At 37.6% G+C, this 72,089-nt stretch overlaps 1 protein-coding gene across 1 annotated transcript; it reads right to left on the reverse strand.

Moving 5' to 3' along the window:
• Positions 1-13,595: 13,595 nt before the first annotated feature.
• Positions 13,596-50,182, reverse strand: LOC149833719 (single-stranded DNA-binding protein WHY1, chloroplastic-like). The gene is made up of 7 exons (XM_090010969.1): positions 49,967-50,182; positions 28,178-28,272; positions 27,134-27,226; positions 24,373-24,467; positions 15,582-15,655; positions 14,992-15,080; positions 13,596-14,016 (listed from the first exon to the last, which is right to left on the reverse strand). Exons 1-7 carry the CDS (start codon positions 50,145-50,147, stop codon positions 13,897-13,899), a joined length of 747 nt encoding a protein of 248 aa, XP_089867095.1. The 5' UTR covers positions 50,148-50,182; the 3' UTR covers positions 13,596-13,896.
• Between the last annotated feature and the right edge of the window lie 21,907 nt (positions 50,183-72,089).

The following is a 72,089-nucleotide window of genomic DNA, read 5'->3' on the forward strand; positions in this document are numbered from 1 at the left end:
CTAGAAGGTAGACGCAGCCGATGGTGGCAACAATGCTACCACTGCGCAGACAATAGCAAAGAATGCTCTGACGGCAGCAGACAACGAAAAAGGGTGCTCTGATGGCAACAAACGATGACAAAGGGTGCTTCGGCGGCAACAGAAGATGGTACAGCTGCTACTCCAGTGGTAGAAGACGATGGCAAAGTTTGTATCGTCAAAGGGAGCTCCTATTACAACAGATGGTGCAAAAGTTTACTGTTTAGGGCAAAAATGAAATGTTTGGACTATAAAGAATTAACATCATTGTCGAATCGGCGTTTCACTTTTCTAGATGGAGGATCTAGAACCGGAATTTCACTTTTCTAGAAGGAGGATCTCGAACCGTCGTTTCTCTTTTTTTTGAATAGAGGACATTTTTGTCATCTTCCAGAATCGTCGTTTCATGGCAAGAATGGTGGAAAAGGGTACTTATGTCTTTGCAATTGCACCGGATTATAATGCTAAGTGATGTTGACAAACATGGGGATACGAGCCGCATGTGCTTACATACATGGCACTCATTGGAACCCCCGAACACGCGATGTAGCTAACGGCCGTCTTCGGGGGTGGGGGGGGACATATAACCTGCTTCGCAAATCAACTCTGAATTTTACGAGCTCTCGTCCTTTTATAGATGAGGTGAAACCAATTCCAATCCAAATAAACTACCTAATTCAATAAACTCTTACAAAAACAAAACTTATCTTAATTAAGGCATAAAGATTCAATATCAACTACAAATTAACTTAAATACAAAAAATAATTTAAAATAATAAAAATATCTAAAAAACATCAAATGAATTCAAACGAAGCCTTATGAACCCGAGTATTCTGCTCCACTCTTGCATTAGTCTAGTCTATGTACAGGCCAAGAGTTTGAGAGACTTTGGGCTAGCCCATTTAACCAAGAGCAATTTTGACAGAATAGCAACTTATAGACCTTGGTTGCCCTGTCAAACCGGGTTTATTTGGCTGCATTCCAAGAGAGACTATCCTGCCCACAAACCACCAGGTGTTTTAGCATTAATTTGGCGATTTAGAATTCTAGAACTCACCAAAGTTTGGCCTCAACAAAGTTATAACGCTGCTTTGACTCCATTCAGCTGGAACCTCTGTTGTCCTAAAGGCCATCACATCTTGGCTAAGTCAGAGCAGACCGAGCCTATCTCCTTTGAGTTGGTAGACAATATTACTAGACAACTGAGAGAAACTTAATAACGAGATTTTGTGACTATTTTCAGAACATGTAACCAAGGGGGGGGGGGGGGGGTTGTTTGGTAGGAGCTGTTAGTGCACGTCACCTTGTGTTGGGACATTGCAAGTTCAAAACCCAATGGTATTTTGTATGACCGGTGGCGGTCTGCCTTACCCTAGCTTGCTTATCAAAAAAAAAAAAAATAAAGGCGTTTGTTCCTTACCCTATCTGTGGTCGAGTCCATAAGGACTTTGTTCTGTGTGGGACCCACGCCTCTTTAAGTTTGTTCCTGTTTTTTTTTTTTAAGCATTTTACACCACCCTGAGGCACAAAATGAGATTTTTTAAACTTTTTTTTTATTGAACAAAACAACTGATATCATCTTTACCCAGTCTGGTAAAGATAATAAAGGCGTTTTTGCCCAGGTTCAGCTCATCTGATAGGAGCTAACTCTTGAATATCACCAAGTTGACGGGATGTCATAAGTTCAAACCCCACGGATGGTGTCCCCTTAGCAAGGTCGAAGTTGAGTGTGCTCTCCGGTAGACAGGAGAGACCTAAAGGGTTTCACCAATCAGATTCCAGAGAATGTGCAGTAGGTGATGAGACGGTTTTTTCTCTTAGATTATCCAAAAAAATGAAGGTATTTTTATTCACTTTTAGATAAAAATAATTCAGCTACATTTTGCTCTTCTTTTTTAACCCAAAGTTGGTGGATCCACATGAATCTTCACAAACAATTTGTCTATGAAAAAAATCCTCAAACATCCAAGTGCACCCTAAGGGCTCTTTTGTTTCATTCCCAACGAAAGGAAAGGCTTTTTTCATTGGGGGGAGGGGGAGGTATGAAAGGATTTGAACATGAAAATGAAAAATGGTAAGGGTAGGAAAACCCGGGGCCCATTTGTTGCCTTCATTGCACTTTCCTACCTTGCTGTTTTGATGTTTATTTCACTCATGATGAAAAGGGTGTGCCAACTCAAAATTTTCCATGAAAATTACATGACACAAACTGGCCCTACAAAAAAGAAAAGAAAAAGTTGAAGAATTGCTAGAGTTGAATGTGGGATAGGATAATCTGTCAAGAAGTGCAAGAATTATGCTAACATAAACTGCCGCTTTCAAAGGCTTTGGGAACTGAAGAATTGGACATAGAATACCAGCACAAAAAGCAAACACGTGAATTGATGTCATGGAACAACTGCTATCATCATGTTTCTGCTATATCCCATCCAAGTGAAGTGGGAGGTATCCAAAGGGGCGTTGGGAGATTATTATACCATGCTTTTGAGTTAACTGCAAATACTGAAAAAACAAAAAAAAATTACAACAACAATGAATTGGTGGGCCTTGATTTTGTTGAAACAAAAGTGGAAAAGGAAATGTGAGTTCCTCATCAAACCTTAAAGTTGTCAAATATAGGGACACATGTCAGGAAGCGCAGCATGAGTACTTTCTTTAATCATTTTTTTTAACTTGTTGGTTGTAAAGGCATTTGGTGCAACTTCCTTTTTTTTCCTCCTTTCTTGTGCTCCTTTCCTGCATATATAACTGACACGACACGGTTGGAGGCTTCCTTCGTACACCTTTCATTTGAGGTCATTTTTTTTTCATTTCTCATGAGATTAATTCTAGGGTTTAAGCTCCAAAGGGGTTTGGCTCAGTGAGATGGGGCTTATGCTAGGCAGGCAGTTTAGGTTCTAATTTCATGAGCGCATTTCTTATGCAAGCCAAAGCGTGGCAACTCTCTGGGGGTAAGGGGTAAGCCCATTGAGTTTTATGCTGCCAGGATAGTGATCATAAGTAAAGCAAGCAGAGCCAGCACGGTTAAGTCTCTGGGCAGTTTATCTGTTTAAATATAAATAAAAAAAAGTCTAGGGTTTAAAGCTTAAACTTGTCCTTCATACCAAAGAAAAGAAATGAGTTTTGAGAAGAGCTAGACATGACAGTTCCTAGTTCCTACCATTTTCAAAAAGTACATCATGAAAAAGATTGTTGCCTTTGGGAAGAAATTGATAAGAACCATAGCAATAAATCTTGAGATCAAGAAAATTTAGGCTTGGGAAAATCTCACGATATCTTCAAAAATCTGGTTTTCCTCAAGAAAATGTAAAAATTGTGATATTTTCAATTTTTAAATATTTTACTTTTTATGGAAAAGTAATGACCATCGAAACTATCATGTTAAATTTCAAAATGTTGGTGATATTTGTGACTATGATAAGAACAAGCCTAAAAAAATTGTGTACTACCTATTCAGTAAATATTTGGGATTTTTGCTCCTTAAAACAGAATAGAAAAGCCTAATCTTAATGCAGTTATAATCTTGGATGAAATGAATTTGAAGTTATTGGTGGTTTGAGTTGGTTGGATGACTAAGTCCAACATCTACTAGACTACCAGTCCCCCATCTCTGAGCTAAGTCATTGACAAATTTAGATTCTTGGATTGTGTTGACTCTTCAATTGTCTCAATTGTTCACCTAAAACCAACTATTTTTGGGATGGTCGTTTTTCTTCTTCTTATTTATGCATTTTCATTAAAAAAGTTTGGTAGCCAATTACTCTGTTTGGTAGCCAGTGTTGGAGAGGAGATGGGAGGGGTGATGAAAGTGGAGACAAAAAAACAAATTAGTGATGAAGCTGGAGTTGTTGAAAATGACTTGTCTCTACTCTCTTCTCTGCTCTCAACACCATTCTCATCTCCCAAATCAAGGTTTTCAAACACATGTGGTGTTAAGTGATATTAATTAAACACTCATTAAATTTCATCTCCCTTCCCATCTCTGGTTCCTCCCAAACAGAACCTTAGCTTAGACTCAAAGACCAAATCAATTAAGACCAATATTTTGCCTAGACTAAAAAAAGTAATTAAGTTCAACTTTGCAATTTTAGTTCAAACTTTATCCCCCCACAATGCATGCTACTTTGCTCAATCTTAACCTCAATATGGAGAGTTGCATATGAAAATCTGAACATGCGGGGAATAAATTTTCCCATGCAGAGAATTTTTGCGAATTTCATGGAGATTTTTTTAAAACACATATATTTCGTATCTATGTTGATCATTCACTGTAACAATTAACCCTTTTCATGTTTATTAGGCTAACTACCGGTTAAGCATTTTACATGTAATTGATATTTGAGACAATGGTAATTTGCATTAGTTCCTGAAGAGAATCTTCATTTGCATATATGTTTGACGTTTTCCCCAATGGGGTTTGGCGTAGTGGGATGGGGGCCTAGACGGTTAGGCAGGTGGTCTAGGTTCAAATCCTATGGGTATCCCTTGCGCAAGCCGAAGCATGACAACTCCCTGAGTCAAAGAGTAAGCCCATAGAATTTTATGCTGTCAGGATAGTGATGCAAGTATGATATGCAGAGCCAGTACGGCTAGGTCTCTGATCCTAAGAGCAGTTTCTAAATATCAAAAAAATATGTTTCACGTTTAGCAAAGGCAATAAAATAATAAATTATATTATTGATTTTAACTTTTCCACTTTTTGACAGAAACTGTAGTTAATTTATGAAAGAACAACTTTACTGTGTTGATTACTATTTAATAAACAATGCAACTTGAACGGCTGTTAAGAGTTACTCGGAGCATGCTTGCACGCACTCTGCGAAAATGATTCTGATTTACTTTATTCAATGAAATTTCACAATGTTGAGACATTACACCATGTTTAGGTGAAGTATCCACTAGCTTAATAGTATTTGGAAATTTGTTGAAGTATCCAATCGCTTAATAGTATTTGTTACATGCTATTTTTTTTTCCTTTTTCTTTCAAAAAAAATCGAAAAAAGAAAATTGTGCAGTATTTTTTATAACTATAATAGTGACCGAGATACCCTACCAATAGAAATAAGCAAGGGAAAAAAAAACTACACTTATTGCATCATATGGCTCCTGAGCATGCGGAAAAAGATTGAACCAAAAGAGGGCTCAAAACCATCATCAAGAATCTTGCCAAATTTTTTTAACATTGTATCTGCATCTCATGTTTCAATAATCATGCCTTACCACGGGGTTGTTGTTAACGACACTTCAACCTATCGATGGATCGAAAAAACATGCACGATTTTTTTTTAAAAAAACAACAATCATACACAAAAACAATGATTTTACGTAAGAATTACCTACATCCACAACTGCCCTAGGCCTACTTCTTTATTGATTAGAATACACAATACAGGGAAGGATGTCGCCTTAGATAAGAGAAGTCTATGAATTTTATATGGACTCTACTAGTGTCGCTAAATACAACAAGGAGTCTAGCATAAAATTATAGAACTACCCTCCAAAAATCGCCTCAAAGCTAACTCTCCCAAACCCTACCTTACAGGTAGGGAGCCGAGACCCCCTGCAAGCCCCCACCAACTTATTGCAAAGTTGGATCTGCAAAAATTATTGATTTATATTATTAAGGTAGTAAATAGGCTCTACACTCCTCCAACAGTTGTCCGTATAGTTGGTTCAAATTTCAGTTGACCCCTTGCATTTGAACATCTCATATTCGATTCACAATGAATTTATATTCATTGATGCTCCAGTTAGAAGGATGGAGAAATGGGAAAATATATTAGTTAAAAGAGGTCGGGGTAGGCCTAGGAAGACATGGATGGAGGTGATAAGAAAGGATATGAATGCTTTGAACCTCACCGAGGACATGGCATTGGATAGAAATGAATGGAGGAGAAGGATTCATGTGGAAGACCCATAATGATTTTCTTTGTTGGTTCATATCGCCGACCCCAATTGTTTTGGGATGAAGGCGTAGTTGCTGTTGTTGTTGTTGAATGAATTTATATCCATGACCAAGGTTGACAGAAAAGGAAATGGGAAACGTCTTGGAAAATGAAATCCAAAAACGAGGTTTTTTCAGGTGCATGTGAGACAGGAAACATGAAATGAATTGGGAAAAGAAGAGGAGATGTTTAACAAGAAGAAAAAACTTACCAAACACATTTCTCAAATATGAGAAACGAGACTCCCAAATGTGGGAAACTCATGTTTCCCAAATCTTTTTGGCCTTTTCCACATGTTTCCCATGCTCCTAGAGCGTTTCCTGTAACCCTGTCTGTGACTATCTTTATGCATATGCCTTTGTGGGTAGGCTGCCGCCACTCTTGGTTTGCTATCTAAGGGGGGGAGGGGGACCCAGTGGGGCCCTCTTCCTAGTGAGGTTTTCTTTAGTCTCAAAATAAAAAACAACTTACAAAGGTTTCAATAACTACGCCATGATTATGAGCCCCAAGAGGGTTGGTGTATCCGGGATGGACCTTGGCTGTAAGAGGGGCAATTAATTAAGGTCTGATCCCTGCGGGTGTGGCCTCTAATTTTATGCCTCTAAGATGATGACCGAAGATATGGCAGGTTGAGCTAACGCATCCCACATGTGGTTTCTTCAAGTAATAAATTAAAAATCAAAAAAAAAAAAAAAAACTGTTCTATGATTATGGACATATCTATATAACCTAATGTAATGGACTTTTAATGAGCAAAACAATATACTGCCTAAGTCTCCCTTGCAGTTGATTCTTTTTTTAACAGATGCATCACATCCAATCTCAGGATTTTTAGGAAATATTATTAGGGCAATCTGATACATTTTTTTTCTATTCACCTTAGAAGGATTCATGGAACTAGTGCATTCATTTTTAAAAGGTCAAATGGAGACCATCTGCCTTGTACTACCATGGAAGCGTGCTAGGAATCATGTGAGAAATCCAAGGGGAATCTAAATGTGTGGGAGAGGGACTTCCAACGCTCATATAGTTTGACCCATTCACATTCCTTATCGAAAACAACAATTTGGTCCTTGTATTAGGCTCTTTTGCTAGTCATCCCCACACATTTGGGGACCATTTGGTGTCATTATCTTCTGTTTCCAGTATTTCTTTATCTTCTAATTTACATTATCTTTATACTTGGTGGCCATGTTACCTTCCTGCTAAACCTGCATTCCACAACTTGATCTTGGTCTTTATCATGGTTGGATCACGTAAGGCTGGGTGGTTACGTCCTCGATCCGAAGTTTTACGCCGCGGGCAGAGGCGAGCCCATTAAGTGATCAGGTTCTTGGTCAGGGTTTTCCTTGATCATAAAAAAAAAATGACAAAACAAAACAGCGAGGTAGTATCCTGTGCTGAAGGCCCAGGATAGAATTCCTCTGCTACATGGGGTGGCTGTTGTTCTGGTAGGGGTCTGCCTAACGCCAGCTTGCCTTTCAAAAAAAAATAGAAACAAAACAAAAAGACAACTTTATCTTGGTGATAGCTAGGTCCAGCCTAATCCGGTGCCTAGGTCCCCGTTACTGGTGCAAGTGGATTGGATCTGTATCCAATTCTGACTCAAATTCAGAAAATTTGAGTGGATACCGTTCATAAAAAGTTCTGTTTTTTAATCAGGTTAGATTTGGAACAAGTAATGTTGGATTCAGTTGGATCTAGATCAAAATAGGACAAACAAATAGATGTGGTGACCTGACCCAATTCATTTTATGCATTTTACAAGAAAAAACAATATCTACATACACCCGGATCCAATGTCAGAATGGGTCAGATCTTATTCAGATCCAGAACACTGCCATGTGTTCTGAGTTAGATCTTGATCTGGAACTGGACCCACTTGTAAAAAGTTGAAACCAATATTGGATCAGTACAGATATAACCCATTTGCAACCCTAGTCCCATTACTTCACCTAGGGATGGCAATGGACCGGGGCGGGGGACAGGGTCTCCACCCCTGCCGCGTCTCAAGATTAAAACCTCCATCCCCGCCTCCATCCCCTTACGGGGATGGATTTTAACCTTCACCCCCGCCTTCATCCCCGTTTCATGTCCTCCATCCCCGGTTCAAACGGGGATGAGGCAGGGCGGGGCCCCGTTTCTCCGTAGTCTATTGCCATCCTTTAGAAGGATTGGGGATGGGGAATATTGGGGCAGGGCGGATCTGGGCGGGGACAGGGTGGGGCGGGGAAAAGTGTAAGTCCATCCCCGCCTTCATCCCCAAACGGGGATGGATTTTAACCTTGGTCCCCGCCTCCATCCCCGTTTCATACCCTTCATCCCCGGTTCAAGCGGGGCGGGGCACCCCGCTTTCCCCCTGTCCACTGCCATCCCTAACTCCACCCTACTTGGTACAGTTTGAAACATTAAACTCTAGGCAGTGGCAGTTAGCCAGACACTATGATTTTGGTAGCCCACAATTCACAGTTTTCCAACTAAACAATGATATCATTATTGCTTCTCTGGTAGGAGCAGCTAGTGCACGTCCCTTTGTGTTGAGACATTACAAGTTCAAATCCCAATGGTATCGTTGCATAACTTGTAGGGTTTTGCCTAACCCCAGCTTGCCTGTAAAAAAAAATGAAAGCATTATTGCTGGTGTTGGTGCTCACAGTGACAAATATCACGAGATTTAAGAAAAATCTCATGATAATATCTTGACAAATTGCCTGAAAGTTTTAAATGGCAATTTCTCACAGGATTTTTAAAATATCACGAGATTTATGAAAAAACATAGATACCACAATTCGAACACGATATTTAGGTTTTAAATGGCTATTTATTATGAAAAAACCGTGTATTTTTATTTTTAATTAATTTTTATTAATATTTTCTTATAAAAATATTTTTAAATTTTTTTAATTTATTTTTTATTGCCGAGATTTTGCCAAAAATGCAAGATTTATGAAAAAAATTCAATTTCTCACTGAGTTTTTGAAAAACGAGATTTTGCGGAAAAAATTGTTTGTCACTATGGTTCTGCTCTTGTTGCTGTTGTAGGAATGATAGCTATACATGTCATAAGGATTGAGGTGAAGATGCTGACCCTTTCATCCCAGGTTCAACTCCCATCGGGTGTGCAGGTGCCTTTAACTGATGGGCTCCATAACGGCTTGGGTGTCGGTGATCCCACTCAGAGTTTACCCCTCCTGGGAGCGGGCTCATTAAGTGATCCGGTTCTGGGTGAGGGTTCCTATCATAAAAAAAATGGCTGGTGGTCGACCTGTCCATGGCCCATTAACAGGCTGGTGTTCAAAATCTCAGCCTAAACCGTCCAAGCCCATATGGGCTAAGTCGGACTACCAGCAGACATCCCCTGGTTAGACTACTCATCCTTCGCCATAGTTGCAATTTTTTGCTAATCAACTTTAAACAGTAGGTCTGAATCAGATCCGACGAGGTAAAGTCGAGTCCAAATCCAAAACACAGATGGTAATGCTGGATTCGGAAAAAAAGAAGCAAAAACAAGCTATTTACATGTAAAAAAAATGCAATTAGGTCGGATTTTGATTTGGATAAATTCCAGATCTGATTTTATGAGTCCCACACGAATCAGAAAGTAATCCGATTGAACAGATTTGAATCATATTCGAATCGACATTCGTATTTTAAAGGATCCATGCCCAGAAATAACATGTTGGACTGGGATCGAATATCAGATCATATTTGATACATCTGCAGCCCTACTTATGGGCACTTTCACATGTACGCCTATGAAAAATAAATGTGAAAACTCATTTATAACAACACAGAAAGATTCTGGTTTTTATATTTTTGCATGGAAATTTCCCATCTTTTTCCCGATTGTAAAAACCACCCACATGAATGCACACATATATGTACACACTAGGACTTGTGCAGACTTTAAGGGGCGTTTGATTTGGGGAGGGCAAAGACATCATGTCCTGTTCTGTCCTGTCTGTGGGCAGCGCTAAACAAAGACAGAGGGGACGTTTTTTTTTTCTCTTTTTCAAAGTTGTCCTGTCTTGTCATGTCCTCCCCTGTTCCACGGGGGAGGGGGGGGGGGGGTGGAACACTTTGGAACAGCAAAACGTGTCCCAAATGGATGCGCGGAATGAGGTGTCCCGCCCGTCTGTGTGTTCAGTGTTTGCGTTGGTGGGTGTGAGCTTAGACAACACTTAGAGATGTAAACGGGTCGGATGTTATCCAATATTCAATCTGAATCTGACTCCAATTAGTTGAATTCCGTAAAGAAAATCTAATCTGATTAATAATCGGACTCGGATTTGGTTTAGAAATCAACAATTGAATTCAACAGATATTGGATCCCCATTGATATTCAAATCCGAATACATGTAGTTGGTCATATTAATGCTAACTTTTCTCCATCCACATCTGAATCTAACTTCTAATCCGATCAGTCAATATTTGATTAGCCGGGTCAGGTCTAGTATAGACTACATTGTGGCCCAAATTTAACTTGTTTATATCGTTAACCTCACTTCATGGAACTATCATCCAAATATTTTTTAACATTTTATATGTGGAAAATGACCATACACATAATTTGGCGTGTTTTCTTTTAAAAAAATCTACAATTTTTGAAATTCTCTTCATGCCCAAAATTGCAAATATCTAGATTTTAAAAGACCTTTTTACCTTTTGCACATGCGAACTTTTCCTATATATATGAACTTGTTTTCAAATGTGACTATTTTTTTCATAACAATATATGTATTTCTTTGATCAAATGTCTAAAACTTATATTTTTATAGTCAATGAAAAGCTGCTATAACTTTCATGTTTTGAGCTAGAAATGAAAACCCTTCTAAGGTTTTCATTTTTTATTTTCAAAACCAAAATAGAAACATGTTCGGCACTCTCTAGGGTTGGTCATCTTTTGTCGGTTCTAAGCTTTTTTTTGGTCAACTGCATCAAAAATCTAAAAAAACTGAAAAAAAACAAAGACAGATTAGGACGTTATCATTAAGATCACCTTAATCCGATGAATAGTTTGAGAAAAATATCATTTGAAAGATATATTGTTTCTCTAAAATATGAAAATAATAAACATAGGCGAAGATGAGAAAGCCTACATAAAATATATGCGAACTTGAGGAAGTCCGCACAAAATATATGTAGTCTTTTTCAAGTCTACATAAAATATATATAGACTTCCTCAAGTCATTTAACAAAAAGTTTGCATATAATTTTATGTGTACTTTGTGAAGTTCGCAAAGAAAACGTGTAAACCTCATTTTAATTGGGTGTATGTGGCACCCAAGGAGCAGAGCAATATATATAGCACAAACTTTATAAGTTTTGCGCACGTGAAAGGTAAAGGGGACAATACAACGTTGGCTATTTACGATTTTGGATACGAGGAGACTATAAAAAATTGTAAGGTTTTTAAGAAAACATGTCAAATTACCCATACAATATGGTCATTTTTTGTCTATTCACCTATCATGGAAATTCATTTTTTTAATATTTTTAAGGAGTTAAAATTTATTTAATTTTCTAAATATTTTTTGTTTAATAAAATGTATCATTTGATGGTAAAAAGTTGCTTAGATTCAGTTTTTTTTTTTAAACGATTCACCTACAAAAACCAATTTTAACACCGTATTGGCTATGATAGTGCGACCTTGTCATCTGTCTATCTCATTGGACCCCATTCCTTCCCAAGTTCTGCTAATATTCAGGGTCAAATTTATGTTTTTCTTTTTTCTTCAAGAAAAGATATTTTCTTTCCATTATTTAAATAGATTCCCCTACCAATGGGAACAAAACATCCCACTTTTATGTGAAGAAGTAACCATCATGTAGGGCCTGGTTCAAGTTCATGACTTGGGGAATTTGACCTATTTGGTCCTTCCTCAATGTATGTACTTCATGACACTTCTAGAAAGCCCTAATGATTAATTAGGAGAATAATATCACCAATGTTAAAATTTATACAAGTTAAGCATATTTTGAAGTCAAAACTTCTAGATGTGCTTGCCGCTTTCCATGGTGTACGGTAAAAGAACTATGACCTCACAGAGAATTTATTCCTACGATTTGATCCAGTGGAAATTTGGGGCTTAGTTGGTGTACTCTCTAGTGGGAAAACAAGACTCAGGGTTTTTATACTGATAGAAAAGGTTGTTAAATTGCATTAGCGAGGAAGTATTAGTTAGGGTTTCATGACCGTGAGGATCAGGTGCAATGTGATTGCATACTTTTAGTGTGCTGCTGTGTCTCATCACCCTTCATCATTGCTTGAGCCCACATCTGACATTGCCCTCAAAGATGAGGGTGACTAGGTGCATCAGCACGCTAAAAGTGTACAATCACATTACACCTGATCCTCCCTCGATTTGGGACAGGGCCAATTACCATACTTTTACCTATTTTTGTGAATTACCAAAACCTCCCTTAACTTATCATCTATTGACAAAAAGATCATTTTTTTTAATTTCTACCATTTAACTGCCTGGTTTTTCATCTTTTGTTTCCAAGACTTTTGCTCCTAAAGACTGAAGTCACTCTGTTGGCCACTGTGTAGCCAAATATGCTATTAATATTTATTTTAAATAAAAGAGCATAAATCAGATAGTTTTTGTCAAGAAAAAACAAATAAAATTTTATGCCATAGGTCGGTATTTGAAATACATTAAGAAAAAGCAAACAGTTAAGTAACAGCTGGAAAATAGGGTTTTGGGGTAAATCATTAGCAAGTTGATTAGTGCCATTTTGTTTTATGTATAAAAATATCAAAGTTGTCTATCTTTTTCTTTTTAGACAGAGAAAGCTAGGGCTAGGCAGACCCCTACCAGTTAAACAACCACATACCATTAGGATTCGAACTTGCAACGTCCCAACACAAGGTGACTATGCACTAACTGCTCCTGCCAGACAAGCAGAGCACCCCCCACGTTGGTCAAAGTTGTGTACCTTTTGCCTGTTTTCTTTGGTGCATGCCAACAAATCATGTGGGAGTCTTAAGGGAATCTCTATAATCAACCCAAGAAATGGACGGCCACTCAAACAAACTTTTTGCCCTTTTTCTTTTTTTAAGAAAGAAGAGAACCTTTTGCCCTTCAGTGTTGAGTTCTGGTGCTGGTCCCATGTTTATTTTTAACCTTTTTTTTTTTACTTTTGATAGTTAAGTTGGGGAATAAGCTATGTTGCAAAGATACGGCGACTACGCTCGAGTTCGATATGTGAGTTTGAAAAAAAAAATTGCAAAATAAGATACAAGAGACATTTTTTTTAATTCCTTAATCAGTAAAAACTATGTTTTCATATTTTACATCAAAAAATATCTTAAATGAAATATTATTTAAAACATTTAAAACTACTTAAAATACTAAAATAATGTCTGTATATGTCATTGCATGTGTAACTCATGGCACACACTCTGAATGGTGTGCCACGGAGACATTACCAGATCCAAGCCCAAGGCATTCAGTTCTGATAGTAGGACCCAAGGGGGCATTTGATAAGCCATCATCGGTACACCCACGCAAACGCAGTACACCCCAACGGAACAGCGGAAGATGAACAGACATGGACGCACTGAAAAAGAAAATTGGGGCACGTGGACAGTTCATCCTGTCCTGGCTGCAGACAGTACATGAGAGTACATGAATGGCACCAAACTTTCAACAGAGCATAAAAACTCTCTCTGGAAATAGTAATACACTGAACATCCGAAATTTTGCCTGTGTAAAAACTTACAATTTAACATGAAAACTGTCCACCAACAAAGCAGTACCCATTTAACTTAATCTCATTTTCACCATCAACTTCCAAAATGGCATCCATGAATCTCGAGCTTCCCACGGACCGTGATCAACTGGCCAGTAGCTCGATCTTTGAAATGGTAACAAGGCCTTCCTTTCTCTTCTATTTTACAGCATTGGACATGCTGTTTGACTAAATCTACCTGCTCCATTCCAAATCAGCAGCAGATTGCTGCTGTGAATTTGTCCAACGAACAGAGTCCTCTGGAGAAATAGTCTCCGCAAATGCATGCCAACCCATAAGGTATGGCAAAATGAACTGCGGCCAAAACAAGAGATCTTAAATTACTGTTGAAACAGTGCATATAAATAACATATGATCTAACTAGATGCATACCATGGATCAGGAGTGGTAGAAGTCATCTTCATTTTTTTATTTCATAGGAAAAAGAAAAGGCACGCTTCAAAAACTTTTAAACTTAATAATTTGTGTAGTAGGAGAATTTCTATGAAGAATGTAACTGAAGATACCCATGAAACATGGGAATAAGGGTCTCTCACAATGATCCAAGACAAGGTAAGAGCTGAAGTTTGAACCATGGTTAACACTGACATAAAAGTTGCAACTGAAAACAAGAAAGCAAAGCTACAAAGTCAAAGAAGGTAATAAGGCATCCTTCTATAAAGGCAGTAAATTTGAATGTATGGAATATAGGAAACTATAAGACTACACCTTACCAAGACCAGGTGTTCTCAAACAAAATCAATGAAGACTGCAACGGTGAGCATTTTTTAAGAAAATTCGGCAGCACCTTTTTTTTTTACGGAAAAAGTGGTACGCTCTTTTAAGCTCCGTGAGTAACTTTCCAAAAAATTCAGCAACACCTCCTCTCTTTGATGGATAAAACCTACAGTTATTCGGGGATAGATGTGCACCGTTGTAGATACTTTTCATCCACCATGGTTTATTGAAAACTCAGGCCTTAGTTAGGCCATATGCAAGTGATTTAAATGTTTACGAAAAAGGAGTTTTGCTTTTATACATTATATATGTATCTATGTATGCAGATATCGGTGTATACGCACACATAATGTGTACATGCATGCACATTGCATACACTTTTTTTATCTTTCCAGTTGTAGGACAAACAGAGAAATTATATTAGTGAGAACTGCACAAAAAAACACAAAAATCAACCATTGAGCTTTTACTAGAAAATCATATGAAAATTGCACAAAACAACCAACATATTGAAAACAAAAACTTGAGGTTTAAGAAGATCATGATGCTCACATTGCAAGCTGAAACAAGAACGGTGAACTCTGCCTTGGTAATAGGAATATAAATGTTCTCATCCACATTCATTATCTTATTGGAAACACCTACATAAGATGAAAAGGACATAATATTAGCAATGTTGGGCACAAGAGCGCAAAGAGAATGATTTCAATGCATAAAATACAAGAATTGAAATATGAAATGAGCAGGAAATGGTGATCTACTTTTGCTCTCTAAAATAACAGTTTTTTAAATACCAGCTTGCTACAGTGCCACACTATAAGATGAAAAATCTTAAAGGGGGAGTGACTTTCTCAAATGTAGCTTTTTGTCATTTACTATGAGTAAAAGTGGCCCAGTATTTGGCAATAAGCAAATTTCCCACTTTTCTTTTTTAACAGAAACTATAATAATTGGGTTTCAAAAAATTCTAGTTATCTAGATTTCTTTTAATGAAGAACAAAAGAAAATGAAAAAACATCTCCACAGCCCTTGAGAATACTACATCCAACAGTTAGGCTTATTTTTCCTTGCTATCAAAATCAACTTTCAAGGACTTGTAAGATAAAAATTTGCATATGACATTTTTGTGGGTAAGTAATTACTTAGGTTAAAGAAGTAGCCAGTGCCATCTGGGAAAGGCTCTACCTTTAGAACTTTTCTAATCTTTCCCTCATCTCTGCAACACATGGAACAGGGTAGGTTAACTAATCTATGAAAAACAAATAACTCTATGAAAAACAAATGACATATCAAATCCATAAATAGGAAGAAATTAATCACATGGAATAACATATAAAATAGAGGAACTGGAAAATGAGAAAGAGGAAACAAGAGTGGCACTACAACTTGAAAAGTTTTGAATCTCTGATAACACAGAACTCTTTTAATCTATTAAAATGAAAAGGCCATATACAAAAATTTGTACTAAAACCTAAGTCACACGGACTCGGCTAAAAGGTCGATGCGGACTGTACCCGACACGGGTGCGGCTTCGGACACGGAGCGGACACGGTCAACTAACTGTCGGACTCTGTCAATGCACCGAGGCCGAGTCCGTCCACATTTTGGACTCGGTCAATGCACCGAGGCCGAGTCCGTCCACAATTTGGACACTGTCAACTTCAACCGAGTCTATTTTTGTTCATTTTTTAGGGCAAAAGACGTATAAAAACTATAAAAAAAAAATCGATCTTTGATCGTCTTCCTCCTTTATGTGTTATATTTTGGTAAGTTTGTGTTGTTACTTCAATAGAATTATTTTTTTATTTTTGCTTTAAAATTTATAATCTTATTATTGTTATATATATATATATATATATATATGTGTGTGTGTGTGTGTGTGTCACAGGGATTCGGCTAGTAGGGTGCCGCACCCGCGTCGACGCGACGCGGGTGCGGTCAACCCGACCCTGGGTGCAGTCAACGCACCCAGGGTCATTTTGGTCCAATTTTTTGAACTTTAAAAAAAAATTGCCAAGAATTTTTTTTTTAATATATGTCACAGGGATTCTCCAACTAGGTGTTGCACCTGCACCCAATGCGGTCAACCTAACCCTGGGTGCAGTCAACGCACCTAGCGTCATTTATGACCAACTTTTGGACTTTATATATATATATATATATATATATATATATATATATATATATATATATATATATATATATATATATATATATATATATATATATATATATATATATATCAAGGTTTTAAAACCCGTGACTCGGAACTCGACTCGTTCTTTATTGACTCGTGACTCGGCGGGTCAACTCGGTGACTCGGACCGGGTTTTGTTAACTTTTGATTTTAAAAGAAAAACAATATATAATTTGTCTCAAACCATGTTTTCCAGTAAACATATAGTCTAAAGAGTTCACAATAAAAAATTGCAAGTTCAGAGTAGAAAAAGTACAAACTTCTTTATAACAAGGTCACATGGAAAGATCAAGTTACATGAAGAAACTTCTTCATAACAAGCATGTCTTTGGTATTCAATGAAGGCCCCATGTAACTGAGTCTAGAAACATACTTAAACTCAAGTTTCTAAATAGAATGGTTTAGGAATTTCAGCTAAACTTCTCCAGAAGACACCCTAGCTTTTGTTAGCTTTCCTTTGATCCTTTCTAGTGATCTCACCTCATTGAGAACAGCAACACATCATCTTGCATAAAAAGCCAGATTGAATTAGTTGCAACATGGTAAAACAACAATAAGAGAATGAATCACCAGAAGAAATTCCAATTATGACCAAGGGAAATGTTGTCACATGGATACATGTACAAGCATACTGTACAAGATCAGCACAACTGGTATGATATGGGTGTTTCTGTCAAAAAATAAGGATGACGGGGTACAGATTGTTATGCACAGGTGTGATACAGACTTTGTACAAAAATGTATTTTTATATACAATGAAGGATATGATATGTGTTCATAAAACAACACTCAAAGGCACCCAACACCAGAACATGAAGTACAAGCACCGATACGTGTATGCTTCACTTTTTTGTTAGATCTTTGAATCATTTTTTTTGCCAATATGTTTAATCAACACATAAAGATTGATAGATTATTGTATCTTTGAACTGGTTTGTCTTGTAATTTATTATTTATTATTAAACTGTTATTTTGAAACACCCAAAAAATCAAATTTCAAATATCCCAGAACTCGGCCGAGTAAGACCGAGTCAGGCCGAGTCAAGGCAAGCCGAGTCAAGGCAAGCCGAGTTTACCCTGCTGGGTTGACTCGCTGGAGGGCCGAGCCGAGCCGAGTTGACTCGGCGAGTTTTAAAACCATGATATATATATATATATATCACATGGGTGCGGGTGCGGGGATGCGGCACTTCCAAAAAACCCGGGTGTGGGGGTGCGGCAAAAATATTATATATATATATATATATATATATATATATATATATATATATATATATATATATATATATATAGCCGTATCTGAAAAGAAGTCATGTCGTCATTGTGTATATGGCTGACCCGATCCACTTATATAATGGGTCGGGTCCAGATCCAATTAGTGTTCTAATGTAAATTAGCATGTTGTTAAGGGGTATTTCTGTACCCTAGTTTTATACTCTTAAGTTTTAAATAGAATGAAGGTGCAACCACGACTGACTGACGACCTTTTTCTGAAATCCCCTTTTCTCTCTCTCTCTCTCTCTCTCTCTCTCTCTCTCTCTCTCTCTCTCTCTCTCTCTCTCTTTTGTTCGATGACAGGCCTGCACAGGAGGATGAGGGCTCCCTTTTAAGTTTTAACACGATCACGTAAATCTGGTACATCAGGATCGAGTTCCATCACATTCGAGTTCCATCAGCCGAGTACATCTGCCGATATCACTGTGACTCCTCTCCTTTCTTGCTGTGAGAACACGATCACGTAAATCTGGTACATCTGGATCGAGTTCCATCACATTTGAGTTCCATCAACCGAGTACATCTGCCGACATCACTGTGACTCCTTTCCTTTCTTGCTGTGAGAAAACTCGACCTCTGTGGTGACGTAAATCTGTTTTTTATTTCAGATCATTGTGATTCCTTGTGATTACTTTGATTTTCTACAATCTGCACTTGTTAATCTCTGTTAATCTGTGATTCCTTATTTTAATCTCTGTTGTTTTCGTTGTTTCTGAAGTTATTCATATGTCTGTTAGCCGAGCTCTCTGCAGCATTTTCTTTGTCACCTGTCAGTCGAGTGTCCTGTTAGCCGAACCCTCTGTTTTGTTTTGTTTTGTTTGTTTTGTTTTGTTTTTACCTAAGTGTCAGTTCAGATTTTCCCTCAAATGGATTTTACTCATGGGCAACCATGTCTATCCTCAAGTTTTTTCGGTCAACTAGTTTCTGAAAAACTGAATAACCTCAATTTCTTAACCTGGAAAAGACAGATCATCCCATTTATAAAGAGTCAAGATCTCTCTGGTCATCTGGATGGATCGGTTTCACCTCCTCCATAATTCCTTTCGCAGGAAAAAGCGGACGATAAAGGAGAACAATCTGTTGTTCTAGTCAAGAATCCAGAATATGTTGCTTGGATGAAAAGGGATCAATCGCTAGTGGCATACATCACTTCAACTCTCTCACAAGAGGTCCTTATTGCTCTTTCTGATGATTGTTCGGCAAGGGAACTGTGGGATACGCTAGTTCAAACATATTCTCAAATTTCTAAGGCAAGAATTATGTTTCTTAAGCGAGAGTTTCAAATGCTGAAGAAAGATTCCATGTCCATTATGGAATACCTGAATAAAATGAAAAGCATCACAGACCAACTGGCTCTTGTTGGGTGTCTTGTCAGTGAAAAGGATAAAGTACAACAAACCTTGAATGGATTGGGGCCAGACTATCATGTTATGACGACAACCTTACTATGTTTACCAGAACTTCCAAAGTTTGAAGATCTTCGTGTGAAATTATTACAATATGAGATGACTCTGAAAGGATCTTCTGAAGATTCTCATGGGCATTCAGGAACACAAGATGTGCTGGCTATGGGAATGAGTTATGGTCGAGGACAAGGAAGTTCTTTTCGAGGAAAAGGAGGCCAAGGGAGAAATACCTATGGAAGTCGTGGCATACTTCCAACACCCAATATGCAAGGACAAAGACCCACTCTCACATGTTTCCTATGCAACAAGAAAGGGCACATTAAAGCGAATTGTTGGTTTAACCCTCAAAATAAAGGGAAAGCTCCACAAGCTGAGGCTAGGAAGGATGGAGAAGTAAAAGAGTTGTTGTTGGCAGCCTTGGCAGGATTGAATATGAAGCAAAATGACAAAGGAATTTGGTATGTCGACTCCGGTGCAGCTACTCATGTCACGGGTGATGTAGGTAAACTCTTGTCTCTCACTCCTTATGTTGGTAAGAATAGCATAGTCACAGGGGATGGATCTCATCACGCAATCTTACATACTGGAAATGCCATTATATACATGTCAAAGTCCTCTCTTAAACTTCCAAGTGTCATTCATGCACCTAATATTCAAAAGAACAATGTTTCTGTCTCAAAACTTGTTGATGATGCTAATGCTTCAGTTGAATTTACTTCATCTTCTGTTTATGTCAAGGACCTTCGCACGAGGAAGACATTCGCTGAAGGAAAACGATGGGGCAATATGTACATCTTTCAAGAAGATCCTTCCTTCATTCATTCCAACTATTCACCCTTGAAGCCTCACCAACATCAATTTTTTGATCCTGAATTTATATTTACTATTTCTGAATGTAATAACCAAGACTTTGGCATAGTCGTCTTGGCCATTGTGGTCGCCATTTTATTGAAAAACTTGTCTCGAATAATCTCATCCCTAAGTCCAGTCTGAGTTCAGAAGTCGTTGATACAAAGTGTTCTAGCTGTCATTTATGTAAGAGTCATGTTTTACCATTTACTTCCATTAATAAAAGAGCTTCAAGGCCATTTGAGGTCATTTGTTCAGATGTCTGGGGTCCTGCCCCACTTACTTCTCTTTCTGGCAGTAAATACTATCTTATCTTCATTGATAGTTACTCACGTTATACTTGGATATTTTTTATGAAGCACAAATCAGAAGTCTCTGGATTGTTCCAGAGATTTCATTCTTTTGTTCAAAATCATTTCTCTACCAACATTCTCAATTTTCAGTGTGATGGCGGAGGTGAATTCTCCTCGAATGACTTTGTTAGTTTCCTTCAACATAATGGGATAAAGAGAAGAGTGTCTTGCCCGTATACACCTCAACAAAATGGGATGGCTGAGAGGAAGCATTGACACATTGTTGAGACTGCAATGAGCATGATGCACGGGAGCAACCTCCTTGTATCATTATGGACTGAGGCTTTTCACTCCACAGTTTATGTGATAAATCGATTGCCCATGAGTATCTTAGAAAATAAGTCACCATATTTCTCTCTTTTTGGCATAGAACCTGATTATCATGAATTATGTGTGTTTGGATCTGTTTGCTATGTTCACATTGACAGCTCACTCAGGCACAAGTTTCAAGATAAAGCCTTAAAATGCAGGTTTATAGGATATGCAGAAGACTACAAAGGGTACAGGTGCTATGATCCTTTGAGTAAGCGTGTCAAAATATCAAGGAATGTAATCTTTGATGAAATGAACTTTGATGGTCAGGATGCTAATTCAATCTTTCATGCCGATAACTCAAGCCCCAGCATTGAGGTATACTACCCATGGTTAAATTCGGAACTATTTTCCAATGGTAAAGTAGACTGCCCAGAAAATTGCAGTCAGAAGGAGACACATGAAGAATCAGCCAATGAAACTCAAACGGAGGAGAATGTTACACATGACTTGGAGCCAGCAAGGTATAAGGGTATTGTGTACACCCGGCGAGAGAAAGAGCCCTCATTCATTTCTTGCACGAGTACAGATCCATCTGGACCATCCACTTCGCAGACGATGGATATCAGAAGATCCTCACGGATTCGACATCCGCTTGACAGGTGGGTAAGTTATAAAAAAAATTCACTGGATTTTTAGTTATTCTTGACATCCATAAGTAAAGAGGATGAGCCCCTCATGTTCTATCAAGCTGCGAGCTCTAGAAGATGGGTAGAAGCAATGAATGAAGAAATGGAGGCCTTACATGAATGTGGGACATGGAAGATTGTACCTAAACCACTAAACAGAAATGTTGTTGAGTCAAAATGGGTGTACAAGATAAAGTATAAACCAGACAGGAGCATCGAAAGGTATAAGGCTAGACTTGTAGCCAAGGGATTCACACAAGAGGAAGGCCAAGACTTTGATGAAACTTTCAGTCCTGTAGTCAAAATGGGGACCATTCGCATTGTGTTGAGTCTAGCCATTAAACATGGATGGACATTGAGCCAGCTGGATGTAAAGAATGTGTTTCTGCACGGGGATTTAAAAGAGGAGGTCTACATGGAACAACCTATTGGATATGCAGAACGAGACGCCAAAAAATATGTATGCAAGTTAAAGAAAGCCCTCTATGGTTTGAAACAAGCTTCTCGTTCCTGGTTTGATAGTTTTTCTCTAGAAATACAACGGCATGGCTTCTCTCGGTCCCTTCTAGATCACTCATTATTTATTCACAATGAACAAGGAGTCACTACTCTTCTATTAATATATGTTGATGACATCATCATCACAAGGAACTGTAAAGTCACATTGAGCAGGTGAAGAAGTTATTAAATCAGAGATTTAAGATGAAAGATTTGGGAGAGCTGCGATATTTTCTTGGGGTAGAAGTTGATAAAAGAAATGATACACTTACCCTTACTCAACACAAATACACGTTGGACATTCTTAGCAGAGCAGGCATGACTGATTGTAAGCCGTTAACAACTCCAAGTGTCATTCATCAGAAACTGAGTTCAAAGGAAGGGGATATATATAGAGATCCCACTAAGTATCGCAGCTTAGTTGGCATGTTGCAATACCTGACTTTTACTAGACCTGACATAGTATATTCGGTTAATCAGGTATCCCAGTTTATGCATGAACCTCGTATGTCACATATGGAGGCAGTCAAATGTATACTTTGTTACCTGAAGGATACAGTTGGCGATGGGCTGGTATACAAGAAAAGAGACTTAGATCCAAGCGGGGATCGTGAGAGCCATGAGATCGTCACTTATGCTGATGCTGATTGGGCGGGTGATCCAGACGAACGACGATCAGTATCCGGTTATTGCAGCTTCATTGGGCCAAACTTGGTATCCTGGAGCAGTAGAAAACAAAAGGCGGTTGCTAGATCAAGCACTGAGGTTGAATACAGATCGATGGCCACTGCCACGGCCGAAGCTACATGGATAAGACATCTCCTGACAGAAATGGGAGAACCGATTGCTCGATCACTGTTGTTGTGTGACAATCAAAGTGCCATCAACATGTCCTTCAATCTCATCCACCATAGTCGAGCAAAGCACATTGAAATAGATCAACATTTTATTAGAAAAAAGGTTGAAGACAAAGAGATTGAGCCCATGTATGTGTCAACTGAAGAACAAGTTGCTGACATCCTCACTAAAGAGTTGACAAAGGATAGATTTTGGTTTCTGAAAAACAAGTTGTTCATGGTTCAACACCATGCACAACTTGAGGGAGGCTGAAAAGAAGTTGTGTCGTCATTGTGTATATGGCTGACTCGATCCACTTATATAATGGATCGGTCCAGATCCAATTAGTGTTTTAATGTAAATTAGCATGTTGTTAAGGAGTATTTCTGTACCCTAGTTTTATACTCTTAAGTTTTAAATAGAATGAAGGTGCAGCCACGACTGACTGACGACCTTTTTCTGAAATCCCTTTTTCTCTCTCTCTCTCCCCTCTCTCTCTTTCGTTCGATGACAGACCTGCACAGGAGGATGAGGGCTCCCTTTTAACAGTATCCCCATGTCCAAAAATTTTTAAATTGCTCCGCACCCGTGTCGCACCCGTACCCATGTGACATAGACTAAAATAAATTAGATGGCAATGCAAATTCCAGCAAATATGCTGGTAGTGCACCAAATCCACAGTCATCTAACAATTTAAGCATTCAAATTTCAGCAGAAAATATTTCTTTGACAATGAAAAGTATGTTCTTAACACGAAGAACAAATAAGAAAGGTCCCTTGCCAAAGCACCTTATCTCTCTTCTGTAAATAAAAATTTGTTGCAAGGTCATATAAAGGTATGCTGGTGCTCTGGGTTCATTTGAGGCACATTGTGTTGAGAGTATTTTGATGGGGGATTAGATGAAACAATTTTAGTCCTTAATCATTATCTCTCCTCTCTCGTGCTCTTCCACCCCTTCTTCCCTCAACTTCTCCTAGAATCCTAACATGATGTCACTACATCAAAGGTTGCCGAATTTCTAGGGCTATTGAGGAGCACCATCTAAGTTCATCTGAACTCAAAAGCACCATTTGATATCCCTTACATCAGCATTGATCTATTATCCCCACCTTTTGCTCAAATCCTTGTTACAAAGGTTAAAGGGTGTGGTTTAAGCTTTTTTAAAACATTTTTCCATAGTTTTTCACTTGTGTGTGTGTGCACAATCTAATGTACTCTTAAGTTTAAAAATAAACCCATGCACATCCGCTCATATCCCATGATCATGAAGGATAGCCACTCAAATTCATGGCATCAATTTAGCACCAGATGTCCTCACATATAGCGCTCTTCAGAAAGTATGAGATATATTTTCTGCATAACATGCTACAGTGTAATCTATGCATGACTGGTACAAATTATGAAACACATGCAGTTGAAATTATCAGAAAGATCAATAACTATTTGCAGACACTGTCATAAGAACATTAGCCCAAACTTGAGCAATTTCATTCTACAAACTGATGTTGAAAGGTACAACTCTATAAAGCTAATACTATTATTTTCCAAATAGAAGCAAATAAGATATAAATGGTACCCTTTTCCTTTAAATGGGTCGTGAAAAAATTCACAAGAGTCCTTCATGCCAAGGCTGATCAGAGTTCCAATTTCAGTGACTGAAAGTGAGAAGACCTACATGAGAAATGAACAACAATAACATAGTTGTTATATTAAAAAATAAATTAGTGGAAAATACAATTCTATATGTGACATACAAGTACCATATCTACCATCAAACATAATCTAAAAGCCTCCTTATACACGTCATATGGAATCTCAAGAACAAATCTTGAAGTTTATATCCTCATATATGCAATTAAAAATAACAGTGCAACACATTGTGCACTTCAAATCATGGCACCTAAGCTTTCTTTTAAAGGCTTTGGTGAAGATGCTGGCCTAGTTGTCCAAGAAAGGAAGCACAATCAGAAAGCATGGGAAGAAAGAAAAAGTAGCTTCTGGATCACATAAAGTAAAGGAAATGAGAAGCAACCAGGAGGTCCTTATGAAGTGATTTGAAGTATTTTATATTTCAGAAGGAACCAAACTATCATGGTAAATCACACTAGCTTTAAGATTAGAGATTGATTACCTAAATTCATGAAATACAATAAAGTCAAATTTAAATTAATAACATACACAGATTTTATTGTTTTTCCTACCATACAATTTCAATATATATATAGTCACTAGAATATGAGAACTACCATGTGAACTGGGCATTTCCAACACTTTGTTTGCAAATCAAACCCTATAGATGTGTTTGGCATGGTGAATTTGCTAGGAATCAACTGTTGGATCTTGTATTTTTGATGAAAAATACATTTTTTTTTGGATGCTTGAATACTTATGAAAATTATGAGCTAATGATTTTAAAGCCTTAAAAAATCTTGTTTATGCCATAATCGGATGATTCAAGAGCTAGTCCTTATAAAACAAAACATGTAGATCACACTCATACCATTAGATTTAAGAGAATGAATAAAAAATCCATGAAAATCGTGGTTCACGTGGTCTCTCTCTCTCTCTCTCTCTCTCTCTCTCTCTCTCTCTCTCTCTCTCTCTCTCTCTCTCTATATATATATATATATATATATAGATATAGATAGATAGAGAGAGAGAGAGAGAGAGAGATGGGTAGGTGCTGAACCCGTGCTTAATCGTGCTGACCGTCCATCGTGTGCGTTGATGGAAGGTCAGAGCGCAAAAAAAAAACACTAAAAAGACATTGTTTGACACAAAAAAAAGACCCTTTAGCGGCGCTTATGAAGTGCCGCTAAACATCAAAAGGACACATGCGGCATTACAAATTTGTAATGTCGTGCATGTCTCTTTTACCTTATTTTTACCCATTTTTTGCGCATTGACCATCCATCAACGCATGTGATGGATGGTCAGCGAGATTAAGCAGGTGCTCAAGCACCTAATCATCAAGCACCTACGCATTTCACTATATATATATAGGGAAATATTTTAGTCAGGTCCCATTTTTGTTAGGTACCAGCAAAAAATGTGGTTGTAGGTGTTTTTTGTCGAATCTGAACCTGTAGATGTGTTCACAATTGTTTATTTACCAAGGAACACGTTTTGGATAAAAAAAAATTATCAAAAAAATTATAATCTTCTATCATCAAATTTTAGTACAATATGAGCCGTTGATTTTTCACCCCTCTTAAAAAACAAATATGTGCATGAAAAATACCTAATTGAATGCATGTTAACTATTAAGTAAACTATGATAAACACATCTATTGGTTTAGATCAAGCAAAAAATCACCTGCAGCCATGTTTTCTGCTGGGACCTAACTTGGGGCCGAATGAAAATGGGACCTGATATATATATATATATATATATATATATATATATATATATATATATATATATATATATATGAGAGAGAGTTTCAATTTAATCAAGATGTGTTTCCTTCTTTTTCTTCCTGTTAATTTTGAACCGTTGGAAATTAAATGCAGAAAGAAACCAAGCTTGGGCAACCTAGAGACTGGCATGGCTCACCTCATTTACTCCCTATAAGGAACATCACAACGGGATTGTTTCTAATAGAGATCTAATTTAATTTAAGCTTTTTTCCAGATAGTTTCTACTTCACAAAGTCTAGAATCACGAGTGTGCTCCTAGTGGGTACATAATGACATGCATATTCTTCTTATGCTGTGAAGATATGACAAAACACTTACAATTTGTCTTATTTTTCAAAAATGGATTACCAACAAAGTACTTGGGTTTTATAAAAATGAACTTTCCCCGTTAAAATAACACAACTATGGTTCCCACTTCACATAAGATAGGAGTCACAAGTTTAGTTGTAAAAGAACTTTTTCTTTTAAACAAACTGCAATCCATACACTTGGAAGGAATCACCCAAATATGCTTCGATGGCAGTAACATTGTTGATACATAGACACCTACAATAACCAATCTAGACATGATATGCTGCACCGTTGATTTACACTGCTAGAGTGCTGTCTGATATTGGATCATTTGATTTCCAAAATAATGAAAACTTCATCATGATAGCTGCTAAGGGAAAGGGACGGAAGAATCAGTTAATACACAAAGTCTTTCTTTACAATGCACACAAAAATTTGCAACATCTGTTAGCAAAAAGACCAATTTGTACGTGATATACATAGAAAAGCAACAGGCGTCATCTACCTTGAAATGCAAACCATTGTCACAAAAAGATTGCTATCAAGGGTAAAAAGGACGAGCACACTAATATATATATATATATATATACACACACACACATTAGAAAAAGAAACCAGGCACCTACCTGTTTTCTGCTCCAGTCATATTGTCGAGTACCAACTGCAGGGGCAAACTGTAAAATCACAGAACCCTCCTTTGAAAGTTTAAATGCCCCTGACTGCATACAGAATATAAAGGTTCCATAAAAATAAGCACTGTTCATTTGTGTGTGTGTGTGTGTATATATATATATATATATATATATAGAGAGAGAGAGAGAGAGAGAATGTAAAACTTAAAATTGCTTCTAGTGGCATTTTGGGTTGTAACTTCAAAAGTAAAGATAACCAGGTGGAGGTACAAAAGTGAAAATAAAGGTTTCCCATTGATTGCTAAACCATTATATAGTCTTTATATGCAATAAAATGGCATTCCATCTTTCAGATTTTCCAGTTAGTGTTTTCATATATTACTTTATGACTAATATCTTTATTACAAGTTGAAAATAGATATAGTAATGTCCCAGGTTGGGCAGTCAATAGACAATAAGGATCCATCTTTTATATTTTCCACTTGGTGTTTTCATATATTTCACTATAACTAATATTTTCCATTTTTCATTTCATTTTCACATCAATCCTCAGCATATAGCTCATATAAAAAAAATGAACCAAGTTATTGCTTACCATGTTATCAACTTTCATTAGATATGCACATAATTGAACACTAATTCCTCAATCAACTCATTAAATTCTGAATAGGAATTAAGATTTTTCATTTTCTTAATCTAAAAATTTACAAAACATTTAAAAACAAAAAAATACAAAATGAGAAACATCAAACATAGAATCTCAAAAGACCTGAACAGCAAAATTTTAAGAAAATCTTCTTAATCCCAACAATTTAATGGAAAAGTCACAAGATTTCTACGTAAAACCATTCCGCAGGATTTACAAAAAAATTGTGGAAGTTGCCCATTTTTATTACCTCGTACTGCCAAGGATTCTACGACAAGAATAAAGATACTGGCAAAATCCAATGGTAATAACCATCTTTTACAAAACCTCTACATTGATTCAATCACAAAAAACCTAAAAGTACAACAAACATAACTCTACATAGTACATACATCTAAGGAAGAAAATTCTGGTGTCCTTGGTTCTACTGTCAAGGCAGCTTTCCCTTTGAAAATGGAATGTCCAACGAACACTCTTGCTAGTGAACCTATAAGAAAAAATGAAAATTAAATAAAAAATAGTGGCATTGTTAATTAACCATCATTAACAAAAACTAAAAGAAAAAAACAAAAAATGGAGGATAAATGCCACATGATACAGCATAAGAATGACAAATTCATTTTGCAATCTACATTTGGGAGAAATGGAAAAAACAGTTCCAAATCAAATGGATAAATACAAAACTAACTAAACCAGACCAATTTAACATTAAAGGAATCCAAAAGGACAGATAATTTTCTTATAAATTCCACTACGTAAATCAACTATCAACAAGACAATCACCATCCAGAAGTAGAAAACTAGGAGCGACCCAAGATAGGTTGCCCAAACAAAGGAAAAAAAAGGAAGCAACTAATCACGTGTATTTGTAACAAATAGTCTGCAAATTTGAAGAAGTTTAGTAGGGTGGAAATGAATCATGTTTGGTTGGACCTCTGATCTGAATTCAATGATTTTTATCTGGATACAGATCACTAAACTAAGATCTGAAAGGTATTCAGATCAGATTCACATTTACATAGGTTTGTTTCTGGATTTAGAGCAGATACGGATGAGTGTTTTATAATGGATATATGTTCTGATTCGTATTTAATCGAATCGAATCCAATCCCCCCTTCAGCCATATGTATATATTTGATTGAGTTGGGCCCAAATGGACCGAACCCAATACACCCACCCAACCCCCCTTTAGCCAAATAAAATAGGTCAGATCCAGGTTAGCTCTCTCCCCCTTACTTAATCCCCTAGGGGGGGGAGGAGGTCATTTTTTAAAACCTCAGCACCCTCTTTTGCCCCACCCTGAATCTCTCTCTCTCCCTGAAATCTCACCCTTGTCCCGCCCACCCTGTGCCTCCCACTTCCACCTACAGGGACCCACGACACTACCCTCCATTGTGACGCCGTGGTCGTCTGGGCAGTAGTCGGACGATCACTGTCAACACCCGGCAGGTGTTTCTCCCCCTCGTCAGGACCCTCCTCGCAAGAGCTCTCCCTCCCTCCTCGCCTAGAGCCACCTCTCCCCGGTAAGCTCTCCCTCTCACTCTATTTTGGTTTGGCCGGATGGAGAGGCCAAGCCACCTCCACCCGACCCTTTTTTTTCCTTGTCATTGCCCTCTCTCTTTCTTTATCTGAGGATGGCAGCAACAGCAGGAGTGTGTTGTCATCGTTGGGTGGCTGGCCGGAGGGGCTGGCTAACGCCGCCTCCTCCTACTGCCACCACCCCTCTTCTGCTCTTTGTCGGCTGGTCACGGCCACTGCCTCAATCGATTGTCCAGAACATGAATCATAAGATGGATAGGTTGACTTACGAAAACACCAACCTAAGACGACCTGGTAACAAGATGGAATGCCATCAAGCCCACCCGGGTCAAATGTGCCTCTAGGATCCTGTTGACTGTATCTTTTGTGGTGAGGTGGGGGCATTCTGTAGAAGAATGACAGCTTAAACAGGGTCACGACAAGAGGCAGTTGGCCGCGCAAAGCCTTAAGGATGAAACTTCCTCCATAAAAGGTTCCCTGATATACCTGGACTGGTTGAGATCTCATCAAACTCAACAAGGACACGAGGTGACAGGTTGCCCAACTACTCACCACATTATACGCCAACGCCCCCTTACATGCTTAGATCACCTACTGGCACTTCGACCTTACCCTCCTCTCCTCCACGCAAGGTTAGGCGCACAAGTATGGTGAGAAGCAGTGTTAAGCAGTAATCAAACCATAGTTAGGAGAGGTAGAGAATGTTAGGGTTTTGGTTCTTTTTATGGAGTCGGTGAACTCTTATTCCGATAGGTTTTAACCTTCTGTAAAATCAACCAACGGTGTTGGGTTTTGTAAAGTGTTCTTTAGTATATAAAAATATTGTCTTGTTTACCACGATTATTTTAACAAATCCTGACTTAGTCGTCCTTTGGTGCGAATAAAAGTTGTCGCGAAGTACGAATGGCGAATTGACTGACGAATGGTCTAAACAACGAGGATTCATCATGAATTCTCTCAACACCTTGGGCAATGCCATTCAAAGCCAAGTTCGTGTTACGAGAGATCAGGGGCAACTACAGAGACCTTCGCTCACAAGGCCGATTCGAAGCTCATAGAAAACTGGGTCAAGGAGACAGAGCGAGTTTTCCAAGTACTATCAGTACCCGAAATAAAGAAGACAATTTTTATTACTTATCGACTCAAGGATAACGCCCGTAAATGGTGGAACGCGATCTGAGGTGTCCATTTCTCTGGAACAGAAGTTGTCCCTTGGGAAGTTTTTTTTGAAGCTTTTCTGGCAAACTATTTTTCCTTACATGCTCCAGACAAGAAAAAGATTGAATTCCTAGAACTATGCGGAAAACCTAAGTTTGGTGGATTACACTACCAAATTCCATAACCTAGAGCGATATTGCTCCAATCTCTTTATCGATGACCGAGAAAGGGCAAATAAGTTCGTACGAGGACTTAAAGAGGGTCTGCACTACCGAGTAATGACTAGCATGCCTTCGACTTTCCCCGACGACATGGCAGCAGCAACCCTGTTGAGCGAGAAATGGAAGCGAGTTAAGGGTGGACAAGACAGAAAGTTTGCTGGGAATGGTGGGGTCAACAAACGACAACTTGCTAATGGCAAAACGCAGAGACCCCCGTTCAAGAAACAAAATCAAGATAAAAGGAACAAGTCACAACATCTGCCAAATCAGATATGCCTGAAGTGCAACTATGTTCATCTTGGACAGTCAAGCCCGCGAGACACTAGAGGTTGTCTATATTGCAAAAAAATTAGGCATTACGTCCGAAAATGTCGCAAGAAGGCAGCAGATTGGCAGAGATATACCACAGGTGAAGGTCAACAGCATCAATCTCAACAGCAACCGCAAAAAGTAGTAGCAGGTCGTGTCTATGCCACCATGACCGATCAAGTGGAAAATAATGAGTAGACAATCTAATAGGCATAGGTTAAGACTTTTTGTGATACGATAAAATTGAAAATTTTGCCAAACAAAATTTAATCAATGAAATCACATATAAATTGTGTTTAACCAAGTGGCTAGCCCAAAGCTTTTCCTAGGAACTCATTGTGAGTTGTCATAATCATTATAAGGGCTTATGGGATTGGATTTGCACATATATAGTAAGTACACCCCACTTGACCCTGTTTAGCTTAGACCCCGACCCACGCGAATCACCCTCGTAAGGAAATTTCAAGGACGGAATTCTTTTAAGAGGGGTAGGAAGTAAGGTCCACAAATTTTCTAGGTTTTTCAGAAATGATACGAGATTATACATATTACTTTTCTAAGAAACTCATCGACCGGGTTTAGATCGATGAACTTTTTGATATTTGTCAGGTTTCATTGCTTATACAGCACCATCAGGATCTGGATCCTGATGGGGGATCTAATTGAGGCCCAAACTGGGTATCACATAAGATAACTAGGGTTTGGGACCATTCGGGCCCAACCCAACCAAGAACTCAACCGAATTGCATTAAGACTAGATATGGATCCAAATTTGGGTCCAATCCTTAACCCTTGCAATCTACCTTAAAATAAGGTTTTTATGAGAATTTGGACCTCTGAGATCCAAATCCGAACCCACACTCATATTATATATATATATAGATAGATAGATAGATAGAGAGAGAGAGAGAGAATTAGTAACATAGATTGAGATGGATCCAACCCAATCCAGAAACAAATGTAAATATTGATATATATATATATATATGATGGAGTTGGACCCAACCAAATCCACCCTGCCCCCCGCCCCCCTTTAGCCAAATGAAATGGGTCGGATCCAGGTTGGATCCAACCAGATCCGAACTGGGATGTCGACATCCCCTCTCTCCCCCTTAAACCCCCTACGAAGGGGGGGTTCATTTTTTAAAACCTCAGCACCCTCTTTTGCCCCACCACAAATCTCTCTCTCTTTGAACTATCACCCCTATCCCACTCATTTCCCGACCACCCTGTGCCTCCCACTTCCACCTACAGGGACCCACGACACCACCCTCCACCGTGACACCATGGTCTTTTGGGTAGTGGTCGGACAACTACTGTAAACACCCAACAGGTGCTTCTCCCCCTTGTCGGGACCCTCCTCGCCAGAGCTCTCCCTCCCTCCACGACTACAGCCACCTCTCCCTGGTAAGCACTCCTTCTCGCTCTCTTTTGGTTTGGCCGGATGGAGGGGTCGAGCCACCTCCACCCGACCCTCTTTTTCCCTATCGTTGCCCTCTCCCTTTCCTCCTCTGTCTTTCTCCCTGAGGATGGCAGCAACAATGTTGTTGTCACCGTTGGGTGGTTGGCCGAAGGGGCTCTGCCACCACCCCTCTTCTGCTACTTGTTGGCTAGCTGCCGCGACCATTGCCTCTGGCAATGGCATGGCCGCCGGCCTCCCTCCTTTTCACCTAGGCCAGCATACCGAGCTAAGCTCAATTTGAACCAAGCCCAGCTCGATTTCCCATGTTAGAGGACTGAGCCAAGCGCGGTCCTGTCTCAATTTGGGACCAGGCCCAGCTCGGTCTGACCACCGAGCCCAGCTCGGTCTAACCACCGAGCCCACCTCCTCCCTCTCAGTTTGCACGAGAGCAACTGCTATTGCCGCGTGCTTAGCTTTGTCGAGCTGAGCTCAGCTAGAACCAAGCTCATGCTTTGAAAATCGAGCCCGACTCGATCAAACCTAGTCTCGCTCAGTCAAACTTAGTCAGCTCGGTTCCTTACTAAACCAAAACGACTATTTTGCCTCGTTCCACCCGGCTCGGTGTGCTAACCAAGTCGGCTTGACATCTTATGACGAGCCCGACTCGGTTCGATCGGCTCGAATTGGGTTTGGGTTCGATCCTTGCGACAAAATCATCACTTATTCGGTTAAAATTAAGTTTATTACATCATTCTATTCGCATCACGATAAAAAAACCATTTACAGCACACTATTTGACACGACGAACGAGACTCTATATTTTCGAGATGGTTACCAAGGCACGGACAATATTATAACCTATACCCAGAACCACAAGCAATCTAGACCATCATTGAGGTAGGGAAAAGTTGCATGCGAGAACAATGTCGGAACACTTCTAATATATACGCATTATATTTAAGTTTTAACTCAAAGACGCAGTTTTGCGTATTTTTGTTCATTTTAAATTATGCCATGTTTCCATAGGGGAGGGCCTGAGCCCCTCCCTGCCTCCCTGTTCCTTTTGTACGCATGGGAGGGGCCGAGACCTCCCCTCTGCGTCTCTTCCCCCTTCCCTCTTCATCCTCTCCTTCATTGTCGGCAGGCAAGGCCTGTCGGCCCTCCTTATTGCAGGATAGGAAGGGGCTCGACCCCCCCCCTTTGCTCGCAAAGGAGGGGCTCGGCCCCTCCCTACACCTCTTATTCCGCAGAGGAGGGGCCCAACCCCTCCTCGTGTTCAGCAAGGGGCTTCGCCTCCCCATGCTGCTCATTTGCCCATCATGGCAAGGGCATCACCCCTACCACACGTGGGTCTTCGGCATGAGCGATGCCCTCTACCGATTGCGATTTTTCAGTAGGGGCGATGCCCTGCCCCTGAGCACCCTTAGGTAGGCAGGGGCCTCGCCCCTGCCTCTTCTCATCTGGTAAGAGCTTCGCCCCTTCCGCTCAGTTTTTCCAGCATTAGCAGGAGCGACGCCCCTCCTAGTCGCTCTCTCTCCTGAAGCGCAAGCAGACGCAAAGGGCCCCTGCCCCTTCCTACTTTTTCGATTTTGTGTTTAGTTTTCAGTTTCACATTTCTTTTCAGTTTTCAGATATAATGGCAAGTTATAGTAGCACTGTCAATACAGTTGGTTCAAGTTCTAACCATGAATTAAAAGTTTTTCAACTACTTTGGAGGCTTGTAACAAAATGGATAAAAGCTAGTGGTGGTGGTGGGAATGTGCAATTTCATTGTAATCTATGTAAGACTGTTTTCACGGGTTCTTATACGCGTGTGAAAGCACATCTTTTGCATATTCGTGGTCAAGAAATTAGGGCATATTCTAGGGTTGACAAAGACTTGTTAAAGCAATTAAAGAAAGAACGATAGGACGCTGAAAAGAAGAAAATTGCAGAGATGAGAAATTCGATTAATCTGTCATTTTCTATTGCAAGTGATATACAAGAAAAGCTTTTGAAGAAAAGAAAGATGGAAAGCAATAAAAAAATACAAGCATCATTCAAAAATATAGCAAGAGCAGAAATTGATAAAAAGATTGGTCGATTCTTTTACTCAAGCTCAATTCATTTGAATGTAGCTAGAAGTCCATACTGGAAAGATATGATTACATCTTTGGCTAATTGTAATTTGAGTGGTTATGTGCCTCTTAGTTCAGAAAAACTAAGAACAATCATTCTTGCAGAGGAAAAAAATTAGAATTGAAGACTTGTTAGAGACCCAAAAAATTGCATGGAAACGACATTGAGTGTCTATTGTTTCTGATGGGTGGACTGACATACAAAGGGGACCATTGATAAACTTCATTGCTTACTCACTTAATGGGTCAATCTTTTTTAAGACTATTGACGCATCTGAGGAGTATAAAGATGTTGAATATTTAAAGAGATTATTTGTCGAAGTGACAAAAGAAGTGGGGAAAGAAAGTGTCGTGCAAATCATTACTGACAATGCTTCAGTTTGCAGTCGTGCAAAAATGAATTTGACAAGTGAATATATATATTCACATATTTTTTAGACTCTTTGTACAACACACAGTTTAAATTTGGCACTTAAGAGTATACGCAATCCATCAAAAGATGATGCGCATGCACGTGAAATGTGTTTATGGATTGAAGAAATAGAGCATGATGTTCAAAATATTAGAAATTTTGTTGTAAACCATCATCATGCTCTTTTTATATTTAATAGGTGTTGCTGAAACTCATTTTGCTTCTCTCATTGTTATGATGAAAAGAATTAAGCAACTCAAGAATGCATTGATGATGATGGTGGTTGATCAAGATTGAGATTTTTATCGTACTGAAGATGATGTTAAGACTCAAGCTATCAAAAAAAGCATCTGTGATGATTTTTGGTGGGATAAAAGTACATATTTAGTTGAATTTACAGAGCCTATTTAGAAAATGTTAAGAGAAGTTGACAGAGATGTACCCATGCTTCATAGAATTTATGAAATATGTAACAATATAATTGAAAAAGTTCAAAGTATCATTTTTAAACATGAGAAGAAAGATGTTGTACTTGATGATTCATAATTTTACAATCATGTACATTCAGTTTTAGTGAGAAGATAGGATAAAAGCAATATACATTTGCATTGCATGGCACACTTCTTCAATCCAAAATATTACGCAAAAAAATGGTTGACAACGGGTGTTGGTCGTGTTTCTCCAAATGAAGATCCTGAGATATCAAGGAATAGAATGATATATTTAGAAAGACTTTTTAATGATTCTCACATGTTTAAGGCTGTAAATAGTAAGTTTGGAAAGTTCTCTACTAGGAGATTTGATTCTTTAGCAGCACTCACGAGGAAGATCCCCTTAATTGGTGGGCAACATATGGATCAGAGACACCAAATCTGCAACGTTTTGCAATGAAGTTGTTATCCCAACCTGTTACATCATTGTGTTGTGAAAGAAATTGGAGTACATATGGTCAAATTCACAACATTAAAAGAAACAAACTCACTAGTAAAAGACTAGAGGATTTGGTTTATGTTAACTATAATCTACGATTAATTTCTCGCAGAACCAAAAATGAGTATAGGTATTTTTTTTGTATTCAAAGTTCGTATTGAAATATTTGTAATCAAAGTTTGAAGTTAGATACTAAGTTAGTCATTTTTTGATGCAGTTGTGAATCATCCAAGCATTGGTTAGTAAATCCAAAAGATTTTGACTTGGAGGGAGAACATGATTTGCATACTCTCAACATGGACAACCTCGATCATGTTCTTCCCTCTAATTTAGACGATGAGGCAGATTTATGATAAGTTTTGTTGTTTATCACACTCACAAGCTTTTTTATTTGTTATATTTTGGTAAGTTTGTGTTGTTAAGAATTACTTTTTTTATTTTTACCTTAAAATTTATAATCTTATTATTAATTTATTGTTTTATATATATAATTATATATATTTTAAATATATATATACATATAGCCGAGTCCCCGTGTCCAAAAGTTTTTAAATTGCACCGCACCCGCACCCATGTGACATAGGTTTTCACTTTATATGCATATGACAGTTTAAAACATAACATCCTAACAAATATAATCAGCTCACTGGGCCGGTGACAGATCTGGTTGAGTACAGCCCTGGCCGAAATCCCCACTTATATATATATATATATGCACATTAAGCAGACCATTGATATCAAAAAAAAAAAATTAAGATGTGAGCATGGGAAACAGACTGTTTGAGGACAGTTTTAAGCAAAATCTAATGGCGGTGTAAAATCAGCAAATCTGGACTAGATCTGTACATATGTGAATAACGACAAATCTATCCAGATCTGTAATGCTTGTGAATTTTGTCACATAAATAAACTTGAATTTTCATGGCCCAAATGTTATACGAGGGTATTTTTATTTTGAATTTGATTTATATCGGATCCCGGATATCTTATTTGGATATCTGATATTAAATCTCAGATATTTTATTTGAATCTTTGATATCAAATCTCAAATATCTTATTTGGATATCTGATATTAAATCCCGGATATTTTATTTGGATATCTGATATTAGATCCCGAATATTTTATTCGGATCTTCGATATCGGATATCTTAATTGGATTTTTATATTGGATCTCAGATATTTTATTTAGATCTTCGATATAGGTTCTCGAATATCTTATTTGGATATCTGACATTAGATCGCAGATATTTTATTTGGATCCCTAATATTGGATCCCCGACATCCTAATTTAATTTTTTTATTTGAAATCGCAATAGTTCAGTTGGATCTCTAATGTTGAATCCATGACACTTTATTTGGGTCCACGATATTTTAATCGGATCTTGAATTTTTGGGCATTCTAATTTGAGTCTCAAAAAATCTGGATTTTTGGATGGATCCAGATAGTCCTAATATGGATCCAAAAACATAAATGGATCTTGTACCCACGTTGGACAGATCCAATCACAAAAAAGAATAAATAAAATAAATATAATATATATACGACTCTTGTTGGGTAAGAGTTGTTAGTGCTCGTCACCTGGGGTGGGGACGCTGCAAGTTCGAAACCCAAATGGTGTGATAGAATAACAGGTAGGGGTGTAATATCATGCATTTTTATACTTAGTCAAATTTAGAGGTTTCTGACAATTGTCTAAGTGTTGAAGAAAAGTTGATAAATGCTCGATATTAGCAATATGATATTTGAGTATGGGCTTGGCCCAAGTCTCATCAACAAGACCTAAACGAGCCAACTGAAAGGTGATAGAAATTTTTATTTTGACCTTTAAATTCAAGCAAAATTTGAGCTAAATTTGGGTTAAATTCGGGTGAATTTCAAAAGCGAAATTTGAAATATATACTTGTAGATGCGCCTCAAAATTTTGAGTTCAACAGTATTTTACTTTTCTAAATTTGGGCTACGGTTGGCCCAAAAATCGTAATTTTACAAAAAAGGCCCGGTTCAACGGGCCGGGTCCAAATTTTGATCGAACTGGATTCGATCCATATGATCCAAATTAATATGGATTTGGACTCAGTCCAAGACCCATATTAATTAGGATCTGAACCAACTTAAAATCCAAATGGGATTTGAGATAGAGGGGAAACTCTATCTCCAGCCCCCCATATAAGAAACCCAAGAGGGGAGTCACCCTCTAGAGCCTCTATTTAATCTCAAAAAAAAAAAAATCGTGAGCAAGAAAGAAGGAGAAGAGAGAGAGAGAGAGAGGGAGGAGGAGGAGGAAAGGAAAAGAAGGAGAAGAAGAAAAGGGAGGAGAAAGAGAAGATTCGTCGCCTTCTCCGGTCATCCGACGTTTGCTCCAATCCTTTTGAACTCCAAACTAAGGTACGGATTCTTCTAATAGTTTGAATGGGAGAAACAGACTAAGTCGAAGTCATGAGATGTTTTGGTGGAAAGAATGGGAGAAACCTGATTTTTTATGAGTATATATGTTTATATACTTGTAGAACTTCATGGCTTCGAATTTATATATGAGTATATGGCTTAATATATATATATGAAGAGGTGCTGATGCGCACATGTGTTGGTTGATCCTCCCTATGCACCAAGTATGTAGGAGTTTGGGTTTTTATGTACCGATGTGATGTGTGATGGTATATTTTTTTATAGTCATCGAAAATGACAAAGAATATAATATTCATGTCCTTATAGATCGGATCTGCCATATGTGCAGGTGGACAAGTCTGGACAGACCTGTCCAATAGTACATATGGACAAATCTGTCCAGCAATACCGACGGAGAGATCTGCCAACATGTAGATAAGCGCAGATCTGGCCTAGACATGATGGTTTAAATCTATCTTCAAATTTTGCTTGGGACAGTTCGCTTTCTAAACCCATACCTTGATTTCTTTTTTTTCATAGCATTGGTTTATATATATATATATGTTAACACACACACACACATATATATATATGTGTGTGTGTGCCGGAACTCAGCTGACCCATATAGGTCTGGTTTTGGACCAGATCTGCATGCATACTATGTGGTTGTTCATGAGCATTGAAATTTCACTAAAATCATGTGCTCTAGTGTTGAAAAAGGGACATCATACATATGCAGAAATTAACATGTCAATAATCAATGCACGCTTAAATGAAATGCATGAGACAAAATAATGAGAACAAGATGTATCTTCCAAGAATGTGTTCATATGCATATGAAATTGTTATACATGTACATTCTTATTACGTGTATATGAATGTGCATTTTTTAGCATGTTGAATGCATGTTGAATGATTGCATAAGTTGCATGCTCATTGTGGTTTTTGCATATGATGCAAGAGTAGTCTAATGTTAACAATTGTAGGTCATGTGGGCCGCGAGCATATGTTGCTCTAAGCTTTGTTGAATGCACTGCAAAATCCATAAAATTTATTGATTTTCTAAATTAATTACACTGTTAAATATTGTAACGGGCCAAGGTTCGTGTTTAAATTTGCATGTTGATTTGCAAAACGAATATTGTGTAAAGAATCTTTCTTTTGATAAAAAGATAAAAGTGACAAAACTGTGTAATTAATGTTTTTTCATGAATATCTCTTTCACAGTGTGGGAATCCTTGACGGCGGTTTTGGAAAACCGTAAAAATACTAAAACTCTGTGTGTGATTGTGCCCCTGAACCCGATATGGTGGTTCACCTCTCGACTATGATTTTAGAGAGGTTACAGCACTTTGCCTGAGGGTGGTGTGTAGACACAGTTGTTGTTATTGATATACCAAGAAAGTAACATCAGTGGATGTTGATTTTTCTGTTGTCCCGACATTAGATTTTGATTTCTAATGTTCCGATGGATGGTATTGATTCTTGATATCGGTCGAGGGACAAGTGTGGAACTCTGTAATAAAATACAAATTGTATGTTAAGCTCCAACTAGAAACATATCTTGAACTTCGAGAATTGTTATGCTGAGTATTCACGGGTTTTAATGAAAAATGAAACTAAATTTGTGTGCATTTAATAAGGACATGCATACAAAAAAACTCTGATAATAAGTTAATCATGCATGTGCACTGATATCAAGCATATTAACTGTTCTGCATTAGTTCATGCATCCTTACATATTCTCTTACATGTGATATATTGATTGTTGCATGATAATTATTTTCAAATGCATGAATGGTTATTTGAATTATGAAATGGTTTCAGTTATGTTCTTCTAAAAATGTTACATGAATTTAATTTATATTTTTCTTGCCCATTTGAATTGTTAGAGGAATTCGTACGCAGGATCTATGATTTTAACCCTGTGCTCTTTTATGTTTTTCACAGCCTTTGAAGCCTAGTGATGACACTGACTGCCATAAGAAGCCTACAAGACCTGCGTGATTACTTTCTGACATCTATTTTTTGGGGCAGTGTGGCTCTATTTTTATTGATATTTACTTGATTATGTTTTTAAACTTGAATTATTGATGAATAAAGTTATTTTATTTTAGTTGATGATTAATGTAAGATTCCTTCTAGTTTGAATTGTGTTATGTCTGTAAGGCCTCGGATCTTTGGGTATGGTTCCTGCAATTGTTTAAAAAAAAAAGAAAATTCACTTTTCAATGAGGATGAGTTGAGGTAGTTAAAGTTTCTACATTTTATCTCGTGTGTACCTACAGGTCAGTAATTATCGAAACAAGATTTTTATGCTCATTTTTACTTATTTTGAAACTACACAACGTGAAATATATAAAGCATATATTAGTTTTGTGCTGACTTTTGTTATAAATGCACCTACCAGGATTTCATAAGTCTGACCTGTTTTCATGGGATGCATGTGATGACTAAGTTAATGCCACAGGTGATAACGTGATGTGATGATATCAAAGATCCACTGTCTCTCTGCTATTTCGCTTCTGAACATGTCTTTTTTTGTAATTTTATATAAGGGCTCTTTTTTAACACATTTTTTGTATAAGCTCTATATATCAAAATCCTTGTTTTAAAGCTACGTGGTTTCAATGATTATATGAAAATACAAAATCTTTGTGAAAAGGTAAGGTTTGCCAGTAATGAGCCCAAGGTTCGTTGATTTGTTCTATCAAACATTGTTTTCTACTAAACTATCATTTTAAACTCTGAAAAATGATTGATTGCAAAGTTTTAAATTTTTCCTAAAGAAAATTTTACAAGTTCAAGATTTTGGGGCGTTACACAAATGCATAGTAAAAGGAAAAAAATAAGTACTAATAAACTATACTAACCCGTATAGTCCGACAGAGTTCCGCATGAAGAAGAGAGAGAAAACAAGAAGAGAAGAAGAAATGAGGGAAAAAATGGTTTTTAACCTCTCTTTTTTTACATTTTTCTCATACCCCTACCTTTGTCTTCTGGTTAGATTGAGTTGTATAGACACAAATTTTATTTTTTGGGAGTTCTATTTCCGTAGCCGTCTTTGTGGTGTCCTCTTCATCATTCCCGAACAAGAAATAGGTGAATTTTGGAGAAAAAATGGACAAAAAAGGAGAGAGAGGTGGCTCTAGTTTTTGGGGTATTTTGAATCAACCTCGGTTACATTGACAAAACAAGAAATTCTTGGAATTTGTTGGAAATCAGACATAGCTATGAAAGGATTGGACGTTTGGCCTCAGGTATTAGTCTTATTCCGGGTTACTATGATAGTTTGTCTTTGTATGTTGTCTTCTTTTGCCCTTTTTCTTGTGTTTTGATTGTTGGGATCTCCCTGATTGATCATTTTGTAGGATTTGATGAAGGTAGTCACATTTGGTTTTTCAGATTGGTGGCTGATCATGGTAGTTCTAGGGTTGTGGCTGATTGCTGTAGTTCTAGAATTCTTAAGATTGGTGGCTAATTGTGGTTAGCATCTGTCAAAGTTTTGGACCACAGAAAGAGAGAGAGGCACCGCTGGTGTTCTGGTCGGACGGAAAATGTCGCCGGTGTACAGCGTGTAGAGAGTGTTGGACTTGGGTGGGTGGAGTCGCTAGGGAGAGCGTTGTCAATGGGACTTGGTGTAGCCTACTAGCAGTTGACCGAGCCTAGCAGTAAGAAGTCAAGGCTTTGACATGACTCGAAAAGTCCCCACACCATGAACCGAACTCAAAAAGCACCAGCACAAGCTACACAACCAGACCTTGTTGAACCCTACATGGTGGGTGACCAAGTCAACCAGATTTGAGTCACAGGTAAACCAGGCAATGGTCATCTCCACCTATGCTACTATGTCAGACTCATTACTGGGCCAGTTGGCTTTCTTTTGAAGCACACCATACAAGGTCACCTGTGTTGAGGAAATTGCCTTACCAAGTGTCCAATGTCCATAACTGTTAAATAATGTATAGTATAGGTCTTTTTTTCTTTTTCTTTTTTAGTTTCTCGGCCTATTTAGAACCGTTGGGAGCCCAACTACTCTATGCTTTTGCTCCTCTATTGTATATAAATATGGGGCATTGCCCCCTCTCAAAGCATGTATTTTTTGTGTGGATCACCATCAATAAGATTTATTATTTTACTCTTGTTGGTAAATACCTTTTTTTTGGGTATTTGTGTATGAACCTTTCTTACTTCTTGTGAGTGTTCATTTTTTATACTTTGTTTGGAGCTCTTTGAGCATTCATTATTGGTGATCTGGCAAACATTCTTAAAAGAACTCATCTTCTTACATGGTATCAGAGCTAGAAGATCAAGCCAAATTTGTTTTCGGTACATCAGAAAACGTGTCATTTAAAATTTAAAAAGAAGTGAAGCGCTTTTTGAAGCACTTGTGAGATCGTGATCGTGTAAAAGATTGGTGGTGCTTATTTGGTGGAGTGTAAGTGCTCTTTATCGGTGGTGGAGTACTTGTTATCTCCACTTTCTTCTCTTCTCTTTCTACATTCTTCTTTCTTTCCTTTTCTTTCTCAAACCTTGTAAAATGGATGACAACGATAATGTCATCGTTAAACCCATTAAGCTTAGTGACTCTAATCATGTAACATGGGCTTCAATTATAAAGCACCTTATATGGGAAAAGGGGTTGTGGGGTTTAGTGGATGGGCCCAATCAGAAACCTAAACTAATCCTTACAAAAGTAGAAGGTAAGAAAGAGATACCTTTTATGAAGGTTGAGAAAAATAAGGTCATTACCACTTACGAGAAAAAGTTGAAGGAATGGAGAATGAGACATGCCAAGATTATGTCGTGGCTCATTAGTAGTGCCGATATCAAAAAGTGCTAAGTCTTGCAAAATTTGAAAATGCAAACAATGCATGGGACTATCTTAAGAGAATATACTCTCTTAAAGATATTGCATATGTGTGTAATTTACAAGATAAAGTATGAAATATGGTTCAAGAAGACAAAAGCATTAGAGAATACTATAATAAATTGTCCGAATAATGGGAAGAGTAAGCTCTTCTTGGACAAAAATGGCATTGACCGGAAGACATAGAGCTGCGTCAAAATCAAGGTTGTTAAATGCGATGAGGCGAAGCGAGGCGTTGAGTCTGTTATGAAGCGAGGAGTAAGCCTCGAGGCGTTGAAGCGTAAGCTTGACGATCAAAATAATAAAATATATAATATTAATAAAATAATGAAAATTTTAAATAAAAACTACTAATAAACAACAGTATAAAATAAATACTACTTTTCTATAATTAACTCGTATTATTCATTGATTTTAAATGGTTGATGAAGAGTATTTTTTTATGAGATTGTTGCACATTATATTCCAAAGTTGTCGCAAATTGGTGCAATTATCAAAATTGCTTGAATCTCGTTTCTACTACAACAACAATTTCTGTCAGGATTATAGAAATTAAAAAAAGAAAAGAAAAAAGAAAAAAAACAACAACAACCGTCAGGATTCTAGTTCCTTCTTTATATGGTCCGATCATATGACTATGATGCAAATAATTCTTTTCTCTGATCAGAATGAATATCTACGTGAAAGCTCCTTTTTTACTTACTGACTTCCTGGAATGGTATGTACATATTATAAGGCATTGTTGTCTCAAACAAGCACCATTTAGTCTGGGATCTTGGTGTGGTAAATGCATTCATTTCCAGAGGCGTTTAATTTCATTGAGTTTACAGTGTCTTTTAGAGGCTACGCTATTCTTCTACTTCATCTTTCTGATGTAATTATTTGTGGTGATGATCTATTGAAGGCATTCATGAGAAAATTGTAGATCATTGGCTTTCACAGATACAAGATTCTAACAGACCATAATTTCAACATGCACCTGCAAAGAAGGTCACATATGTGATTCGTAGTTTGGTTGATTCCTATTTCTTGGTGAGATATTGGTCATGTGGCGCATAGAGTAGTTATTATCACGTAGTGCATATCTTTTATAACTGGTTAGTACTTGTCATTTTATTTGCTCTATGCAAAGCTTCATGCAATAGTTGTTGGCAAAGACATCAAATATGCTATTAGTATATGTACTATCACTCTGCAAACAGTCAACCCCAGAATTAGATGCTCTCATTGGCTGGCATGCTGCCCTGTGACATATCACCTACCAGCCATGCAGAAAAGTACAAAGCTTTCAGAAAGGGATTTTATTACCTGATGAGTCGTTTTAAATTTTCAAAACTTGTATTGGGACTTAGGATTCAAGTAAATGTCGTCTCAAGATCTTTAGTTGTAAGAAAATGAGAAAAAATGATTAAATCCTGCCAAGGAACTAAACATTCATGTACTACTGTCTGTATTAGATGAGTTGGAGGAGGATCCATGTATTCTCAACCCTCCTTACGAATTGTTGAGGTTGCTAGGAGTGTCACTAACTGTGCAGGTGCTCTGAGAAAGCCTTTGTCATAGGTTGGTACTCGTGAAAAGCCCTTGACATAGGCTGGTACTCATTAACTTCTCAAGAAATCGTATGAAAAAATGGTGTACGCCTTAGAAGCGAAGCGCGCCTCGATGTGAGGCGTGCGCTTCACCCATGTGAAGCGTGCGCTTTAAGACTCAAACGCCTCAGTACCTTGAGCGTGCGCTTCGCCTCTAAGGCGTACGCTTCAGGTACTGAGGCGTACGCTTCAGGTACTGAGGCGTACGCCTCTCACAACACTAGTCAAAATCAAATAAATATGGAGTATTTTTTCCAATTTATTAATGGATTAAGATCGAAGTTTGAATCTACCAAATTTGTTCTCCTTCATCGAGAAAAAGTTCATTCGATAAAAGATACAATAGAAGAATTAAGTATGAAGGAAAATAGGCTTAAAAAGATAATCTCCAAATGTAATGATGACTCAATCCTAGCCATATCTAAACCGAGAAACTATGTTCGTACCTACAAACCTCCACACTATGGGAGGACAAATGATGAGAAGCAAGGAAATGAGTTTGAAAGAAAGAAAGTTATTTATTACTATTGCCGTGAAACGAGACATGTAAAAACATATTGTCCAAATTTGAAAAAGCCCTATGAGAAAAAGGTTGACTCTGTTGGACCTCCACAAGAATCAAGTGAATCATCCATTGGAAACATGTCCTAGAGGCACTACAACCTCTACTCAAAGGAGCATCTTAATCCACTGGAGTCGCGGTCTCTTTCTTCGGCATCTCCGATCCCGGATCGCCAGTCAGGGAACCTAATTGGGGAAGGCCATAGAGAATGAGGCTTATACTCCATGGATTTTTTTAAAATAACCAATAATACATTGTGTTGTAATGTTCAGAAAGTGGATTTGGATCTATGGCATAAGAGACTTGGTCATCCTAGTGTATCCAAGATCCGGTTTTTTTCAAAGATGGAAAAAATTTTAATTTTAAAAACTTTACATGTGAAAATTGTATTCTTGGTAAAATGAAGAAATTGCATTTTCAAGAAAGAACCTTTGTTTCTTCTCGACCACTTGAATTAGTACATTCAGATGTGTGGGGACACGCATATGTTATATCAAAAGGTGGCTTTGTGTATTATGTAATTTTTATGGATGATTTTATAAGATATACTTCGATTTATTTTATGAAACATAAGTCTAAAGTTTTCTCACACTTTCAAATATTTTATAATCTGGTTAAAAATCAATTTAAAAATGATATTTTCATCTTTCGCACTCATTCAGGGGGAGAGTTTTTATCAAAAGAATTTAAAGATTATATAAATCTACATGGTATCACACATCAAAGATCATGTTTCTATACCCCTCAACAAAATAGTTTAGCTGAAAAAAACATAGGTATATTATAGAGACAACACGAACTTTACTTATTACACATCAAGTGCCTAAAGATTTTTGGGCTGAAGCCACTCTAACTACAGTTTATCTTATTAACAGAATGTCATCTTCTTCTTTAAAAAATGTATCTCCTATTGAAAAACTTTTCAAACAAATTTCAGATTACTCTAGGTTAAGGATTTTTTTATGCAAGTATTTTGTTTTTTCTGGAAAAAAATGAAAAACTCTCTCCTCGTGCTATTCCTTGTGTTTTCCTATGATATAAAAATATCAAAAAGGCTAAAGATGTTTTGACTTTAAAAATAAAAAGTTATATGTGTCAAGAAATATATCATTTTTAGAAAAAGAATGTTTTTTTGAAAGTGAGAACACTAAGAAAATAAATGAGTATTTCTTTTTATTGGATTTAGTCTCAAATATTGATGAGTATGAGATTGATGAAAACTAAGAAGATAAAAATGATATGATACGTGCATAATCATTTCATAATAAACAAGATTGTATTCAATACTCTAGGTGAGGTAATTTAGAACATCCATGTGCTCTCGAAAAATATACTAGTAATGAAGAACAGGAAGAAATACAAACAAGGTCATCTAGAGTGTCAAAAGTATGAAAAATTTGTGTCCTTTGAGTCGTTTTCACTTAAGAATCAAGCCTACATTGCATTAATACATTCTTATATAAAATCTTCTAACTATGCTTCAGCAAAGGAACATTTTGAATGGGTAGAAGCAATGACAGCATAATTAAATGCCTTAGAAAAGGCGAATATCTGGACTATTCAGGATATTTCACCAGGCAAAAGACCTATATGTCGTCGATGGATGTATAAAATTAAAACCAAGAGTGGCGGAACTCTTGAAAAGTATAAGATCAGATTAGCTATTAAGGGCTATTCCCAAGAGTATGGAATAGACTATGAAGAAACCTTGGAACCAGTTGTTATAACGACCACAGTTAGGACCTTAGTAGCCGTTCCCTCCGTAAAGAAATTGCATATATATCAAATGGATGTCAAAAATACATTTCTCAATGGCAACTTAGCCAAAGAAGTTTATATGGAACTGCCACCTGACATTGATATTCCTAAAGGAAAGGTTCTTTGATTAAATAAGACTTTGCATGGCCTTAAACAAGCCCCAAAAGCTTGTATGACAAATTTAGTCAAGTTATGCTTGGTTTTGGTTTTCAATCTTGCCTTACTAATACATCTTTGTTTGTTATGATTTCTAATGCAGGTATTATTATCATTTTTCTCTATATAGACGACATGATCATCACCGAAAGTGATAAACAAGGAGTTGAAAACATTAAAAGATTTTTCAAAATACACTTTGAAATGAGTGATTTGGGTTTTTTAAAAAAAACTTTGTATAGAAGTTGTTTATTCTTCTAGAGGCTATTTGCTGACCCAATCTAAGTTTGCTCTAGATATTATTGACAGATCTGGTATCTCAAATGAGAAAAGGGTTGACACACCCAAAGTTATAAATGTCAAAATAAAGATTGATGATGGAGAACCACTTGAAAATTCAATACCTTAAAGACAACTTGTCGGGGCACTATCTTATCTCTCCCTTACAAGACCTAACATTGCATATGTCGTTCACACAACAAGTCAATTTCAACATACTCCTACCACTGTTCATATGAAAGTTGTTTAACGTATTATTAAATATATTAAAAATTTTATTTTTCAAAGACTTTTCTTATCTGCTTCTTCCTCCTTAGATTTAATTGCTTATACTTATGCAGATTGGGGACAAAATCCAAATAATCGACACTCAACTACTGGTTTCTGTGTATTTTTAGTTCAATCATTGATTACTTGAAGGTGTAAAAAGCAACAGAAAGTCTCTCTCTCGTCAACTGAAGCTGAGTAAAGAGTCATGGCTACAACTACTATGGAAGTAGTATGGCTAAGAAGATTGTTTCATGAAATGGCTGTTCAAAATACAGAAGCATCACGACTATGTTGTGACAACAAAAGTTCTATTTATATTGCCAACAATCGGATATTACACGAACGGACCAAGCACATTGAGATGGATTGTCACTATATACGAGAGGAATTCCTACAAGGCACTATTGATCTCATTTATGTTTCTTTAGAATATCAACTGACAGATTTATTTACCAAACCCTTGCAGCTCCTAGATTTCACTTTCTCTTGGACAAACTTTCGGTTGTCCAACCGTAAGTTTGAGGGAGAGCGTTAAATAATGTATAGTATAGGTCTTTTTTTTCTTTTTATTTTTTAGTTTCTTTTAGTGTATTTTGACTAGTCAACATTTGACTAAAGTCAAAATACAAAGAGTCGTTGGGCTCCCAAAAGCTCTATTTAGAGTCGTTGGGAGCCCAACGACTCTATCCTTTTGCTCCTCTATTGAATATAAATATGGGGCATTGCCCTCTCTCAAAGCATGTATTTTTTGTGTGGATAACCATCAATAAGATTTATTATTTTCCTTTTGTTGGTGAATAGTGAATACCCTTTTGGGTATTGGTTCTTGTGAGTGTTCATTTTTTATACTTTGGTTAGAGCTCTTTGAGTATTCATTATTGGTGATCTAGCAAACATTCTTGAAGGAACTCATATTCTTACACAAAACAAGGGTAAGTTAGCAATGAAATGAATCCACTTGGGTTATTTCCCTCTCCCCCCAAGGAACATTCAAAAAATTTTAAACTTGTAGTAACCGTTGGCTAAGACTGAGAGAGAGAGAAGGGGTGGGTTGAGGTTGGGCAGGGCACTTAAAAGTCGGATAGGTCAGGGTGGGCACTGCCACCCTGACCAGAACCCCACCATAGGGGAATTTTCAGGTCAGGGTGAGAACGTGCCCACCCTGGCCCTAATGTGGCTCCACCACTAGATCAACGAAATGAAAAAGGCAGGCAGGATCTAACCCATATCAGAATCAAAACAAATATCTAATATAAAACACTGATCCAAATCCAGAAATGTTCCTAATGTGTAAATGTTAATCTGAGCTGAATAACCTATTGTGTTGTTGAATATCATCTGAATACCCTTTTTGTTCTATGTTTTACTTCTTTTATGCTCCTTCCACGATATTGTCCCCCATATGCTTGGATAGCAATAACTATTAGTATTATTTTATTGATTTGACAAATCAAAACCATAACTACAGTGAGTGCCATTTGATTTTTTGAATACACGATTCAACAGAATTGTGCACAAGGATTGAATAGGCAATTTCAAGATTAAGTTGTATTGGTTATCATCGTCAAGTAACAAAGAATCACGGACAATACTTGAAAGATGAGCAAATACATCTATAGTCAATCTTACCAGAATCATGCTTATCAACACTTCAAAGTCAATTCTCATACACAATTTGGCGCCATATGAGCAAACCATTTATCCTCATTAGCAGCAGCAAAACCACTAATTTGGCACATCAAGTTGGCCGTAACACCACACATAGCAATATTAAAACCCGGTGATGAAGGGAATGCAAATCCGCACACACCCTTCTCAACAATGAACCAAAAAAAAAGAAAGAGAACTTCAAAAATACTCAGCAGTTCAAGGAAAAACGTCAACAAACAACCGCGCAACGGTCCGTGGACTTCAGCTATCCGCTGCTCATTGCTTATTTCGTTCAATAAAACTGATTAATTTCCAGTTTATCGCTTTCAATCAGTTGGTAAACCACAATTTTCAGAGAAGGAACAAAAGAAAAAAGAAAACCACATCTTTTGATGCTCCTTCCAGAAGCGTATTCATATAGTCCTAGGGCTATTTTATTTATCATTTTTGTTGCTCCTTTCACCGATGCCCGTAAAGAAAGTAACCGTTTAAAGTGACCAACATCAACAGTACCACAATTTTTTCAAAATGGGGGAACAGATTAAAGGGGAGGGGAAGATGGGCACAACCTGATGACGGGTTTCCAGGGGACGCATCGTCGGAATTCCGAGCGAATTTCTGCGACTCGAAATTGTCGGAACGGCGACATCTCACCGAGAAACTCTTCGTAAATCTCGCCGTAAAACGATTAAGACGACATGGGTGCTCTGTAGCAACTCTGACAGGACTATCTAGAGTTAGACGAAGCATCTCTCTCTCGCTCTCTCTCTCTCGCTCTCTCTCTCCCTCACACACACACACACACACAGGGTTTAAGAAGCGGGAAGGATAACGCGGCCGCGCCCATGTAAGAAATTTTTTTTGAGAGAAGCGCCCACGTAAGAACCAAGGAGGATTTTTTTTAAAATTGCATCCGAATCGGAAACCAGATCAGAATCGGAATCGGGTTTCATTTCAATGGGACGTCCGCTTCCAGTTAAGTTGAAACTAGTGATGTCAACGGGTCGGAATCAGAATCCGATTAGTCAGATTCGGATTTGGTATTGAGTTTTGCACTGAAACACTACCCGAATCCGACTAAAGCCCAAACCAGATTAAGTGTAAATATCGGGTTTTAAACTAGCCAGATCCAGATTCGATTTTAACTTTTTCCATCCAACTCCAAATTCCACTAGGCAACACTTATATCCGACCCATTGACATCCCTATATGAAGCACTCACGGTGAGGCTCTATTTGGTAGTTGGGGAGAGTTTATGGATTTGGGGAAGTGGAAGCTAGCTTTTGTTGGAATCGGTGACGGCTGAAAAACGAGATGAGCCGCTTATAGAAATAGAACTGATAAAGGATCGGAATAGCTCGTGATTCAGCTCGGCTCAGCCCGTCATGAACTCGCTCATGATCGGTTAATGTAGCTAACAAGCCAAGCCACAAGGTGCTCATCTGGCTTGAACGAGTCAAGCACGAATGCTACGTGTCTGGCTCGGATTGCGTATAGACCAAAATGTGTACTCTAGACAAGCTGGTTAGGCAAACACCCACCAGTTACACAAAAATCTTATATTTTAGTATACTAAAGGCAATGTAGGAACCGACAGGGGCTACCCTTGTTTGGTAGGAACAGCTGGTGCATGTCATCTTGTGTTTGGTCGTTGCAGGTTCAAAACCCAACGGTATAATTGTATAAACTCGTAGGGGTCTGCCTAACCCCAGCTTGTCTATTAATAAAAAACAAGAAATGTAAAAGGTGGCTTTCAACCGGGGATGTTCTTCAGGTTCAAACTCACTATTTGAGCTCTTTAAAATGCACACATTTTTTACACAAACCAGTTCATGTTCAGTTCACCTCCCTTGGGGATGAGCTTGAGCTCAGCATGGTTAGATCCAAGCCTAAGCTCAGCCAACTAGTAAAGAAACTAGTTTGTGTAAGGGGTAAGCTCATGGAGTTTTACGCTGCAAAGCCAGCGCAGCTAGGTCTCTCATCCTGGAGGTGGTTTCGCCATGAAAATATATATATATATATATATATTTGAACCATCCAAGCGTAAGCATTGAGTATGAGTTGTATGAGTAACCAAACTAAGTTCAAAACAACCTAAGATCAGGGTATGGTAGGCTGAGCCAGTGCGGCCAGGTCTTCGTGCCGGGGTGCGGTTTCTATGACTTACAAATAAAAAAAAAAGGGCTAACCTTTTAAATCATATTGAACGTGTTTGATTTATTACTTTCTTTGGTTTAAGTTAATTTGCGAGGTTGATTACTTCTCATGAACAATTGAATCTTATGATAGATTGAATATGATCAAGTCTACATAGTAAACTGGCCAATGCAAACACATATAAATGGTTATACCTAATATTTATTGTGTGGTATATTTAACAAGAGTTTTCTTTCTTTTGTAGTTTATTTGTATTTTTACATTCCATATACACCCATGTTTTCTCAATATTTCTTCCAATAAAAACAAAATTGCTTATCTGACTTAGGGCTGGTCACAAAAATACAATCTCAAACCTGGATCGGTATAATTTCAGAAGTATACTTTTATTAAAAATGAGTATAGAAATTTTGAGTCGGGTTGGAGACTCAGAAAAAAAATCATAACCCAAATGTGGTCTGCATATTGCTCGAGTCGGGTTTGGGTTGAGTCAATGTGGGCACCTTTTATGAAACTCAACTTTGGGTTGTGTCGGTATCTGATACAAACCCGACCCATTGATAGCCGTAATCTGACTCAGGTACAACTGGGCTTTGACATCCTAAATAGGTCCGGTCGTATCCAATTGATATTAATGTGTTATGGGTAGGGGTGTCAATGGGTCAGACTCCCATTAAAATGGGTGGGTCCAAACCCAGATCCAACTAAGTGATGCAGGTATTGGTTCCGGATTCAGGTTTGATCAGATTTTCAAAAGAAAAACCATACTCGGATCCAATAAGAATTACATAAACTAGACCTGGTGCAGACACAGTAAAAGAATATTTTTTAAGTCTTTTTATATTGAAAAATTATGGATCTTAATCGAAACATGGGTCGAACCCATTTAATAATCTGACCCCATGGATCTAACCCAAATAGTTAATCGTGCCCCTTTCTTTGCAACCAAACCCCGACACGTTGACACCCCTAGTTATGGGTTCAGGTTGGATTAAGTATTTCTCATGCTTATCTGACACGGGTACAACTGGACTGATCCTAAATAGGTCAGATTGTATCCAATTAATATCAGTGTGTTCTAGTTCAGGTTGGATTACGCATTTCTCATCCTTACCTGTCTAATTCTTCCTTGGTCCATGTATGACACCCAAGGTAGGGTGAAAATGGACTGGGTATAGGATGGATCGCCTTGATCCAAATCCAAATGAAGTATTGTGCAAGAGGTATGACCTGAGTTTGCATTGAAATGAGATCCAATAAAATAGGGTTGATTCCAGATCCAAAATGTATAAGATAATGTTGTATCTGTTGAAAGAAGACATCAGAAACAGATCACGTTTGATAAAAGTCTGAATACGGATCTGACATAAAATATTAATCGAACACAATCCAATTAATCAAATCCAAATGTGATATTAAAGCACATTTGAATATTGGTTTCAGGATTCCAAACAGAGGTCCAGAAAAAACCTTTTTATTTGCACCCTTACAGTCAACGATGATGGATCCGCATCATCATCATCCGGGTCCAGATCCGAATACGATCCATTTCACACCTTACACACCAAACAAAATTGAACCCAGGCATATAACGGGTTTTCACCTCCCTCTCTCTCTCTCTCTCGCGCGCGCGCGCCCTTTGTCCTGCTGCTTACCACACAGATGGACACTCGAGCAAAGAAGAATGAACGCTGCGAGTCCAAACATGGGCATTGCTTTCAGGCATTCCATCCACCCTCGGTGCCCAAAACGGGTTCCTTTGTGGATTTGGGGAAGACAGAATTTGTGGGTTCTTATTAGAAATGGAAGGTACCAAAAGTTCGGATTGACTTCTTGTGGAATTCGTTCCTCTCCCATTGATGGTTCTTCTCCTCAATCCGACGAAAACCAGGTTGGATTTTTCTTCTACCTTTCTTTCTCCTTATTTGTTCTTCTTGTTATTGATGGTACTGAACACGAAACAGTAAAACAGCTGTAATAGTTTGGATTGATGTTATTTGTGTTACTATTAGCACAATCGAGTTTTTGTAATTATCGTGATGTGTAGAGCTGGTGGATGCATTTTTTTGATTGCCCATTACTTCTAAACTTGAGATGAAACCAGTTATGGGTTCACTTGAAATTTCTTGAAAGCCAATAATTTTCACGTTGATGAAAATGAAGTCTCAAGGTTACGTTGGTTAGCAATCCTTAGCTTCAAAAAGTTCCCTTAGCTCATATCTTGGAAACAGTTGATTTCGACATGAATCTTGGTACATAACCCATTTTTGTACATGATTTGGGAAAAGGGCCGGTCAATAGCATGTCCATGAATGGTGAGATGGTTGATGAACGAGTTAGTTAATCTGCTGTTTTTATCAGGGATTCTGATGTAGGTCGAGGAAGAAATGCTTTTTTTAGCTGAGTTTGCTTCTGGCCTGTTTACAATTGTTTTCAAATGGATAGAATTCAACCTACTTAGGAAATGCTAGACACAGTTGCATTTTAAAGTTCACCACATACAAGTAGTCTTTTATGCAGTAAGTTCGTCGTGAATGATTTGTTTAAAAAGGTGTTTAAGGTGCATTGGTGTTCTTAACAATCCATCACCTTAAAATTTACTCCTCCATGGGATCAGTTTTGTAATCCTGTTTCTGTATTTGTCCCTACAACTTGAGTCGCTATATATCTCCTTAAATTTTTTACCTCTATGGGATAAGTTTTGAAATCCTATTTTTGTTGTCCCCTATATGGTATCAGTTTCCCTTCTATAAGTTTATTTCTTTTTTTTTCAAAGAAAAAAAAAAAAACAAATTTTGAGGCCTCAAGTCTTAAGTTGGTGGTCTTTAGGAAAACCCAATCATCTCCCAACTGACAAAACATACAAACTGTTGAAACTTACATTATATTGTTCTTACGAGGTCAAGTGAACCCAAAAAATGTGGGAAGCTTACAAGGTCAAGTGAACCCAAGAAACTGGAACCGAGGGTCCACAGGTATGGGGTTTGAGGTCAAGGTGGGCATAATTCTAGGACCTGTCCTAAAGCAACTCAACACAACAGTGCTATAAGGGCTGGGTTTTTTTATGTCCAAATCTGTAAGGTCTTATTCTTGTAGTTTATGCTCAAGAAAGGGGCATAATTCTAGGACATGCACAAATAGAACAACTTCGTGAATAAACTGTTCACAGATATGTGCTCTCTCTCTCTCTCTCTCTCTCTCTCTCTCTATATATATATATATATATATATATATATATATATATAGATAGATAGATAGATAGATAGATATAGATAGATAGATAGATAGAGAGAGAGAGAGAGAGAGAGAGAGATTCAGCACATATCTGTGAACCCAACCCTTTTTTTAATAGCTGGGGTCCAGTAGTAGTACAACTACATCGAAACATGACCAAGGGTGTTTGGATGGCACCAATGTTGTAAGTATCAAATTGAATTGGCATGTAGCTGCCCTAAATCGATACTAGAAAGGGCCAATATGACCCCCTTTAAAATATTGGGCAATTCAAGCCCGATTCAGCCTGAATTGATCAACCCAGCCCTTTTTTTAATATTTTATATTTTATATTTTTATGATTTTTTCAATTTAAAAAAATAAAATGGCCGATTAAGCTCGAGACTGAATTGGCCAAACTATTCACCTCCGATTCCAATTCTGACAACATTGTATGACACTAAAGACCAGAAGGAAAGAATGAGTCTGGACTCCAGCTACAAGTAAAATCAGAATAAGTATTGAAAGCTAGTTGATGAGCAACTTCACCTATTTATTCATAATCTCGTGCACTAACTACTAGTGCCAACATATGATACAAAATTCCAATGAATCACTAAAAGAATCCACAAAACTGTTCTCAATTTTGTGGGTAAGCGTTTGCAGTAGCACTTTTGTATCAAAATTCAGCACTAGAGCAATGAATTTTGAGACAAAACCCAATTAAGTCACAAGAAAACATCAAAACCAATTATGCAAGTAACACAAAAAACCCGTAAAGGAAATTGGCACCAAAAAATTGCTCGTAATTTCATTGAGTCATCTGTAACTGCACGTAGAACTTATTACAATGATAAAAGAAAGGAGGACAAAGCCAGAAGAGAATCCGCCATAAACAAATAGCATCAATGCATCTCAATCTGGATCGTGTCTGGAACATATTTGGCCAGGTCTGTTCGGATTGAGGTCAGAATCGAGTCAACTTATCAATCTTCGTATGCACATGGACTAAGGCCCTTTCTAGAATAAGGCCATCTTTGAGCAAACTCACATCCTGCAACATGCTGAAAAGAATAGGAAGTGGAGATTTGCTTTATTCTCAATGCCGTGGGTATTACAGGGAAAAGTGATGAGCCAACTGGTGAATCCATGCAAGACATACAAAGCAATGAATCCTGTGTCACAGTAGCAGCAAGTTATTTTCCTGCTAGAGTTTAGTGTCCCTCTGTTCTCTTCTGCTATTCCATCATTCACATTGGTAATCATCAAATCCAACAGCATATCACTAGTAGGATGAGCTTTCACATTTACTGGGTTTACGTCTTACTGAGAAAAATGGGAGATAGCTCCAGCAGAGTTCATACCCCCTGACTTAAGATGGTAAGCCTTTTACCAATCCAGTAACCCTGTTCAACCCTTACAGGAATGCATTTGCAGTTAAATAATAAACTAAATAGATAGCAATGAAAAGAAAGGAGATGCTGTCAACTGCGTACATAAGACTAGAACCTACCCAGTTCACAGCAAGTTGCTCGGCTAGAATTCATAAAGGATTCATGCTACTTGGAACTTGTCCATAGCTTTGTTACAAATGAATCATTTATCCTTGAGCCAGACTAAATCCTACACACTTTTGATGATAGCCTGGTTCTGCCATTGAGGTACTATACCTGTGGCATAGACCAAAGTATGGTTTCCATTAAGCAAAGACGGTCCATTCTAGGACAGAATTTCGAACCTAAGCATGACCTTGTGGCATTTTGTAGGATGCTATAAGAAACACAAACAGTGGAGTAACTTGACAACCAGGCGGGCTGAAGGAGAGAGAGAGAGAGCAATTTTCATCACAAACTCCTTGGGAAAAATGAGCCTCAACCACTGCATGCCCCTGTGAAGGCCCCATTCCTTCCTATGCCTGTCCTCTACCAAGATCACCCTTTCCTCATCCTGGTTCTCTATTCTTATCATTAATCTCCACTGAACCAGCCATCTGTATTCTTCTTCTTTACGGCCGATGTATTCAAGCCTCATGTACTCTTGACTCTGTTGAGAGTAACCACTCTTCTCCAATATGGTTTCTGATATCTCATAATAGTCCTCATCTTTATATTCTTCCTCACCTCTTCCCTTTACAAACAGATTCTTCAACCTCTTCATCTTCCCCAAATCTAGGACTACCATATAAGTGCAGTTACATATTCCTAACACCGTGAGCTTCTCAAGCAACTCTATGGAAACAGAAAGCTCTTTGATACCCATTTCGGACACATCGAGCTCGGCCAGATTCTTCATGTTGCCAATTGATTTGGGTGATGCTAGTAAGGACTCGCAGCCACTCAAGTTTAGTTTCTCAAGTTTGGTCAAGTTCACAATCGAGACAGGTAGGTTCCTTAACTCACTGCACTGGAATAATAGCAGTATCTTCAACTTCCTAAGGGATCCTATGGAATCAGGAAGCTCCTCAATGTCAGACCAAGAGAGATTGAGTTCAACTAGGTTTGTCATGTTACCTATACAATCAGGAAGCTCTTAGAGGCCACTCCATGAGAGGTTAAGCTCCGCTAGTTTTTTCATACAGCTAATGGAATCAGGCAAGCTCACTAACGGCTCACATTCACTCCAATCAAGCTTCTCGAGGTTGGTCAACCTCCAAATTGCATCAGGCAGGCTTGTAAGCTTCATGCAGTTGTTTATGTTCAAGATCTTCAACTTATCAAGAGATCCAAAAGCTTCTTAAGACAGGTCTTTGAGATGATGAGCTCAGTTAGATCCTTCATGTTTCAATGGAATTGGGGAACACTTTCATGTCTGTTTCATGTAGGTTAAGTATTGATAGATCTCCCATCTGCCCAATCGAAGCAGGAAGCCTTCTTAGTAGCTCACAGCAACTCACGTTTAGCTCCTCAAGTTTGTCAATCTTTCAATTGTTTCTCGGGGCCCTTTAAGCTTCTTGCAGTTAAACAGTCGAAAAAACCTTAGCTTCTCAAGCGATGCTATGGAATCAGGGAGCTCTTCAATGTCAGTCAATGTGATATTAAACGATGCCAGATCTTTTAGGTTGCCAATAGAATTAGGCAATCTTAGTGACTCACAGAAGAACAAGTTTAAATTCCCGAGCTTTGCTGCCCTTCCTATTGAATCCAGCAGCTCTTTCACCTTGCTACACCGAATCATATTGATGCAACTTTTTCAATAAAGTATTTTAAAATAATATTTTCAATGAAAACGTTTGTGCAAATCGTGCATCAAATCATAAAAACCAGTTCACACTAGTGGTAGAGTCCGGGTTGATTTCAGGGAGCAGAAAATACTTTGTATCTAAGCACGCAATATAAACTACTCTTTATTGCCAAAAATAAAAATCAATTAATTTACTAAATAAACAAGAGAGTGCTGCCCCTGCAGAGGGCTTAAACAAATAATTAAATAGTTTTATTACAGAAACAATTAAATGAAATAAAAAAAATAAAATTCTAATCTAAAACTAAAGGAAAAAGGTCTTCAGTGCTTGAGGCTTTTATAGTCTTGAGACTTGATTTGCTTCTCTTTATCCTTCTCTCTTTATACACTTTTATATGGTTTGATAAATGAGAAGGAGAGTGCTGCCCTGAGGGGCTTGAAGGGCCTTTCTGAGGGCCTGAATGGATCTTAAAAGGCACTTTGAGGGTACGAAAAGGGGCGCACTGCATGTCCAAACGCTTTCCTGCAAAAATAAAAAACACAAAACACAGCAGTACGAAGAAAACTAAACAATAAATTAATAGCTAATGACTAAAAAATTCAGTAAAAACAAGATTCAACTAACTAAAAATAAACTAAAAACAAGTAACTAACTATGAACAAACTAATAACAACCAACACTAAAAGACAAAATAGCAAAACAACGAAACTAACTAAACAAAAACTAAATTAGCAAACTAATACTCAATTTAACTAACTAATCAAAAAACTAACTTGCTAACAAACTATTGATAATCTAAACTAAATTATCATGCACTATATGTTGTACGGTAATTCAAAATAAAGTAACTTACTTAACAAAAAAATCTAGAGCTAATGTTATCTAAGTAATAGACTAAAAGGAACAAGAATCGATTGTTGTTATTTTAACAAAACTAACTATGCAAGACCAATAAAAAAAAATTGAACAATGCTAATTAAATAACGTGAAGTAGTTTTAAACTAAATAACAGAATTACACCGAAATAATCTACAACAAAGCATGCCTAAACGAAAGTAATGCTAAACTATTCTAAGAAACCGATAATTGATAAAAAGGGAAACTCAGTTAAACTATTTTATTCTAATCTAAACAATTAAAATGCTAAACTAACAAATTAATTCTAATGACACTAAATTAAATTCAAGACTATTCTAGTTAATGTAAAGCATGATTTACGTGAATAAGAAAAATTAGCTAATTAAAAATCAGAAATAACAATTACACTAAGCTAATTCGGTTATTTGTTAAATCTAATTTTAAAAAAAACGATAATCACTAACTTACACTATTTTCTAAACTAAGTACTAAAATTAAAATCTGGAAGTAAAGTTAACATTAACTAATCTACCCTGATATTGAAAACAACCCAGCAACTATTCAAATCTACTTGGCGTCAAAACCGATTTTCAGAAAAAACAAAAAAAATTAATTAGCTAATGAAAAACAAATTCTAATTACTTGATCCAAAAACAATAACAAATAAAAACGTGTTACAGACTTTTCTAATCTAAATCTAATCCTATCCTAATCTAAAACTAATCACAAATCAAGAAAACAAAATATAAAACCTAAATTAAACTAACGGTTTACCTAAATCAAGATTTTTCAATGCTTAAATCAAGGAACGGCTACGCTATATCAAAATGAAATATATTTTTGTCTTTTGATTTTTTTTCAGATGTAAGAAACTAAACTAACTAGATTAATATGCAAATGATGTGAAGATCTAACAAAACTATATGTGATGTTATGTTTTATGCGATGCAAAACCTAAAACTACAGTGAAACGGGAGAGAAAGAAGCAAGCATGATGATCCGCTTCCGACGGATTGAATGAGAAGAGAAGATGGTTAATCTTAGCTGAATGCACGCTTCCCCGATGAAAAGAAAAGTTGTCGACGACAGATTGGATGAGAGAAGAGAAAGAATAAGAAGAAGCGAGAGAGAGAAATCGGCAAGGATCGAAAACAAGGAAGAGAGAGAGGGAGTTTTCTCAAGAGGGAAAAACGTCCCCTCATGCTGAAAATATCCTATTTATACTACTCTGATTAGGTTAAAACATGTTTTTTAAAAAGAGTGATATATTTTCAATAATTTCCAAAAGGAGGTCTCTTGTTAAAAATGTGTTTATCTAAAAAGCAAAACTTCCTAAACTAATTAAAATTAACTAATTACACCATAATCTAACTAAACTATAATTAAGGAAATCCTAAACTAAAAAAAACACTAAAAACGCAGGGCAAGCTTTGAAATACACGATTTTTTGATAATTTCAATTCCAATGCGGTTTCTTAAAACTAACGATAAAAATGGGTTTTTAAAATAATTTTCCACTTGATCATGCATAAAATAAGATGAATAAAATGCAAAATATATGCATGATCAAATACCCCCATGCTTATCGTTTGCTAGTCCTCGAGCAAACTGAAGCAAAAAGCAAAAATAAACTAACTAATCAAAACAAAAACCTAACTCACTTTCGTAGGAATTGCGGTTGCATTTAGCGTATGCAGCAAGTCCTTTCTACCCCTGGGTTACCTCAGTGGACGAGTAAGGTCTCGTGAGGGTTTGCAATGATGCTACTCACAAACATTTCTGTCATGTATGCATAAAAATAACCAACTTCAAAAATCATTAGACAGTCAAGGAGTTTGTTTTCGCAAATATTTCATGTCATTGCATTATCAAAACATAATTAGAGTCTTTTACAGACCACCACAGGATAAAATATTTTCTTTTACTTTTTCAAATAGCATAATCATTTATGTTTTATTCTCAGAAAATCAAATATGTATATGTCATTATTTACTAATCCTCACTCATATGTTTTCTGTACAGGCTTTCTCAATATTTGCTTTTAAGCAGTGAACTTTTCTTTTTACGCTATTTTCTTTTTTTTTCTTGATTTTTAAAATTTTTACACATTTTATTTCTTTTTTGTTGAGCATTATTTTAAATTTTTAGTTTTCGTGACTCGTGTAACAAGCTTTGGGTCAGTGACTCCCAGGCCAAACGACCTTAGGGCACCAGATATAAAGTATCCCTTGGACTTAATTGCTCAAGTCACTAGACCTTTAATTTTCATAGTTTTGCATATATTATGCTTCTTGTCATGTGCCATGTCAACATCTATTAGGCTCTCTATAAAGTCCATGTAACGGGCTTTCAGGCCAGTGGCTCTTAAGACAGATGACTTTAGGACACCAGGTGTAAACACCCATCAGGCTCTACTTGTTCGAACAAAATAGGCCACAGATATCAACTTAGACAAAGAAATGACTTCTTTTGTTATCCTTTTTTACCTGGAACACAAACACTTCAACTTGTGTCTCAGCCCAACTACTAGGAAATACGAAAATACCAAACAACTAAACGTATGTTTTTTTTCACTTTTTGAACTCTTATTTTCAATTGTATGCATTTGCTTAGTTTTTCAAAAATAAAAATATGCATATTCATACTCATGATTCAAAATAAACTCTAACATGTAACTAAAATCATTTCTTTGAAATTCACGTGAATAACCACAATTTTCTAGATCAGTGTCAGAAAAAAATCGTGGGGCTTAAAAATTCTCTAAAAACATTAGATTTTTCAAAGCATTCATATAAGGTCAAACTCATTCTTTAAAAGCCCATTTTTTATGAGTTGTCATCAAAATTGCAAGTACAAAGACAGAAAAGTTTTAAGTTTGCAAAATACACCCTCCCTCATGCTTGAATGACACTGTCCTCAGTGGCACTCCCCTCATGTTTGCATGAAACTGAGTGAATGCATATGAGAACGAAAATAAATGGAAGAAAAGGAGTAGAAGTCATGTAATCCACGCTGTGAAACCTTACTTGATATGTTATATGAATGGCTCTATAGAGGTTCCATCTGTCTCACAGCTTGTAACTCATAAACATATACCAAAAATGCAATGCATACATGCTCTATCATTCATGCTCATGAAAGAAGAAAACTAACTAAAAATAGAAAACTACTAAGGCTACTAATAGTACATCACAAATATGGGTTGCCTCTCATAAAGCGCTAGGTTTTATGTCCTCAAGCAGACAGGTCTCTTGAGACCCTTCATCGTCCATGAGATCAATGGACGTGAACTCATGCTCAATCAGGGGCTCTGAGGAAACAAGTGACACTGCACACTATGTTTCCTCCAACTCTACCCCTCTGAACCCTATGATGACTTTCGAGACTAGCAGAACGAATGAGATTAGTCTTCATATGGAGGCTATTCTCAAAGGATGGAGAGTCATAAACTGAATGATTAGCAAGATATGCATCTAACTATAGATCAAATTGATTTTCTGTGACGTTTGTCACCTAGAAACTATCAGCATGTCCTGTTACTCTCTTGGCAACATCAAAGATATGTAATCGTAATCGCTTGTTGCCGAAAGAAACCTCCATCTTTCCAGTATAACAATCGATACGACCATGGGCAGTGGCCAATAATGGTCTGCTCAGAAGAATGGGGATCTGGTGAGTGACATCAGTGCCCTCTATGTCCAGAACAAGAAAATCGATAGGAAAGTAAAGTCTTCGACCTTGACTAACACATCTTTCAAGATTCCTCGCGGATGTTTGGTTGACCTGTCGGCCAACTGTAAGATAGTAGTCATGGGCTTCAGATCCCCAATCCCAAAAGTATCATAAAGGGAACCCGGCAAGATGTTCACGTTTGCCCCAAGATCGAGCAATGCACGCTCGATAATCATGTTCCCTATAACACATGAGATAATCTGTGCCCCAGGATCTTTGAGCTTAGGTGGGACTTGGTGACGAAACACGGAGCTCACCTGCTTAGTCAAGAAGATCGTTTTGGGCAACGATCTTGATTTTCTCTTCTGCGTGCAAAGTTCTTTGAGGAACTTTGCATAGGCAAGCACCTGTTGGATGGCGTCAAGCAAGAGGATGTTGATGTGAACCTGCTTGAACATGTCAAGCATCTCGTGCATGTGTGCCCCCTGTTTGCCAAAATCAATCAATTTTTCTAAGGCCTGAGGAAAAGGAACTTGAGGGATATACGAAGAAGGCACAGGTTGTGGGCCATGCCCGCTCTCCTTGGGCCTGGTGGAGGAGATTGAAAGGTCAATAGGTGTGGCAGTGGGCTCGTTAGGGTGAAATGTTTTCCCACTCCAAGTGCTTATAACAGAGTTGGCCTGCTCTTGGTGAGACTCTTTGAGGTACAAACCATGATACATGGGTTCCTTACTCTTCAGGTTGATGACAGACTGACTCGGGAGGCTTTCCTTGATTCGCCAGCTCAAGGCCTCAGCCAACTGTCTCATTTGAGTCTCGAGCTTCGCTATTGACTGCGTGTGAGAACTGGGGTTGGCCTTAATGTTAGAAAAGGCCTCGAGCTGCTTCTCTTGAAAAGATGGTCGCGATGTGGGTTTCTAAGGAGAAGGTAAGCTAAGTTGGGGGTGGTCCCATGGAAATATGGGACGCGAGTAACCTTGTGGGAGGCTACCATGTCTGTGTTGTGTTTGGGAAGGCATGTGGGGTGGCTCTTGTGGATTTCTCCATGCAAAGTTGAGATGATTTCGCCATCTAGGGTTATATGTAGGTGCGTAAGGGTCGTGCACTGGTCTGTCGAAACCTTGGGGCAACATTCACTTGCTCCTAAACGAATTCAGAATATAGTGGTGTTGCTAGACACTCAGAAACAACGTGTGCAGAGCTAGCGATAGCTCACACACTTTTTCTACTGGATTTAGTGAAGCTGGGTTGACCAGTAATTGATCAACTTTCCTGGTCAACTGGTCCACTTTGATTTGTAGATCATGTTCGGACCCAACTTCATAAATCTCTCCCTTATTAGGATCACTAGGAACAAGTGTGGTCCTATCAAGCCGCGAAGACATGGCATGGTGCATAGTATTTTCGTTCAACGTATCAAATAATGTTTATGCCTCATCCTTGCTCTTGAGCGTGAATGTTTCCCCATACGAAGAATCAATCATTTGTCTGTCATTCTCGGTCTGTCCATCGGGGCACCTGGTGCTGGGGATACTTCCGAAGAAGATTTTTCATCCTCTCAAGTCTCATAGAATTGTTCTCTCTCAATCTGAGAAAAACTGGTAATAGCTTTACGAAACTGGTTTGTCTTACCAATTGGAAAATACTTCTTGAGGAACTCGCATTGCATGTGTTCCTAAGTGATATTCTGAATAGTATCGAGGTCCTTCAGTCAGTGCTTGGCTTTATCCTTAAGAAAGAACGGGGAACAACATCAACTTCAACGCGTTATCCCCAAAATTGTTGATCTGCACCGTAGAGCAGATCTCGAGGAACTCATCGAGATAACGGTAGGGGTCTTCGTAGTTCAGGCTATAATAAAATGGTAGCATTTATATAATGTTGGCCTTTATCTCGAATTATGGTGCTCCTACAGCGGGTCTCGCGATGTAGGAGGCCGGAGTGTAAGCATTGGGAGTGAAGTACTCCCTAAGAAGATGGGTCAACTGTTAATCCTGAGTCATGGGCTGGATCTGCGGGCTCTCTTAATAAGAGACTTTGGGTCCTCAACTATCTCTACAAGCTCGAGGTCAAGCGAGCGTCGCCCTTGCATGCACCTAAGGGTAGACCAGTGCAACAATCGTCCTAAGACATTGCTTTTCTACCTAACTAACACGCAGTGCGGTCAAACCATAGTAAATGAAAAAACAGGTAAAAGAAAAGAAAACAGTAAACAAGCATCACACACTTGCACCCAAACAGATATTTTGCAAAAAACAAACTATGAGCATGGTACCAATCGTGCGCAGTCACCTCCTAGGGGTAGCCTAATAGGTGGGCCGTGAAGGAAAAGTAAATTGGTCTCTAGGGCTTGCAAGCAATGTGGTTCTAAACCTAAGTACAGAAAGAAAACTAAACCATCCTAAATATGAAGCAGGAATTAAACTAAGCAACCTAAACAATGAAACATAAAGTAAACTAGCAACCTACAAAACGTGAACAACGAATGGCAATAAAGTGAATACTTCTATTAATTGTTGTTTTCCAGCAACGACACCAAAAATTTGATGCAACTTTTTCAATAAAGCATTTTAAAACTATATTTTCAATAAAAATGTTTGTACAAATCGTGTATCAAATCATAAAAATCGGTTCACACTAGTGGTGGAGTTCGGGTTGATCTCAGGAAACAGAAAATACTTTGTATTCAAGCACACAATCTAAACTACTCTTTTTTGCCAAAAATAAAAATCAATTAATTAACTAAATAAACAAGAGAATGTTGCCCTGAAGAGGGCTTAAACAAATAAATAAATAGTTTTATTACAAACTCAATTAAATGAAAAAAATAAAAAAATAAATTTTTAATCTAAAAATAAAGGAAAAAGGTCTTCAGTGCTTGAGGCTTTTGTAGTCTTGAGGCTTGATTTGCTTCCCTTTATCATTCTCTCTTTATACACTTTTATATGGTTTGATAAATCAGAGGGAGAGTGCTGCCCTGAGGGGCTTGAAGGGCCTTTTTGAGGGCCTGAAGGGACCTCAAAAGGCACTTTGAGGGTACGAAAAGGGGCTCACCGTACGTCCAAATGCTTCTCTGCAAAAATAAAAAACACAAAACACAACAATATGAAGAAAACTAAACAATAAATTAATAGCTAATGACTAAAAAATTCAGTAAAAACAAGATTCAACTAACTAAAAATAAGTAACTAACTATGAATAAACTAATAACAACTAACACTAAAAGACAAAATAGCAAAACAATGTAACTAACTAAACAAAAACTAATTTAACAAACTAATACTCAATTTAACTAACTAATCAAGAGACTAACTTACTAACAAACTATTGATAATTTAAACTAAATTATCATGCACTATATGTTGTACAATAATTCAAAATAAACGAACTTACTTAACGAAAAAAATCTAGAGCTAATGTTATCTAAGTAATAGACTAAAGGAACAAGAATCAACTCTTGTTATTTTAACAAAACTAACTATGCAAGACCAATAAAAAAAATCTGAACAAAACTAATTAAATAATGTGAAGTAGTTTTAAACTAAATAACGGAATTACACAAAAATCATCTACAGAAAGCATGCCTAAACGAAAGTAATGCTAAACTATTCTAAGAAACCGATAATTGATAAAAAGGGAAACTCAACTAAACTATTTTATTCTAATCTAAACAATTAAAATGCTAAACTAACAAATTAATTCTAATGACACTAAATTAAATTCAAGACTATTCTAGTCAATGTAAAGCATGATTTACATGAATAAAAAAATAGCTAATTAAAAATCAGAAATAACAATTACACTAAGCTAATTCGGCTATTTGTTAAATCTAATTAAAAAAATGATAATCACTAACTTACACTATTTTCTAAACTAAGTACTAAAATTAAAATCTGGAAGTAAAGTTAACATTAATTAATCTACCCTGATATTGAAAACAACCCAGCAACTATTCAAATCTACTTGGCATCAAAACCGATTTTCAGAAAAAACGAAAAAACTAATCGTCTAATTAAAAACAAATTCTAATTACTTGATCTAAAAACAATAACAAATAAAAATGTGCTACAAACTTTCCTAAACTAAATCTAATCCTATGCTAATCTAAAACTAATCACAAATCAAGAAAACAAAATATAAAACCTAAATTAAACTAACAGTTTACCTAAATCACGATTTTTCAATGCTTAAATCAAGGAACGGCTACGCTATATCAAAATGAAACATATTTTTGTCTTTTTTTTTTCAGATGCAAGAAACTAAACTAATTAGATTAATATGCAAATGATGTGAAGATCTAACAAAACTACATGTGATGCTATGTTTATGCGATGCAAAACCTAAAACTACGGTGAAACAGAGAAAAAGAAGCAAACCTGATGATCCACTTTCGACGGATTGGATGAGAAGAGAAGATGGTTAATCCCAGCCTCCCCGACGAAAAGAAAGGTTGCTGATGACAGATTGGATGAGAGAAGAAAAAGAAGAAGAGAGTAGGAGAAATCGGCAAGAATCGAAAACAAGGGAGAGAGAGAGAGAGAGGGAGCAAAAGGTGACATTTTCTCAAGAGGGAAAAATGTCCCCTCATGCTGAAAATATCCTATTTATACTACTCTAATTAGGTTAAAACACTTTTTTAAAAAAGAGTCTGATATATTTTCAATAATTTTCAAAAAGATGTCTCTTATTAAAAACGTGTTTCTCTAAAAATCAAAATTTCTTAAACTAATTAAAATTAGCTAATTACACCCTAATCTAACTAAATTATAATTAAGAAAATCCTAAACTAAAAAAAAAACACTAAAAACGCAGGGCAAGCTTTGAAATACACGATTTTCTGGTATTTTCAATTCCAATGTTGTTTCTCAAAATCAACGATAAAAATGAGTTTTAAAAATAATTTTTCATTGGATCGTGCATAAAATAAGATGAATAAAATGCAAAATATATGCATGATCACATATCTAGGACAACCAGTGTCGTAAGATCACCAATTGATTCATGGATCTTGACCAATGCTTCACAGTAGCTTAGAAGCAACTTTTATAGCATCGGTGGAGCAGAAAAATCAGGAGTGGCCTCAAGATAGAAACAATCACTTAGATTAAGAACTCTTAATCCATGGAAGACCTGCAAATTAAAACATGCTTATAAGAAAACAATCTACATTGTTGAGAACTTTGAAATGATAATATACTTAATAGCAGTACCAAAATGCTAATATAATATAGCATCTCTGATTTTGCTGTTTCCATCCACCCCCTGGTTTACACAACAAACCGTCCTCTGGACATCTAGACTAGGCTTCCAAACTAGTTTTAACTGGCAAAACAAGACGTTTTTAACTCAGCATTATACTAAAGAGATAGACTTTGTTCAAACATTTTTGTAGTATGCTACTCACATGGCGCCCCTTGACAACTGCGCTTTGGAGATGTTCTTGCAAGGTGGCATTATCGAATATGGATAACACAATCTTTGGTGATCTAGCTGTACTGTCACCCAGATTGTGGCAGCCATGAGAGCCCTCACTAAAATGCCACAACTTTGGTCATCACCATTTAGTCTTTAACATAATCCGAACTAATCAAAACAAGTGATATTGTGACTTAGTATTTAACATAAGTTATTGAAAACTGAATATGTAATTCACTAATGTAGTACTGGCTGAGGAATGGCATATGTTGGGTTCAAGAATGGAAATACCCCAAATGGATATGATGTAACTTTTGAAATCTCAGTGAATAAAAAGAACAATTTTCTATAAATGAGGCTGACCTTGTTTTATGAGAAGAAGCTGTCATTCCATACTTGGATAATCATACCCTCAGACATGTCAAGAACTGCAATTTTACGTACATCAAAATCATTCAGCAGTGATTTCAATGGGCAACCATGCCATTCTAACCATCTCAATTCAGTAGGCATGTACTTGAATTCACCAATGAAATTTGAAAAGTTGACACGGAGCAGCCTTAGAATGGATAGCTTAACAAAGGACTCTACCCTAAAGTCTCTCACTGACTTTCTTCTGAAATCAATCTGAATGCCTTCAATTACTCTTTCTCTCTGGTAACAATAACATAAATGAGTAAGCAATACATGAATTAACATAAAACAAAGAAAGTGGCTAAGAAACCTTTTGGCATTTGTTTACCTTTTGGTTGTCCAATACATCCAACACTTCTTCATGAATCCACAGCCTGCTGTGCTTGCTAGGATCTGAAGGATAGTTTTCTTGAACAATACCTCTACCCATGTCCCTAAGCAGGTCGTGCATTTCCAATCTATCGTGTTCATCAATGTTAATAAGAGATCTATGCATCAGGTTTTTTATTTCTATCCTTGGAAAGAAACCACAAGCTTGCCATATAGCAATTGCATTCTCTCTCTCCGTACCAACCAAAAGGCATGCAATATCAAGAAATGTTTTCTTTTCTCCTTCGTCAAGTCCATCATAACTTATTCTCAACCTTTGTTGAACATCATCAAAAGGTATCGACTTCAGTTGTTCCCATTCCTATGTGATCTTTTTATCAAACAAAAATGAGCCGAACACTTCAAGTGCCAAAGGAAGCCCACTAGCTATTGATACAACTTCCTCAGAGAGTTCCTCATAACCTTCAGTTGGTTGGTCTCTTCCAAATGCATGGTAACTGAAAAGCTGCACTGATTCAACATCATTTAATTATTTAGGCTGGTACTTCTCATGCTCCTTCACTTTATACACATTTAAGATATGTTCACATCTTGTTGTGATAATGATCCTACTTTCTGCTTCAAACCAATCTCGCCCGCCAACCAATGCATGAAGTTGTTCTTTATGATCTACATCATCAAGAACAATGAGAACTCTTTTGGTATGGAATCTCCCTTTTATCACAGCAATACCTTGACTGACATCATTTATGTTTACATTTTTGAATTTCAAAACACCCGAAATAAGTTTTTCTTGCAAGGTGCTAAGTCCTCTGTACTCTTTAGCTGTTTCTCTAACATTTGGAACGAAGTAGACAGCATCAAAGTATTTAAAGATTCGATTGTAGATGACCTTAGCTAGGGTGGTCTTTCCAAGGCCACCCATGCCATAGATTCCTATCATTCTAACATCCTTCACTCCAATGTCTAGCAGCTCCATTACTTCTACACGAGAATCAATTCCACAAGGTGCTTAGCAACTTCAACTGTAGCATTGTTGAACTCGCTTAAAACCCTTTTAACAATCAGCTGGATCGTCTTGTCCTCATTGCTGCAAACTTTCAAAACCAAAGGACAACACCATTCATGAGTGTCAGCATTAGTGACATTTTGTTCTATCAAGTACAGTTTTCCCTCTCAAGAAAAAGCATTATAAATTCTTTCAAATGCACAGGGCGTGTAGTGTGTAAAGAGTGTGATGTTTAGCTGCACGGACAAAATTGTGTAGAACAGGTCTTTCTTGACACTGCTGGCCAGGCGCTGAGGTGTTTTGAACAAGAGTTTTAAAATAGGTGTTCCATTTTTTTTTTTTTTGGGGGGGGGGGGGGGGGGGGGGTCTTGTCCCATGTGTCCGGAACACCACTGCTCCAAGGGAAGGGTGAAACACCTCGGGACACCCAAAAGGTGTCCTTCTGGATCTGTGGGACACGCGTTGTTTCAGGTGTCCCACATGTCTGCTGTTTGTGTCAGATGCATGGAGCATGAATAGCATCGACCCGCGGGTGCTGCTGTCCGCACAATCAAAGGATCTCTGGAAGCACATTTTCGTTCTTTTTTTTCCTAGAAAAACTAGCCAATCCACAACAAACTATTTTTATAACTACAAACAAATATGGAATTCATACTTTTCTATAGAAGTAGGTAAGTATGCCCCCGTGTGCACCAGGGTCAAGAAGATCTCTCTCAGTCAATCTAACCCATTAAACATAGCTTGTTTGCTTGGATAGTGTTTTCTTCTAAATAAAATCATGATGTTTTAAGTCAAAATTTTGGTTCATTGTGGGAATCAGCGGTTTGGATACACCTCAGTTCGATCCAATCAAGATTAAATCTGTTAAGATTCAGTTATAACTAGATCCATACGATATTCAATCCGATCAACATGCTACATGGAAATCATTTTTCTATGTTATCAACGGGGTGGACTTAATCTGGACCTACTGGATTCATTTTTGAGTCTCTGGCACCAAGTCTTAGCCTGGGTTCAACCGACCTGGTTTAGGCATGAAGAGAACATAGTTATCAGGGAACGAAATAATACGAGAAATGATGCGTAAAGGAGAAACGTGAAAGCCAGTATTAAATAGCAGTATGAAGCCAAAAGTGAAATACGGTCAAAAAGGGATTATGCAACTACATGAAAAATGGAAACACATAGGAAACAATAATGAACACAAGTATAAAATAATATAAGATCAACATGCAAGCTTGTTATAAAAATTTTATTCTTTTTCAATATAAAGAAAACATAAGTGAAAGGAGAAGCGAGTGGAAAGTGACAAGAGCCAAACATTAAGGAATCTATTTGGGAAAACAAAAAGGAAGTTCCCATAAAAGGAATCGAGTCTCTCATATTTGTGAAAAGAAAGAGAAAGATGTGCACCCTTCATCGTCTGCGTTGGAGAGGACGTAGCCGGCGATCTCACCCACCTCGCTCATCGCCTCCCTCCACGCCCTCACCTCCTCTTTGAATCGGACTTCTTGTAATCGAATTGCCACTTCAAAGGGTCCGTTCTGGCACCGAACGTGCGAGGGATCGATGTGGTAGAAGATGGGGAGGATCTTCACGGCCTTTCTGCACCGTTCAGCCGCATCCAGATCCATGAGGCATCGCCGCGAATATGCATAGGGTCCAGAGATGACGAGGATGAAGACGGACAGTCTCCCCGCCACCGTTTGATCCCTCCACGAGCGCGCGGACACCCTTGAGATGGAGGGTGTCACATAGACACGCCGTGAAGCTCCTGCTGGCACTGCCCTCCTCCTCGTCACAGCTGAAGCTGGGGAAGACTTGTGTTTCCGGCGATGAGCCCATGAACGGTTGTGATCGACCCAAGGATGACTGACCCACCTCTGAGAGAGAGAGAGAGTAACATGAGAAAGTGGACCATATGGCAAGTGATGGATCAAAATAAAGGAGAGAACAGGGGATTGAGATCGGTTTATGTAAACGGACTGCTTCAAAGGGGGTTTCTACGCTTCAATATATCCGGTGAGTAATCCCTCCTATATAGAGAGAAGGGTTGCTGGGAGTTTACCTCTCTTTGGGTAGTCGTTTATCCCAACAATGATTTATCGTTTCACCTGGAGCTTATCTAGAATGAGAGGATCATTCTGGATAAGGCCCTGATCCAAGACAGTCTCAACAGTTAAAGGAAGAGTGGGCCCTCATCTCTCTTTAATGGGTGAAAAATCTTCGTGAAACATGGTCATGGTTACTAACATCTCCTACTTGGCCATGTAAAATAAAAACTAGATGTAGGTTTTGGCCTCCCACTATTGGAGTGTTTTCCTTGCATCAATATCCCGGAATGAGTTATATATTTGAGTTTCTCATCCAAACATATGTCTATATTAGACATATCTTAATCTCATACAGGATACATATTTTGAACATATTTCCTCTGATATAT

Source organism: Nuphar pumila, chromosome 6 (assembly GCF_984573655.1).
Source record: "Nuphar pumila chromosome 6, dmNupPumi1.hap1.1, whole genome shotgun sequence".
NCBI lineage: Eukaryota > Viridiplantae > Streptophyta > Magnoliopsida > Nymphaeales > Nymphaeaceae > Nuphar > Nuphar pumila.

Excerpts from the sequence above, each read along its gene's own strand:
- LOC149833719 (XM_090010969.1), bottom strand. The coding sequence starts at position 50,147 with ATGCTTCGTCTAACTCTAGATAGTCCTGTCAGAGTTGCTACAGAGCAC. Across the intron at positions 15,081-15,581 it reads TGGCTACTTCTTTAACCTAA|GTGTTTCCAATAAGATAATG; the intron begins GTAATTACTTAC and ends CATCTTATGTAG. Across the intron at positions 14,017-14,991 it reads TTCTTGTTTCAGCTTGCAAT|TTCATTTTGCCATACCTTAT; the intron begins GTGAGCATCATG and ends TTTTGGCCGCAG.